This window comes from Peromyscus californicus, unplaced genomic scaffold (genome assembly GCF_007827085.1).
Source record: "Peromyscus californicus insignis strain IS unplaced genomic scaffold, ASM782708v3 Scaffold_16__1_contigs__length_79575227, whole genome shotgun sequence".
NCBI classification, from domain to species: domain Eukaryota; kingdom Metazoa; phylum Chordata; class Mammalia; order Rodentia; family Cricetidae; genus Peromyscus; species Peromyscus californicus.
The window spans coordinates 24364675-24436763 of NW_026294458.1; positions in this window are offsets into that span (position 1 = coordinate 24364675).

Here is a 72089-nt window from a genome sequence, read left to right on the forward strand (position 1 = left end):
GGCAAGGATTCCCATCATAAAAGAGGTCATAGGTCAGCAATGAAGAAACAAATGCATGGGTCAATAATGACATCACCTTAAAGCAAATGGTGATGAAAGTATGTGAAAGTCTCCAAGAGGCTTTAGACATAGTCTGTCTTCATTCCTGATTTAAGGTCCCAGTGTCCGCCTCTTCTTGACACAGCCTTTGATGTACTTTCCTTTGGGAGTAGAATTTCATCATTGGCATCTAGTTTACCACCAGGATGCCATTTATCCAAGTATTCATTAAATACAGTATTGTAGTAGGCATTGTTATTCACTGACTCACATGTAGAAAGCCTGTGTGTGTGTATGTATCTGTGTGTGTTTTGGATGGCCATGCTATATTAAGAACGAAGATTGAATATACTGAGCTGCTTAAGATAAGATGATTTCAAAATCAATACCAAAATTGTAGTCATTCCTTAAAAGACAGATAAATTGAGAAACTCATGTAGAGAGGAGATAACTGAACATATGAACTAAGGGAAAAATGTGCAGGTATTTTATAATAAAATACATTATTTAAAAAAATCAACATTAGGTAAAGGTCATGAATAAAAGATAATAGCTCTAATTTTGAATTATTCTAATTAAAAATATGTTTAGAGCTTATTCATTTTTATCAATTTTAATTTTCATTTACAAGTTGAATTTAGTGTTGATATTTACTTGGATTTGAGGCTTATGTAAAAGTCAGTGATCACCATAATTATTTCCTTGGGAGTATCAATCATGCAATTGAGAACATTTCTGAAATCATTGGCTATCAAAGGAATGGAATATAGTCAGTAAAACTTGAAAAATAAAATCAGTGAGTACCTAGCATCTGATACGTCAGATGGTATAAGCATCCTCTAATTACATGGTTATATATGACAACGTCAAAAGCAAAGAAGCTTGGATCCATGCCAGCTTTCACATTAACTCATTGAGATGATTGTCACACCAGAGACTTGGCAATGTCCTTCGAGTAGTCTTTAATTGAAATCCACAGACTTGACATGAAACAGAGGAAGGTAAAAAAAAATTACTAAGACACAGCACTTCAGTGACATGCCTCTTCTCTTTGCTGCTTTCTAAAGATCTTGAAGTAAGAGCATCCCCAGGGTGCTTTTAGAGCTCTCTATCCTCACTCGATCTTGGAGGCCACCATTCCTCTCCAAAGATGCCACATCTGCAGTAACATCTTCAGTGGCAAGATGTCTTCAGCCTGTATCTTACACAGATGTCTTAGCAAGAACAAGAAGATGCCTGCTTTTACTGCTAAGTTCAGAACACTAGAAAGACAGGAAGATATTTTGAACTTTTAGAAATTTGTCCCTGGGTATGTTTACTTATAAACCTGTTATAAATGACTATAGGTTTGTAGATTTCTTAAAATCTCATTCAGCCAATTACAAAAGTCCTTTGTGATAGGAACATCTTTGGGTATAATGTATTTCATTTCTTATATGAGAAAATTACTTCAATTATATCCTTACTCTTCTGACTACTTTACATCTTCCTTATTAATACTTTTAATGTTCTTCATATATTTTCTTTATTGTACAAATAACAATTATTTGAGAAAAGATCTCACTATGTAGGCCTAGTTGCCTGAATTCAATATTTAGATCATTCTGCTCTTGAATTTACAGGTATATACACCTGTCTCTGTTTTCTGAGTGAAGATTAACAGCATGCACCACCATGCCCAGCAACAATTTTATATTACAAATTTTATAACATTTGCTGTCTTCCTCCTCAGTATGTAAGCTCCACAAAGAGAGAGTATATATCCCATTTAATCATATTTTAAACATCTGTCCCAGAGCCTGGCACAGAGTAGTTCTACCACAAATTACAGAAAGAATTAAGTGAGGAAAGGAGGAGTCTGTGTTTACTATGAGTAGGAAGGGGCTGGGCTAGGTAGGTCATGGTGCTCTATCTTTTGATAAAGACTGCAGGTCAAGTCACCTGATTTCATAAAGCTGCAGTCTACCTTAAGCATGGTAGGACAGAAGGAGGTCATACCTAAACAGCTATATGACATATGATATGTGGTAAATCAGGAGTGAATAAAGTGATACAGAAAGAGACAAATTCTGCTGTTTATAACACACGTTTAGTGGGATAACACACATGAGCTAGCACAAATAATGAATTTTGTAATGTGATTTTATTATTTAGGTAGTATATTTCATAATATACTACCTAAGTAATATTCATATACTTTAAAACTAACATATGAAATGCACAATTTAGCAGAATTCTAGCCTCCCTATATAAAAGTCAAGACTGGATATTTCAATATATTCATACAATGAAACAATTGTAACTATCCTGATAATGAGGAACTATTCCAACTTTAAGTATCTTTTTGATTTTAGGAAGAAAATCAAATTCTACTTAGAATGGCACTAATGAGCATTTTTTACACGTGTGTAACTTGTATCAAGATGACAGATTTAGACTTGAACCCAACCCTACTTGTGTGGGATTGTCAAAGTCTGTAATCTCTTTTAGCTTAACTCATCTAAACAGGAAAAATGTATTTTATGGAATATATATATATATATATATATATATTTGTAGCATATGTAACTTAAATTATATTACACATATTCTATGTATTATATTGCTATGTACATTTCATGTATGTATGTATTACATATATACTATACCTTTATATATATGTATATAATAGTGTTTGGCACAACTAAGTGCATAATGAATATGATTTTAATGATAATAACAATTGTTTTAGAGAGCCCATTATCCTCAGAGAGAGGATTCTAAAGTGATTAAGCTACAGATAAAAAACACAACCATATATCCTTTTGTGTTTTGCTGATTCTATTTTATATAGTATCATCTAGTCCCCGGGCTTTTTTCAGTTTTCCTAAACACACTTTCTTAAATGTTTTGGCTGAGTTAAACATAGTCCATGAATAAAGAAAAATAAGTTCACTGTTCATCCTGATAAGAGTAACTTCCAAAGATAAACATGACTGCAGTAATGAAGTTGACGTGCCCATGGAAGCAGCTTAATATGTTACAAAATGTATGACTGGAGTGCATTGGTGATGATCGAGTGGTATTCTGTCCGGAAAGATACCTCAGCAGAACTATTCAGCTCAAGCTATTTCTTCATTTGGAAAATGCTATGAACCATGTCAGGAAAAGGATCCAAGTTTCAACAGAAGAAACTAAGCTTGTGAATTAAAAAGACAATAAGCCTTTGCAGCTGTGTGGAGAGTTAATCGTCTCTCACATATGTTGTACTGGGAAACCTAACCTCTATGTGTCTAATATGAATCTTACATAGCTTCCAACCATTACCCTCTTCAGTAATCACTATATTGTCTAAAACTGAAATTGTATTTATTCATGACTTGTAGCATTAGTTTTCTTTTACATTTCCTTATCTCTACCTATATCTTTTCAACTCATCTTATGTATTCAGCTCTTATCTTTGGACATGGTGTACATCCTATGTTTCCTATTTACAAAGTTACATACTCTAGAAGTCATCATATCCATCACTAAGACCATTGAAAAGCTTTGACTCCCTTGTCCCTCCCACCTGCATCCAGAAATGTTGCCTAATGTGGGCATTTGTTCATGCCAACTTACTGTTGAACCAAATTCTGGAGATTTCATACTGCACACAGGAAAGAGAAAACAACTACATTTGTGTTTGCTATCAGCATTCTCCAAAGGTCATCTCTAATTAATCGTTCTTTCTATTTCCCACTGTAAATGTCTCTCTTCTTTCCTATTTGCTCAAGGGTTTTGTTGAAATGAATTGGAAGACATTGACATGTTTCTTAATAGGATAAGTTCTAACATGCATTTTAAGGGGTTTCGTGACCCTCGAATTTCAGAAGGAACTGAGAGCTGAAAGTGTGTGCACTCTGTCAGTCAGAGATGGGATGCAGTTAGAGAATAATGCCACTTGAGTGAGCAAAGCAAACAGTGTAAAGCACTGTACCAAGGCTGAGAAAGATTGGGCATATCTGCACTAAGAAGCCAGATACATTCTGTAAAAAATGGCTAAATAACAACAGCTGCACCAGAAGAATTTCCCATTTCCCTATCCACAAGAGGAAACCTGGGATAAGTTCACATTTATACCAATCTCACAGGGCAGTAGCCAACAAACCACATCTCCAGTGATATTATCTGACTCAAAGTCACAGTGGAGAAAGTGTTAATACAGATATAAAACAAATCAAACTAAATTTTAAAGCAGTTCCTGGCTGCAGGCCTGTTAGTTGTTCATTCAGAATTTGTTTTTTGTTTTTCTGGATCTCTCTCTCTCTCTCTCTCTCTCTCTCTCTCTCTCTCTCTCTCTCTCTCTCTCTCCCTCCCTCCCTCCCTCTCCCTCCCTCCCTCCCTCCCTCCCTCTCTCCCTCTCTCCCTCCCTCCCTCTCTCCCTCTCTCCCTCCCTCCCTCACTCTCTCCCTCCCTCCCTCCCTGTCCCTCCCTTTCTTCCTCCCTTTCTCCCCTCCCCCTTCCTTCCTTCTTCTCTTTCTTTTAATTGTCATTGAAAATAGATTCTTCTCTTATACAACACAACCTGATCACTGTTTTCCCTTCCTCCACTCCTCCCAACCTGCCTTCTCCCCTAGATCCACACCCCTCTGTTTCCTGTTCAGAAATCAGCAGGCCTCCAAGAGACAATAGCCAAACAGGGCAAAACAAGATACAGTAAGACAAGGCAAAAGCTCTCATCTGGAGGTTGGGCAAGGAAACCCAATAGGAGGGAAAGATCTGAAGAGCAGGCAAAAGAGTCAGAGACACACCTGTCCTCACTGTTACAAGTCCCACGAAAGCACCAAGGAGACAAGCTGCTAATGAAGGGACTGTCGCCTGCCAGAGCATGGCAAGTATGGCTCTGGCAAGAATTACCTTTCTCACCCATTCCTTCTGCCTCCCTAAAAACTATCGAATGATTATATTCCTAAAGCTAGTCCCAAAGGTCCATTCCTTTATCGGCCACTTCCTCCTCCTGAGGCTGACTACCAAGGTTAATCTATCAAACTATTAAAGTCCAGCAATCAAAAGCCCCCTTTTTGGCTCACCTATTTAACATGCCCAATCGAAATGAAACACCTCCTCCTAGCACAGGGTTTCCCCTTTTTCCTTTATAAACCATCATTTGATTATGGGTCACACCTGTCTCCTCTCTATCCAGAGACAGTCCTTTGTTTCCCCCCCCCCAAAAAAAAAAATACCCCTTCCCTTTCTCCCTTGTTCCTTTCCACCTTCTCCCTCATCCTCTCTCTCCTGTCTTTGTCTCTTGTTCCCTGCCCTTTGTCCCTCGGGGCAAATATATGTTCTTTGTGCTGAGAATTTGGTCTTGGGGTGTCTTGAGCCAATCCTGGTCCCTCCACCTAAGTTTACTTTTCCTATCGTAGACAACTCTTAAAAATACATAATTTTTAACATATGTCATATTTAGAAACAAGTAACTCACCAACTAAGTTGTCACGTATAATATATTTAATCACTGGCTTTTCTTTCATCATTTTGTTTACTTCAGCTTTGTATTACAAAACGTTAACAACCTTTTAAAGGGAATTAACTATTAATCTGTGTGAACTAAGCAACGCAGGATGCCTCGGGCTCGATAAACCAGAGGAAAACATAGGAGTAAGTTTGAATGAAGAAAGAGTATCATAGCGTTCCTTGACATAATCCAGAGCGATCTGCACTTGACCAGCTGATGGTTATAAATAGCAAATATTGTTAAGCATCAAGGACAGAAGAGGTAAAAGAAAGTGTTCCAGAGAGGTGTGAGCATAAGCCTATCAAGTAACCATTTTGAGGTTACAGGCAAAGGTGTGAGTGTCCCTGTGAGGGACAGTATGTGAACTCAGCAGTTCTCCTGCTGTTGCTTCCAGGGGAAGAAAGAATAACAGCGTTCCTTTTTCTGTTACTGCTCTATTGGGGGATTGTCAGAGCCAACCACTTGCAGCTCTATTACCCTAAAGGGGGTTTTCAAAGTCGCAGCCAAACTGTTCCAATTCTACAGTGCCAGAAGGTACTTTCTCACCACTGACCATTTCACTAAACACAACTCTTTAGTTTATGGAATGAACAAAGATTTTTATATTCCCCCCCCCATGAAAATAATTTGTTTTATATAAGGGGGGGTCAATCCAGGGGGCTAATAAAGCCATCATTATAATTGTCTTACCATATCTTGTAATGATTTACAATTCAAAATCACTGTCATTTTATGAGGTTATGGGTCTTCACAAATACTCTGAGAAGTAGGCTTATCATGTATAACTCCATTTTACAGATAAAATTAAAACCTAATACTGAGTCAGACAATTATAGAAATTATTAGTTATAGATCACACAGAAGTTTAATATAAATAGAACTAGTATGTTGAATTTTAAATGTTTAATGAAGTTTTAGAGTGATGTATCCAGGGTTGAAAGAACAAATTGCTCTTCCAAAGGACATGCATTTGGTTCCAGCACCCATATTGGACAGCTCACAACCACCAGTAACTCTAGCTCCAAGGGATCCAACGTCCTCTTCTGGTCTGTGTAAACACCTAACTGTATGTGCACATACTGCTAACACACATAGTCATGAATAAATTATAAAATAAATCTTAAAATATAATAAATGCTAATGATAAATTGTTTCAATGCACACATTTCTTAATATTTGTTTGTGGATCTCAATATAAATCCTCCCCGTAGAAATCTGGTGCATTCCCTGACTGGTTCAGAATGAACTAAACAACACCAAGGTAAGCTATAGAAATGGTAGCTCCTTAATAATAAACAAACTCTTGCCAGACTGAAATATTCCCAGGAAAAGATACATATCTAGTGGATATTCATTCCACTGGGAGAGAATCAGCATCAAGAAGAAAAGATGTGTCAAGATTGCTTGGTGACATCACCTTAAGTTGCTATGCTCAATACAGTTATATGTGCTTGACTGTATGCTATGCTGGGGTTTATATGATCTTTGTACGTAACTAGTGTACTATAGTCTAAAGTTACGATAGATTGGTATGATCTTTGTATGTAGCTAGTGTACTATATTCTGAAGTTACGATAGATTGACATTCTGATATCTTACAGAACCTTCTAAACTCACCCTTCAGTTAAAGGCGCTGAGTTTAACAAAGAGCAACCCTGTTTTCAATATTGACATAAAAAGTGTCAATGTGAACAGAAACTTGCCATAGATACTGATCACTCATTATTTAACTTATTATGCCTTCATGAAAATGTCATTTAAACACAGTCTGGTCATGGATTATAGCTTAAAAATTGTGCCATGGAACCTGAGAAGTAGAAAAGAATATTGAATACAATCTATATGTATTCCACAAGAACAAAGGAAATTGTGGTTCTCTGTTGCCATAAAACCTGAGAATAAATAATTTGATTTTAATCAAGAAAATGAAACTATCATCTTTAAAATGTATTCCTTTGTGTGTTTTTGATGTTGTTGAAAATATTTTCTTGCCCTTTTTTCCAAATAGAAAAAAAGGGGGGTATGCATTCCATACTTGGACGGCTTGGAGTTTTTCTAGGGGTTATATATGTTAAATAATGGCTTGGGGTGAGTGAGGACATCTGTCAAGGGAACAGATCAACTAGTCATTTGAAATGTCATGTTTCCACTTGGTGTAGGATGTTTTCCTTGTCTCTCTGCTGTCTCCCCCACTCTCTTTCTGTTTTATTCTCCTATATTTTGATTTAGACATAAAAGCTCAGGCCTAATTTAAACTGACAGCAGAATCAAACAGTGTGACCTTGCCAGGATTGTCCCAGGCCTTCAGCACAGTCCACTGGGAGGAACGTGTGAGCAGGGGTGGGCTGAGAGCAAATGGGAAAGAAGTGAGCTCTCTCCAGATGGTCTTGTGGCTCAGGCTCAGTGTTCCTGGAGGACTGGCCATGGGTCCGAATGCTTCAAAGCCTATCTGTCAGGAGAGTATTGGCTATAATGAAAACAAGGAAGAAGAAAAATAGTATACTTGAAAATGACAAAGTTTGGAGGAGTGGAGTTGTGAAGATATTACAAGGGCCCCTCACACAGCAGCTTTGGAAGTTATATGACTGGGATTTGATATTTCAGAGCTTGGTCTTGCTCAGGTAGGAAGAAGTAGCCAGTGTCCTATTTGGTAGCAAGGTAACAGTAGTTATGCAGTACATTAAGGAAAGTTATGCATAAGGCACATAAAGCCTTGTCTATCAGTGGCCCTCGGGAGTGTTTTGAGCAATAACTGCACTGTGAATATACATTCATTTGGCAACAGTGGACATACTGGCAATGCCTGCAGATGTTGTATTAGTGCTCCTGGATTATTTTGTTACTCAGGATTGTGATATGTTTACTGGCTTTTCTAGTAAGCCTTTTATCATCACAATTACAATGACTGCCTTTACAATGCCGCTTTCCAGATATCATGGGGGATTGGGAGGCCAAATCAGCAGGTTCTTGATGTTAGATCACAGATCCTGTAGCTTCCAGTCTCTCTCACCAAAGTCAGCTGCCTTAAACAGAGTCGATAAGAAACAGCTGCTACGGTTTTGCATCCTTCCTCTCCTTTTCTGGCAAGCCCAGCCCTCTACCACTGTACTAAGGCACAAGTCAAGTTTGAATTCTAACTTTACTCTTACAGATTGCATTCCTCCATGATAGCAGGGAGGCTGAGTGACTTGATATGTATAAAAGCCAGAAATGTTCTTTCTGTTTTGGAACTGAAAGATTCCCCCTCTCTGCTTCCAGAACTCTCTTTACAGAACACCTTTCTGGGCTAGACTTTCTTTGCCATGGATAAAGATGAGACAGTGAACAGGTAGTCAGTTAAAGTTTTGGAATACAAGTCAGGGAGATGGTGGCAAAATGTGACTATGGCAAGATGTTGCTAGGAGGTAAAGCTGGGGTAGGTAGCAGGAATACAGAAGTGTCTAAAATGGGAAAGGTCTACAGTGCACTCATGGCCGGGGCAGGTGTGTTATTAGACATGAAATGGCAAAGGAAGTAACAACAGTGTCAGTCCAAATGGCTACCTCTTTGTGACCACTGCCTTTGTACCCACGGCTGCTTAACATTTATTTATTTGTGCATTTATTTATATGGAGACTGACATTTTCTTCCTGAGGCATACTGTCACTTCAAATTGTACCTCAAGCTAGTCTCCTACTCCTTATCTTCTTTCCTCAGTCTCTGCAGTGCTGGGATTTCCGGTGTGTACTTTGATACCTGGTACCATTTGAAGTGCGTATTATGGCACGTCTTGTAATCCTTCCAAGCACATGAGAATGTGGGGACTTAGAAAGTATAAAAGCCAGGTTTTCGTTTGTTTGTTTTCTTTTCTTTTCAGCTTGATTCAAGAACTTTCACACTGCCACAGGGAGGTACCATACGTCTCACTCATCAGCAATCTTTCTGAGCTGTGGCTTTCATTCCAGGGTTTTGAGCTACTAAAACACATAAACATACACAGTGTCCTCCAAGAAACTTACCATGTTGTCACTAAAGAGAGACTAAGATATGAAATTCCTTCATGTTTTTTGTCAGACCCGTGTGAGATATGGCTAAATAATCAAAACCTGTCTATAATAATTTAAAATAGCTTAGTTAACAAAGTGCTTGCTATATCAGCATGAGGACTTTGAATCGAATTCTGATAAATTATGTTAAAAAGAAAAGAAAAGAAAACAAACCAACAAAACCCTAGGCTTGGTGCTGTACACTTGTAATGGCAGTGAGAGGCAAATATCTGGGCTTGCTGCAAACCAGCTTAGCCTAACTTGACAAATCTAAAGATAATCAATGAGCAACCTTGTTTCAAAACCAAACAAACAAGATGGACGGTAACTGAAAAGGTAGCTGAAACAGTTTTCCTTCGGCCTCTACATGTACATAGATGTACATTCTTACATGTATATGAGTGCTCAACATACACAAATACTGTTGAATTATCTTTTCTCAGAGAGACATAACTACACATACCTCCACTCCAAATAGGACACCACTGGGAGACCGAGGTGAGAGTCTATCGAAGCCAAACTAGGCAAACCAATGTATTTATTGGATTTAATTATAGAATACTGGTGAGAAGTTACTTACAAGAGTATGAGTAACTGAAGAAAAGCTCCGTTACAGCAAAGTCACACCTTGTCATGGATAATAACTTCATATAAGCTACATCATGGAGTGCCTCTTTCAGTTATCCTTCCCACTCCTACATACCCTATCATCAACCAAGATCACGTGCAGAGAGGAGGTGGGGCAGGGAAAACTAATGGCTGAAATTCAAGGTGAGAATCTTGTGTCCTCCTTCCTCTATCACTGTATGGTTCGTGTGCAATGATGATGATGATGATGATGATGATGATGATGTCATGGCTACTTGGCTAAGTGGATCTCCACTCTAGGATAGCATCTGTTATGCCTGAGGGAGGGGACATGCTACAACACTCACCTATCTACAGGAACCTACCTACACACACACACACACACACACACACACACACACACACACACACACACACCACACTACACTAAATCAACATGGTGGTGTTATAACCCCAGGATTAGGGATGTAGAAACCAAGAGACCCATGGTACCATCCAGCCTAGATTACTTATCAAGTTTGAGGCAATGAGAGATTTGATCTCAAAGAAAGAAAGAAACACACGAAAACAAACAAAAGGACAAAGGGAAATTTGTTGCTGTTTTTGCTCTTTTCCCCTCTTTTAGGGGGCCAGCAACGCAGCTCCCAAATAAATCCCACATGGAGGCTTATTCTTAATTATAAATGCCTGACCTTAGGTTGGCTTGTTGCTAGCCAACTTTTCTTAACTTTAAATTATCCTGTCTACCTTTTGTGTCTGGGCTTTTCTCTCTCCCTATTCCTGTATAACTTTCTTTGTTTCTGACCCTGTGGCTTTGTAGCTGGGTTGCTTCCCCCAGAGTCCTCCTCCTTCTCTGGCTACTTCTTTTTCTTCCAGATTTCTCCTATTTATTCTCTCTGCCTGCCAGCCCCACCTATCCTCTCTCCTGCCTTGCTATTGGCTGTTCATCACTTTATTAGACCAATCAGTTGTTTTAGATAGGCATAGTAACACAGCTTCACAGAGTTAAACAAATGCAACATAAAAGAATGCAACACATCTTTGCATAATTAAACAAATGTTCCACAGCATAAACAAATACATCTTTAACTAATATTCTACAATAGTGACTGCACCCTAGGAGTAACACACTTGATCATCTGCTGGGCTGTAACCACCCTAACTCACAGAGACATGCATACACACGGATACCTCCATCCACACTTGTATACACACACACACACACACACACACACACACACACACACACACACACACGAAAATAATTCAATGACAAACTAACTGATGCTTGACAGAAATCATGGCATGAAATTGGACTCTATGAGAGTCAAAGCACTCAGAACCTGAAGAAGCATGCAGTATTTGGGCAGAGAGACTGGGAATAGAAATTGTTACAGGCAGACTATTGTGAATTCTGAAGTGAGAGTAAACATACTACGTTTTAAGGATACTGTGCTGACTGCAAGAAAATTAGAATGGAAGATCCGGTAGGTAGGAAGGAGCTGCAGCATTGGAGCAGTCTGAGGGCATAAGAAGGAAGTCGTTGGTGATTTTTTAGCCAATGGGTTACATATGGCTTCCTGGGAAATCAAGAGAGGCTGTTGCCATGGCCAAGCTGAGGGAATAGAGACATTGGCAAAATCTGTCTTTGTGGGGAAAAAAACATCTTTGAGCAGGCATTATAACTTCTGGGAGGTACAGCCTTAACACCTGTAAGCTCAGCTTTTGCAGTGAACCACAGATGCCTAGAGAGCTGTACTCCACAAAAGAGAAATAAATCAGCTCTGCCTTTTTTCCAGTCAGCTTGCAAGCCTGAGATATAATATATGGGCTTCTCCTACTCATAGCTCCAGAAGTAGGGGCGGGAGGAGGCCCAGGGTTGAAAGGTGCTGGTCTCAGGCTTGTAAATACACCTTCGAGTTAAAAAGAGCCATCGTGTGTACAGCTCACTCCACCTTCCCATTCTGCAAGCAGAGACTCATCCTTCAGCTAACAGGGAATTGCCACATCATTTCACTCCACCAAATTCCCTTGACTTGGCAGTTTTTCTGATTGCCTGGCAGTCACAGACCATACTCTGTCTTTTGCTGATACAGAGACCTGGGAAATGAGGGAATTGGAAATGCACACAGCTCTTCTGGGGACTTCAGCCCTGTGCCGTCCCTGAACTGAGACCTGTTCTTGCTAAAATAGTTAGTCTCTTTCTGTGGCTTAGCTGACCAGAGTCCCTTTTGTCACCAACCATTTCTCAGGTTAACTTCCTCATAACCTCCACCACTTCTCTCAGGCAGTCTGTTTGTGCATTTGTGAGCAGAAATTGTCCACTTCACAAGAAGCCTGGAGACTGTACTTGGTTTGTGGTGGGGCTCTATCATTCCTGATTGAGGAAAATATAATAATATCTTTAGAGTCAACTAGAGCAACTTTGTCCAAAGTACAGTCTACTTAGAGAAACATATTTCTCTAACTTCAGCTTCCTGGAAACCTTTCTTAACCTCAAAGTGTCACTGTAGTTTCCCTGGCTAAAGGTCAAAAAGATTTTTCTATTGACTGAGGTTCCCATTCACAATTCATTGCAGGGGAATCTGGGAAATAAAGAGGAAGTAGAAGTGAATCGTTTAAGTCCAGTTTAAATACAGAACTCCTCTGATTAAATCCAGAGCCTCTGCTGAACATCCCTGTTGTAAACACTTATCCATCACTGCATCATGACATCATAAAACATATCTGCCTTTAAAAAAAATACTTGTAAGCCTAAAAGCCCTGATTTTAAGACACTTTTAGAGGAACATAAATACTACAAAAGATCACCCTGAGCTTTAGCTCCATTCTCTGAATATTTTAGTTAAGTGTTACAAATATTGAAGCAGCATTAATATATTGTTATTAACTAAAGCTGTTAAAATTCACTTTTACTGAGCCCAATACACCTTTCTTTACCATTTAAAAATATTTGAATTTTCATACACTTCCATGATGAATTTCAGTCAGTTTTACTTCCTATTCCTATTCCCTCGCTGACCTCCCTCTACACTTGAGACTGCCTCAATGGGTTCCCTGCTACTTCCATCTCATTTTCAGGTGTGGCTAAAGGAGCTTAATTAGAATTACTTGCCCTTTTATGGGTGCGAAAGTTAATTTAGTAAAGTAAGGGTAACTGTTCTGTGGCTACATCTATGAAGAAAGTGACACACGCCTTACAACAAGCAGTAACTTTCTCAGTTCTAGAACCTCATCCGATGCCACATTACAGTTAACTCTGGCTCATCTAGACTACAATAATTTCTCAGGCTCTCCCTGTTTCTGAGTTTCTGATGACTTTGACAGTTTTTAGTACTGATCAGACATTTTGTAGAACGTTCTTTAGTTTAAGTGGGTTATTATTATTTTTTCTCATAGAGCAAGGTTATGAGTTTTTGGAAGATCACCATGGGGACAAAACATTGTTTGTGTAGCATCACCAAGGGTGCACTCCCCTATGACTTGCTTCCGTTGGTATAGACAGTGAGCACTGAGGAAGTATCTATCATGCTCTATCACTGTACAGTTACTGCTCTTCCATCCACAATATACATCTTTTTGAAAAGTCATGATTTGCAACCCAGACTTAAGGAGTGGTGAATTTAGCTCTATTTCCTTAAAGTGGGATCATTTACATAAGTGATTAGTAATTTTTCTAAACATTGAACATATTTCTTTCATGAACTTAATAATTTATGTATAAGATTGAATTCATGGATGTTTATCTTATGGTTCAGGTGGTCATTAAATGTTAATTTATTTAGAAGCTGAAGGTGTGCATCCATGGCCCTGGACACTATTTCACTTGTCTCCTGTGTTCCTCTTACATGTCCCATCAATGCATTCATTTGTGACCATTTCTGTCTTTCTGGCACTATAAGTTATCTCACGTGCATCTTGAATATAACCTGCCCTAGTCCTAGTGAATCATTTATTTAATGATTCATGGTTTATGTCATTGAAAATACTGTTAGGCATCAATAGATAGATATCTGGTTGCAAACAAAATATTTGAGAGCCCAACCTGGAAATTGTGTGCCGAGATCTATTAGATGATGAATGCCAATTGTACACACCACACAAGAAAAGCATCAGTATTATGTTTTATAACATAAAGATGAAGAGACAGAGGTCAAAGTACAATGTATAATCAACAGGATGAGATAACATGGTTACTCAATGTTGTGGAAACTGGTGATTGTGTAGTGTATTTAGGAGTTGTGCTACATGAGGGCATATAATAGTGCTTGCTGTGTGGAAATGAAGATAACGGACTTGTCCATTTCTTACACTGCAGTAAATCAAGTAGACATAATAAAATTTATTTAATAATAGCAGAGAAATTAAAGATTTTTTCATAATTACATAAACACTGAGAGTAAAGCTGAAAGTTAATCTCTGGTTATCTCATTCTAGAACTGTAACTCTTAGCCACTTATTTTATTTCGGGTGAGGCTTAATCTTCATTTTTCATTTGCCTATATTGAAATCACTTGGCAAACATTCCCCTAGGGTGTCTTGGCAGGTGTTTCCATAAAGGTTCAGATGAGGAGTGAAGACTCACCCTGAATGTGGGCAGCCCCATCCTGCGGGCTGAGATCTTGGGCTGACTAGAGAAGAGGATGTAAACTGAGTGCTGACAGCGCTTTCTCTCTCCGACTCCCTGTGCAAGGTGACCAGGTGCTTCCCTCTCCTGCTGTCAGCCCATTCCCCCACAGTGGACTGTATTCCATGTTAAACCACCAGGGGGAAAATCATTGTTCCCTTCAAGTAACTTGTCAGTTCTTTTGTCCCGACAACAGTAATAGTCAACGTAACAGACCAAAGTGGTGACATCAGTAATTGGGTGAAAACAGAAGAGTGGGTTTTGAGTATTTGCTTTGACTTGTTTTTGTGGATGCCTCGGTTCTGTGAGGCTGTTAGGTCAAGTAATGGCTAAGGCACATCTGACACCACAAAGCCTGGCATGTGGCAAATACTTGGTGAATTCTGCTATCTCCCTTGTTGTCACCATCTTTACTGCCTTCGTTATCTGTTGCCATACATTTATGTCCCTATTCCCTACACTTGTGCTGCTTCATTGGAATGTCCTACAGTGCCCCTTATCATGGTCTTATGCACATAGCTAAATTAAGAAGGTAAATAATGTATTCGTGGGCCCCAATGCCATCGAGCAGAACATTTGGCAAGTGCATTGATTGGGTTTTACTGTGTTGCTTTCTTCTCATTGTAGAACACTGGGAGGGGAAGCTGTATAAAAGCAGAAGGAAAAGAGTTAGATTTACTGTTAGCCAGTGTGACCAGATAGCTTGAAATCATGAGCTGACCTAAATTCCCTCTGTCTTTAGTGTCAATTCTTCTCCTAATTCTCTTCATCGGGACCCTCTGTCCTTACCTTTATGTGGGTATTAATTTGGAGAGATTATCTGTGTCTGCCCTCTCATCTCTGAAGCAAAAAATAAAAAGAGCAGGGTGAGGAAAACGTAGTAGGAACCATGGCAATCACAATGACTATCAACCTTCATACATTCTGATATGTTATCCTCATTTTCTAAATATTAAATCTCAGTTATCCACAGACATATTCACAAATAAAATAAAACAATTCTCATTCCTGCTTTAACTTTGTAGCGGCCTGTGAGACCTGTTCAGAGAGCATATGTTTTTCCTAACTACGTACAGATTCTGAGTAAAACGTGATTAGAAGGGGAGGGAGAAGGAATTGATAACGAACTGACATTGGGATTTTCTTCTTTCAAATACCCTGTTTATGGATTAAGCACCTTTGATCTAGAAAAGGAGATCAGAGGATCTTTGAGATATGTGATTATATGATGTCACTGATCTCAAATTGAATACTTCTAATGCAGAGCAAGTGACACAAACACATACAAGAATAGTAGGCCTGGCTGGCTGCTACATTATTTCCCTAGTAAGGCAAAGGCATTTGGCTTGCTGTTTACCTCTAGTCAAGATCCAGTCAGGTGATCTCAAAATACCGACGTAGGATCCTGAGGATATGAAAATGACTGAGTTCTTGTTAAAGAATGAGCCCCAATTCAGCCTTGTCATCTCTTATTGCTCCATACTCTAGCTACTTCCAGGTTCATGAGCATCTCTTAAATGTCTTTCTCTGTCATTCATTGACAAGGAGAAATATGCCTGATACTGCTTGTTCCGGTAGAATCTGCAATGGGCCTTTGGTAGCAGCCATGGCTGAATTACAAAAAGTAAAATAAGGAATGAATGACTGAGTAGAAACAGGAGTGGAAAAATTACATAATTTTATTATTGTTGCTTGTGGTGCTTGAGATCAAATCTAGGGACCCATCAAGGATAGAAAGACAAAAATGAGTACTTTTCCATTGAGTCACTTCACATCTTCCCTAAACAGCTGTTTGTTGATGGCTTTCTAAACACAGGATGAAAAGGAGTAAACCAGGAACAGACTATTCCCACATGTCTTTACTTACTTGTGGAAGCTGAAGTCATTGATACTATAGAAGTAAAAATGTAGACTAGTTATTAGCAAAAGCTAGGAAAGGTGAGAGTGAAGAGAGATGGGGAGAGGATGATTAATGGGAATCAAACTGAGAGGTAGATTGAAGGAATAAATCCTATATTGAATAGAAAAGTAGAGTGACCATTGTTGACAAAAAATACTGTTTATTTTGACATAACTATAAAAAAAGGATTTTGAATTCCCAGCATATATATAGAAGATTATGTGAATAAGCCTGATTTCTTCATCACATGTTGCCTACATTATCAAAATATTCAGCTGCGCCCCCATAAATATGTAAATGTCCTGTGTTAATTGAAAAGGGAGTGGAGACATGAAAGTGGATCAGTGCCAGCTCTGTCTATACCAGTCATGTCTATTCTTGTTTTCGATGCTGTTTTGTCTATAAGAGCTGAGAAAAATCCAGATGACCATCCAAAGTGGTCCTCTCTTTCTAACAGATGAGAAATTAATTCCTGAGAAATGATAAGCGTTTGTCAAATGACTGCAGAACCAATTACCAGCCATGTTTTCCGGTATCTGTAGTCATTTGACAAACGCTTCTTCTTCATTTTTTTTTAAATGTTTTTCCTTTCATCCTGTAATCACCCCTAAGCACATGCAAAGTTATATTTATTCCTGTTTTCTGCTATATTTGCAAGTTAATTTATGGACAGAAACATGGAGACCCACTGATTTCTGGCAGAGCTTTGTCTCAAATGCTGACTAGTATTCCCCTGCCCTGGGCACCTGTCCAAGAGCAGGTGCCTTTCTCTGCAAAAGGCTCTGTAGGTATGTCTCAAAGGAGGCAGGTGTAGATCCAACACTGCCCTTCTGCTGCTTCAGGGTTATGATCTATCACAGACACGTTCCTTATCAAGTGAAAGAAGGCAACAAGAGCTGCCAAGATTAGCAACACTAGGCATGGGAGGTGGGCATAGGGAGCATCTGTAACAGCTTAGGGATTCTTAGCTTGATGGATGGGGAAGAGGATAAGAGGAGACATTTGAATTTGTTTACATAAGGCTATTGTCCATGAACCTGAGACCTTTAGGTCATGATGAAATGCCTGCCTATTTTCTCAAGTTGAGCGTGAACTAAAAGGTGAGACACAGAGGGCCTGAATTTACATCATTATAAGACTCTTGGGGGACAAATTATTCCTGTTTAATAATCTGCATTTATGTTGTACATTTCATATTAATTTAGACATGCATAGAATATGTGTGGTGGTTATAGTTATAGATGAATAAATGGAAGGTAGTGAAAACACAGCTTAAAGTTTATAAGAAGCATAATTCCTTAATGTTAATAAAATATTTTAGGAGCATGAAAGGAAAGGCAGGACATACCATGGAGTGGGCAATACAGTAGCACACAAAGTGAAAACACTGAGAATGGATAAAATGTTCATTAGGGTGTAATACAAAAAGAATTATAAACAGTGATTTACAGGCCTAAATGCTTCTGGAGCATTTGTCTTCTTAGATTGGAAAGCCAAGAAGCATTTACTAGGGTACTAGTTGGATTTTAAAACGTCTTGGAGATAAATGCAGCATCCAACTGCTAAAGATCAGAAGTAGTATGTTCAATGAAAAAAGTCTATCAATTTTACAAATGTGGTAAGTGTGAGTTGTAGTACCTGAATTAGGATAGTATTAATTAGTGACAGAAGTGAGGATGGGTGTATGAAAGAGTTCTGGACAGGAAGATATGAGCAAGTAATCAGGTCTGGTGATGAATGTATTTGGAAGAAGCCATGACGTCACTGAGAAGTAACAAATAAGGAACACAGGCCAGCTGTGAAGGAACCTGACTGCCATGTACCTTCCAATTGTCTCAGATGGGATGTTTTTTTTCTATTTTTGTATACTTAGTCAGGACCCTAGGAAAATCATAACATAATTTCAAACATGAATAAAAGCCATGGAGCAAAAATAGTTTCAGGCAAGGGACAATTTTTATAAGACAAGCCTTAGGTACCAGCAGTAAATGGATTAGAAAGCTGTGAAAATAGACCACCCCAGGGCTCAGAAAAGGCAGTCAAGTTTGAGAATAAGGAATATATTGAGAGTTTAATGTTTCTAGGGAAAAAGCAGAAGACCAACAATTGAGCTTATGCTATACACTTCTTGAAAAACAGGAGCAGGGCATGAAGCAGCATTCAGAGTGGAAAGAACTGAGGGAATGAACAGGAAAGTAGGACTGTGCTCTGCTGCAAACAGAATCAGAATCATATCAATATTGTGGTATTATTATTTAATACTACAAACTGCTGTATAACGAGAGAATCTACTCACCATTTTGAAGGCTGGGAAAGTCAAAATCAAGAGATTAAGCTCTGATGAGCGCTTATGTGATAGCGTCTCTTCACTGTCAACTTGACCGGATTTGGAGTCACCTAGGAGACACACCACTGGATGCATCTTCAAATTCAAAGGATGGGGTGGAGAAACTAGGTGTGCATCCGCACTCATCTCCTTTTATCAACTGACTGCATACTCAATGTGTGACCAGACATCTCATCCTCCAGCTGTCATGACACCCTAAATCTCCCAATCTATGAGACAAAATAAACCTTTTAAAAATTGATTTTCAGATAATATGTGTCCATAATGAAAAGAAAAGCAAACAAACTAATAAACAAACCAAAAACACTAATACAGCCACCTTGCTGCACCATCCCAGAGTGGAAGTTGAAATGATAAGAGAACCTACTAATAAGATACAGCAAATGGGAGCTGAGTCCATTTAAAAAAAAAAGTTTATGTCTTTGTGTGTGTGTGTGTGTGTGTGTGTGTGTGTGTGTGTGTGTGTGTGTATGTGTGTGTGTGTGTGTGTGTGTGTGTGTGTGTGTGTGTGTGTGTGTGTTCACACTTGAATGCAAGTGGTGTTCACACAGGCCAGAAGAGATAGTTAGATTATCTGGAACTGGAGTTAAAGGATGTTGTGGTCTGCCTAATCTGGGTGCTGGAAACTAAATTCCAGTCCTCTGCAGGAGCAATATACACTTTTAACTGCTGAAAGATCTCTCCAGCCCTTGAGCACACATTAGTAACAATGTAACCTGACTCCCATGATAAAGTTGTCATCCACTCCACTCGGTGACCTGATGACCTTTTAAAGGTTTTCTTAACACCATTGCACTGTAAATTAGAGTTTTCAACCCACGATCCTTGAGGAAAGCACAGGTTTCAAACCATAGCACAAGGGGTTGGGGGAGATAATGTGTAAACATGGCGGTGATAGTTACAAATTTGGGTTCAAGGACAAAAAGGCAGTTGTGTTTGCAGCTATGCACATTGTAGCTTTCAATGTGAGAGGGAGACTGGCCTAGCCTCCTATTTCATATCCTGCCCCATGTTCACTTTGCTTCACTTGAGTGCCATGCTACTATTAAGATGCATATGGTACTTTTGTGTGTTTTAGGGAACTGTTATCCTGACTACTTTCAAGGAATTTTCTGTGCCTTTAGACTCACTTTTTCAGTATGATCCAGGGAGACCTGGGTCTGACAGATCTTTAAGTTCTCTTCTACCTGTGGACTTGAGCTTTGTCAGTTCCACTTGGCACATAGAGACCGTTAAGTATTTTTAATTTCCTCACAAAAGGCTCTTGTCTCCTTTTAATCTCCTTTGCACATCTACTCCAACCCTTCTTTCCATTCTTCACCGGTCTCTCTCTTTCTTTATCTTGTGGTTCTGGGGCTCAGACTAAGAACCTCGTAGATGCTGTCAAGTGTAGATGTTAGGCAACTGCTCTGGCTTGGAGTTAAACCTCAACCTTTACTATTTCTTCTGTCAGCAAAGCTCTGTTCTCACATTTATATCTCTATCGATCATTTCAGAAACTAGGATATTAATGTAGCTCTTTAAACTTTGACATAATTTGCATATATGCATATCTGTGTGTTTGTCAGCTATATATTGCTATGAAAGCATACCTGAGATAATCTACCTTAAAAGAGTGTATCAGTTACGTTTTGTGGCTGTAAGAAAATACCATGACCAAGGTAACTTATGAAAGAAATAACTTGTTTGGATTATAGATCCAGATGGCAAATCAAAGATGGCAAGAAAGGCATGACAATAAGGACCAGAGCAAGAAAGTCACTTACCATATCTTAACTACACACAGGAAGTAGAGATCATGAACTGGAAGTGGGTCAAGGACACAAGCCCTCAAAGATCACTCTTACTAACGTAGTAGTAGACAAGGCTCCACTCTCTGAAGGTTGCATTACCTCCCCAAATAGCATCACCAAACAGGAACCAAACAGTATTCATTTGGGGTCATGGTTTCATTTCACTGTCAGTTGTTCTGTTCATTTTAGGCCTATGGCAAGGGAGTGGTTAACAGTCAGAGCCTATGAATCTCATGATGGCTCCGAGGCAAAGAGATACAGTAAGTGATTAAGAGCTGAGCATCTTCTTCAAAGACACACCCAAATAATCCAACTTCCTCTCACTTCTTCCCGAAAGTTTTACCTCTTTCCAATACTGTAACAGACTGGGACATGAAATTAGAGGATATTCAATACCCAAACTAGAGCAAAGTAGTTCTCCTAAGGGCCAGTATATCTTTATTTCATTTGCCTTTACAGAAACCCAGGAGTTGGGTAGGCCAGGCAATTATACCCATTTCACAGGTAGGATGGATGAAGACTTCATGTGATTTATATAATATGCACGTCCTGGGACTCAAATTGACATTCATTTTTTTTCAACTCCTCTCTAGTTACTATCTCTTTTTTGTTTGTTTGTTTGTTTTTTGGGTTTTTTTTTTGTTTTTTGAGACAGGGTTTCTCAGTGTAGCTTTGTGCCTTCACCTGGAACTCACTCTGTAGCCCAGGCTGACCTCGAACTCACAGAGATCCGCCTGCCTCTGCCTCCTGAGTGCTGGGATTGAAGGCGTGCACTACCACTGCCCAGCTAGTCACTATCTCATGGTCATACATTGCAGAGATCCTCTGCGGCATAAAATGCCACAGGCCTTTCCTTCACCACTGAGGCATAGGAAGATGATGTGATTTATTTGGTTTTAAACATATTTACTAGTTGCCCAGTCAAGGCTAAAAGTGTCCGTCTTCATAGCTTATAGTTCATTGTTTCTTTTCCACTCCACCACTCCCTGTCCATGTTTGACATGAATATAAGGATTTTGTTCTAAATTCCTAGCAGGAGATTTTGTTTTTTCTTCTTCTTCTCTCATGGTAAATAATGCAGCAATGATGAGTAGACTTATATGGCCCACCCCTTCTGCTTCAGAATGCTGGCATCAGATTAGACAGAGTGACACTCAATGGTTCTGTTGAGTGTCATTGAAAAGGTTGAATCAACTCTTAGGCAATTTTTCAACATCTTAAGCGTATTAAAAATAATGTTGTTTGTTCATAGAATCTCTGTGATAATCAAATAAAGTTATATTATTTATAGTGAATAAATACTTCTGGAATTAAAGACAGAGGCTAATAGTGGTAAAAATTATTTACTTCAGATTGGTATTGATATTGGCTCATGAGTTGTTTCTCCCAAGTGTTTCTCTAAAGTTCATATTGAGTGATTTTGAATGTCCTTCTGTTTAAAAGATGGTTTGTGTTTGATGGAAAATAGTTGTGCTTATCATACACATACTTGTTTGAAGTGAAATACAGCTATATACATAAAGAATAGTATTGTTTATTAACTAATCATTAGTTAAAACCAATTTGCTTTGGCTTTGCGCCTTTCCTGGAACTCGCTTTGTAGACCATGCTGGCCTTGAACTCACAGACACCCGCCTGGCTCTGCCTCCCGAGTGCTGGGACTAAAGGCGTGTGCCACCACCGCCCGGCCCCTTTTCATTTCTTTTTAAGTCAAGACACTTGTGGTGTAGTTCTGGCTCTTCATACATAAGGAAAGACTGTGAGATCTCAAATCCAAATCAATGAGAAAGGGGGAATACACTCAAATACAATACTACCACAATTACTGAAATTAACAGCAAAAAGGAAAGTGGAAAACTACAGGCAAAGGAGTAGCTTCTAGTTTTGAATGATCTGATTATTTCCTCATGATCACAGTTTTCAGTCCCCTTTCTCCTGGTGTCAGGCTTGTTGGGATGGGAGAGTCAATGACAATTGGTGCATCCTGAAATACCAAGCTCACAGCATTCTCCTGGTTACAACACATAGCTAGAATCTTTACCTACAGTTCATCTGTGCCCTCTTCTCTGCATCCCAGATATACCCTAATAGAAGGACCAGTACCACTTAGGTGGTGTTCCACCTGACCTGTAGCCCCTGTGAAGTGCTATAATAGGTATTTTATGAAATACAGTGTTTCTTCTCATCTGGTGGGGGGAGAATATTAATAGCTGTCATCTGTGTGAGATGCTGGATATTGTGAGGATTAATTAGTCACACATACACACATGAAATTTTGAATTTTATTTTTGCCTTTCTAGAGAAAAAACAGATTTGGAAATATATGTGCAGTACTTATATCTGATAGAAACTTGTTCCAGCAGTCCTGACAGTCAGAGTCCATGCTACCACAGAGACCACTTTGACATCTTCCTCTTCTATTCATAGGGTACATGGCTTCTGAGAACTTGCCTTTCTAGGGCACTGGCTTTTCACTTACAAAGTTCAGTGGTCTCAAGACCACCTAGGAAGCCTTGACTTTATTTGAAACAAGGACAGAGGAGCAATGTGAAGGTGTTCTATACTTAGACACTGGCTCCTGTTTTAAAATAGGGAGAATGGTGATTTTTTTTTTTTTATTTAAGAAACTCTGCCTCGATCCTGGAGAGGATGGGGGATATGAAATATACAGAGATGGCAGCCTGAAGAAAGAATCCAACTCTTGCTCACACATTTGGCAACATTCTCACAAAGCAAGGAACCGTGGGCCCTGCTGGGTAATGGAAAGACCAATGTAAGAGCTACATAAAGGAATCCGCGCAGTTTTGTTTTAGAATCAAAGAATAAGAGAACCAAAGAAAACCAAGATGAAAAGTGCTCAAATTTCTCTCTTTTAAGATGAGATAACCAAGACCCAGGGACTTTGTGTCATTCAGACTATTTTAAACAAATTTGCTACCTGCCAAACAAAGGATAGACATCCTAAAAGCATCACTTCGTTCTTGTTTTCTCGCCTTACTGCTCGACATTTCTGAAATGTGTGTGTTTTATCGTTGTTGTCCTTTGTGTTGTAAGTTCTCTATAGAAACATATTTTCCCCTCACTTCTTGAGGAAGGGAAAACAGCAAAGATGAAGGAACAACTGCCACAGCTATGTCTCCTCTTCACTCAAGTCCTTCCATCACCTCAGTTCTCCACACGAATTATGACGATGATAGAAATTGGTATCTTCATGTAGCCCATTGTAAAGTTACTTTGTATAAAGAGAGTCTTCATTCTCTGTTGATTGGGAAGTGTCTCTAAGGATTCCCATACAGAGAATGGCTTGTATCAGAGAGCCATTGTTTTTATTCATATGAGGACATGAAATCAATGAACATGGCAAGAGCAAATACAATATTTGGAAAGCAAGACCTTCCTGGCACCTGTGAACAAACTTCGTGGAGAACAGCTTCAACTGTAACTCCCTTCTGCAATGAAAGTTCAAGCTCCTTGACCATAACTGGTAAAAACAAATAGAGACACAGTTTAAAGTGAGACATTAATATCAGATAAAATAATGGTCATTCATGTTTTTGAATTTCCAGTATTTTAGGTACCTACTAATATTTGAATCTTGTTTATTAAAAAAACATTTTACTAGTTGTTTTTATATCACTGCAGCAGAATGGGAATAAACCATGTGAGAAGTGATGTACATTGTCTCATGTTCCAGAAGTTTCTATCCTTCATAACAAGGAAGGCAAAGTGGAGCTTCTCAGGCTCTATGGAGCCATTTACAAGGCAGAGATCCAGGAAGTAAGCAAGGAGTGAGATTTAAACCCCAAGTGAGGCTATAACCTTCAAATGTTGACCCCTAGTACTCACTTTTACCAACCAGGCCCACCTTCTAAAAGTTCCATAACTTTCTGAAACAGGGCTTCCAGCTGGGCTGAGCACTCTGAAAGCTATTGAGCCTGTTGGGAATAGTACGGCCTCAAACTGTGTGAAACATCCTGTTTTTTGTCAACTGTCTGGGAAAAGTGTGTCATGACTATTCAGTGACTTGATAGTAGTTCTGAAATTCTCAAATCTGTAGTTTTGAATGTGCTCTGAAATCAGAGAACCACAGGCTTTTATTTCTCATGAGTGCACCATTAGGTTATTTGATTATGTTGTGTTTAGTAAAGTGCGAATAATCATGACACAAATACATTTATAATTCTGTTTATTAGTAACAAATTTATTAGGGATGTTGAAATCCAATTGGTTAAGTATGTAGAAATGTACCATTAATTGTCCCTAAATAACATATTCTATAGTATCAGGAAATGTGGTTGGTTTTAATGGCTGAAGCAGGTTGAGCATACCATCTGTGTTCATATTCATTGTACTTTACAATTTTTAAATAATAACACAGTGACATATCCTTTCATTTGGAGGCACTTAAAAAGCTGCAGTCTATCAAGAATATCAAATCCCATTTGGCAAATGCTAAGAAAACTTATGTGTCAGGTCCATACTTTCTGGTGGTTTCTTGATACCCATGCCAACCATTAGTACATTCTGCAATGTGGGTATGCTGTTATTCTCCATGACAAACACATTTGCAACTGAGCGGCTTAACCACAATTCAGCTAAAAGAGAAAATCAATCAAAGTGGACATAGTCTTAGCTGAAGCTTATAGAGAAAGATAATATACCAAATTCTAGAAAAGTAAGCAGAAAAGGAGAACATGATTTCAAACATTAGTCTGAAAAAAAAAAAAAAAAAAAAACAAAGGACCTAATGGGCACTGCTGCTTGTTATGGTGTTGACTGAAACATCTCAATAGCGTCACATGTTGGTCAAAGCCCTTATGCAATTTAAGTAAAGCTATGTTACTACCTACAATTTGTGCAGTGTGAGAGTTAGAAAATAATCAATGGTCCTTGTTCCCTTCATTTTCCCCACATCTTGTTTCCTTGGCAACAGGTACTACCTGATTTTATGAATTTCCAGAATTATGCTTACAGTTAATTTCATAGTTATGTTTTTAGGTGGGTCAATATTTGAAAAGAAGAAAAGGAAACCTAGAAGTAACCTCAAAGCACACGGACGAAAACACTAGAGGCTGGCATTTATCACACAGAGGACCTATACAGGGAACAACAGAGCTCCCACTGGTGTCCTGGCTGGGGCTCTCTTCCCACTAGACACCCTCTTCTCATGTCAGGATAGGAACTTTTAGAATGGGGTTTATATGGGTGACCAAGGAGGTAGAAAAGTCAGAGGAGTGACAGCAAAAATGAACAGGGTGAAAGAATGGAAAGAAATATTCTGTAGGAACTGATGGAGGCCTCACAAATACAGAAAATATCAGAGAAAGTGAGGAAGGAGAGAGACAAGGTGGCCAAACAGGAGAAGTAAGTTCTGATAAAGAGAGCTTACTATATCCATAATCATATGCATAATCATATAAATTTTATACATCAATGACATAAATAAATGCAGACAAAGAATTATAAAAATCTAAACTACCCATGCACTACTAGATTTCTAAGCATATGCTAATATCTTACATGAAGGAGGTATCTTGGGCTTGGAATATGGCTCTATTTTTCAGTGAAAGGATAGGTACTGTAAATTAATTCAAAGAATATGCATCCAAATCCCTGGAGCATTATTTATGACAATTTGGTAACAAATAATCCAAACATGTTTATGATCTAATATGTTGTCCTTATTCTATGTGCTCCAGTTATCAATTTTTGAGGAGTAAATATAATTATCTAAAAAAGAGTGTTCAAGATATCTCACATGGAAAGAACTTTCAGATTATAACAATATAAAGGTGAAGGATTGTTAATATAGTTTGTAAATGTTTTATAAATGGTCAATCTTGTTTATATTGTTGGTGTTGGGAAATAAAAGTAAATTATATTTTAGATATATATTATATTCTGTCTGGTACTTCTTAATTTAAGAGTTGTTAATTTTATAGGCACATGCTTTAATCTTAAATAAGGCTAATTCTGGAAATAGATTTCCATGTAATCTATAGAATAATTCTGTAATAGCGAGTCAGGTTAAAACAGGTTTCTCATTCTATATTAATATAAAGAGCTTCAATTTGAAAGCAGATTGTATTCCATATGCATGCACTTGTTGCCAGGTAGGACTTTATTTGCAGGACTTGTATAACTCTCCTGGGTCAATGCTGAGCAAACCTCTAGATCTTCTAGGTCTAGCTCCTTTTTGTCAGGGCAGACTCTAAAATGTTGGACAATAAGAGGCAGTTTGGAAAATAAAACATTTAGACAAATCAGAAATCTTCACTCTAGTCACAGTTGGCCCAACAAAATAAACTTGATAATGTCATTATTGATTTCCAAGCTTTGGTTTCCTGTTTATTATATGACATGTTTATATAAGGATCCATCTTTTAATCAAATAGAAGATGAATTCAGCAATTAATGTCACTGTAGCAAAAGTCCTTGACAGTAAACAGAGGACAATCTACCATTTGTAAGAGGTGGACTGTAACAGCTACATTTCTTTACTGCATTGGTAGATGACTGCCAGATTTTTCTACCCCAATCTATTAATTCCCTCATTATTGCTCTTAGTCTATCCAAGCTATTACAACTTAGCCAATTCTCTGAGCTTTCAAAAATTATATCTTGATTGTTATCTGCTAAGTCATAGACAATGTTTTCAAATCATTTTATGTATTAATAGCCATTTTTTCCAGCTTTTATTTTACCTCCAATGCCTTACAATGTTTGCATTGCTTTTCAGTCATGAGTATTTCTTTTCTTTTTTTTTTTTTTTTTTTTTTTTTTTGCAACCTAACAACACTTAGCACTTAGAAGCTCTGCTGTGATAAGCCAGCTGGATCCCACTCTGTTTGCTATTTTAGTACAATGTCAATGAGTGGGTCATGCCAATAGTTAAAAAAAGTCAGACTGCAATGTGCAATGAAGAGTATTTCCTTTTATCCTTTAAAAATAAAATCTAACTTTCTCTTACCTTGAATGTATAGAGGACATTGGAACTCATGTAAAGAGCAGAGTATGGAAAAAACAGCAAGTTGATAATGGAGAAATCCAGTAAACTGCCTTTTCTATGTTATCAAGATGAATATGAACAATGTTAATTTATGTTGATCTTATATATTCTTGGTAAAATGTGATAGGGAAGGCATCCTACCTGCCTGCTATTCCTCCTCCTAACTTGTATGCAGAGATTCATTATGGTAAATTTATAACAGGCAAACACAATTTGAGGATATCCCATGAAATACCTAACTAGTAGTCTTTGCAACAGTGAAGATCATGTAAAATTAAAAGAAATCTGAGAAATTATCACAAACAGAGACTAATGGAGTGGAAGACAAAGTGCAATGTAGAATCCTCAGCCAGTTCCTTGAACAGGCAAAGAAAATACATAGTAGTAAAGCTAGTGAAATCTGACTGAATACTTTATTCAGTATGCTAGTCAGTGGTGATGGGTAGAGAAGAACTCTGATTATGACCTATCAGGTTTGTCCATTGTGAAACAACTTATTTAGGCTACACACATCTATATTAGTGTCAATGAGTTTCCGTAACCATGTGGCTTACAGAGAATAGATTGAACACACATCTATTGTCCCAAAGCTCTGGTGGTAAGATGCTTGAATTAAGGTGGTAGCAAGTTTTTCCTTCTGTAGAAAATGAAGACAGGGTCTGACCTAGCTTCTCTGTCCGGGTCCTGCTGCCTCTGTGCCAGTTGTATCCACAGAGTCTTCCTATGTTGGGACTCAGGTTAAGGATCTCAGTAAAATTCCATTCCTCTTCAAGGACACAAAGTCATCTTCTGAAATACTAGAGTTAGAATTTCAACATACTTTTTTTAATGAAAAATCATTACATTTATTGTGTGTGTGTGTGTGTGTGTGTGTGTGTGTGTGTGTGTTTGTGTGTGTGTGTGTGTGTCCATGGGCATGGAGACAATTGACTGGAGTCAATATGTGGTTATTGGGCATCAAACTTAGATTATTAGGCAAACAACTTTAGTCACTGAGTTAACTCATACATCTGCAACATATCTTCTCCAGCTCCTTTTGCTATTCCATCCATCTAATCCAGGGCTAAACTCATCAAGTTTTACTTAATGAAGGTTGCTCAGATCATGCACTTCTTTTCCTTTGTACCATCACCATCACCACTCATCCAGATTGTGATCCTTGCTCATCTAGACTATGATAAGTCCTCCCTATTTCCAGTGATGACTTTGCTCTGCTCAAAAGTCAACTCCATGGTGTGATGATGAATAGTGTCAAACAATGAAAATCACCTACGCTTCAGAACATCCCAGAACCTTCCATGTTTCTGGAAAATAAGTGCCTAAATCTCTTTTTTGGTCTCAAGCCCTATGTACACTGTCAGCACATTAGCAAACCAGAAACAATTTTTTAAATCATTTTGTTAAACTCACAACCTCCTAGGCTTGATGGAAAGCAGAGCTGCTTCCTCCCATGGCTTTTGCCTGGGCTATGCTCTTCCTACCTAACCATCTGTTTCTCCTTGATAGCGTGTTTCCACTCCACCTTCAATCACAGCTCAGACATAAGGAATGCTTCCTCTGCTTCCCAATAAGTTACTTATTATGTGTTATGTGAATACTTCAAATTATTCAGATCATCTACCCCATTTTGAAATTGTATTTATATATAATAATTGCTTGATTGGCTTCTATCTATCACTAGACACAAGATACAAGGCCAAGAAACTTGATTTCTTTTACTTCCTATCTTAAGCTCAGCCCTACCACAATGTATGACCCACACTTTTTTATTAATATACTTATGAATTAAATTCCTATTTAGAATTTTGATGATCTTTCCTCATTTATTATAATGCTACTCAGTAAATTTACTGTTAACACTTAGTTCACTTTAGAGTTAAAGAGTTTATCCCTGTATGTCAGTTCAGTCACATACAACTTGAGAACAAAATTAACATTTGTGTGTGTGTGTGTGTGTGTGTGTGTGTGTGTGTGTGTGTGAGAGAGAGAGAGAGAGAGAGAGAGAGAGAGAGAGATTTCCCAGCCTGGTGACTAGAAAAAGGCAAATTGATTATGTTAGTTTGAGCAACAAATTAAAACAAAATTATTTCAATATTGAATAACCATATCTATTAAACTTATTATACTATCATTTTCAAGTATCTATAGATGTGGACCATATATATCTATGTATGTTGGAAATGTTTTAAGTATTTTGCAACTGAGTGTAGACTTCTTTTCCATTAAATGCATCAGAATTGTATACATGGATGAAAATTTTCTTTGAGCTTTTCATTCACATCATGGAGAGGGCTCTCCACATGTTGAGAACATGCCTTAATATCATATCATATCATATGTGTCCTAGGTAAACTTTTACATTCTGGGTGACTTGTAGCCAAGTATGGACATTCTCTGCTCAGCAGTTTATCACCTATATTTCTCCAAAGCTATCAAAGCCCACTTCCAGACAATTTAGAAGACAAAGGTGCCTGGAAATTTTATTTTACATAGCATGCTAGGGTTTGATTATTGTAATTATATGCAGTGATATTATTTTTATATGTGTAAGACAAAGGAAAGGAGAAACAGAGTTTCTCATAGAAAAAAATTACTCAGATTAAAATTTAATGTGCCAGAATGGGATTTTCAGCATAAATAAATGCCCTTAACACTTAATGTATAAATTTTAAAACTATTTAATGAACACTTATAGTGTGCATGCTTATTCTGGGATATTCAACCATGGTGCGGTTGGACACAGACTTTGATTTCATAAGCTGATATTCTTATTATTCTTCTTAATGCAGCAGCAAGCTCACTAGGAGACTTTTTTATGAAATTCTAGTTTCATAGCCACTAATGTGGTGACCTAAAGTTCTATGTCTCTAGATAGGTGACAGACATTTACACCTCTACCCAGAAACCTACTTCCCCAGATAAACATGGGTCCTATAGACAGAAGCATGAAAGTTCAAGCGTGGTTAAATCGGATGTCTTGGCTTTGCTAGCTTGTGATAGGTTAGAACAGGAGTTATTTTGACTATTTCCCTCTACGGCTTTCACCAAGTCTAAATGGCACTGCATCTACTTTGAACATGGGGAGATTGGAGTCTTCATATCCTCAAGAAGACACTGAATCACGGGGCTGCCATCTTCCTAAAATCTCAGAAATAATTTGCCTTAATGCTTATATTAGCAACCCATGAAAGGACTGGATGGGAAATTAGAGCAAAAGAAAACAGAGCCAATGATCATCCTCAGGCCTCTGTCTTTGTGTGTGGTAAAATCGATTTTCAAACCCTCTCACCTATTTCTCTCCAATAGGCATCCACTTGCAGTTTCCTATACAATTCTACCTTCCAGGATGAAATAGGATGGAAGAGTGCCCCAGACAAGGAAGAACCACTTTGTAGCAAAGGTAGAACTAAATCAGGGTCTAGCCTTCCTCTCTGTGAAGGCTTATACTGCTCCCCAGTTCAGCTTCACATGTATCACATGTCTGACAGTCGGCCAGAATGGTATAACCTTGCCTGCTCAGTGCTCAGCGTTTACCACTTTGGTACCTGTGTTTTCCTCTCTTCTACCTTACCCCAAAGTTCTGCCACATCAGATTCTGCCCTCTTCCTTCTTCCTCATTAAGGACATCTCCCAGGTTAAGACCAATCAAAGGAATTCTTATTTACAAATGTCAATGATGCAAATATTTGGTAATCTTTCCTATCTTGTCAAAATATTTTCTTGTATGTTGCACTTGATTTTTTAAGAGTCTATTTTTGTAGCAGTTGTATGTTCCCAACAAATTGCAATCGACCTCCCGCTTGCACACATGCATCACCTCCCCTATCTGTCAGCATAATTCACTGAAATGGTATCTATATTATGATTGGTTATCCTAAATTGACACATCATTGCCAACCAAAGCTCATCCATTTCATAAGAGTTTTTTTTTCTTGCTGCTGGATAGACTATGACTTTAAACAAATAAATAACAAATGTCAAATAGCCAAAACTAAAGTAGAATGTTATGTAGTGTGTTTTCACTCTTCTAAATATATTTGTATTCTGTCTATCCATCTTTCATGCTCCCCACTAGGCCCTGGAATCAAGTGGTAATTTTACCAATTGTGTTTTTGTCTTTTCCTGGATATAATATGGTTGGAATATGCCTTTGTGTATCCTTTGCTGATTCCAGAACACCTTTCCCCCCATGAGTTAATATACATTTAAGTTGCCTCTATGCCTTTTCCTGACTTTATTTCTTTACAGTCCTGAAAAATACCCCAGTCTCTAAATAAATCCACTTACTTATTCCTTTCTCTCCAGGGAATTGGGGGGAGTGTCTTCATTGCTTACAAGCTTTGGCAATTGAAAAACAAATCTTCTATGAGTGTCTATACCCAGGTTTTTGATGAGACCTAACCTTTCAACTTATTTGGGTCAACATTGAGGAAGGATTATCTGTGGGTGAAATGGGAAGATCACATTTGGTTCAGTAGAAAACTGCCAAACTGCCCTCTAATGAACCCTTGCCATTTTTGCCTTCCTATCAACGGTGAGAGAGAATTCACCTTGCTCCTCAATCCTCAAAATTTGGTGTTGGTAGTGTCCTAGGTTTTGACTGTCATAATATATCGTGATGTGTCAATATTTTAACTTCATTTATTTGAGGAAATATGACATAACTTATTGGCTATCCATGGTGGAGTGACAGTCTTTGGCTCATTTTCTTTTTTTTTCAACTAAGTTGTGTGCTTTCTTACATAGCTTTGTGTGTATTTGTGAACTTGGCAGGGACAGGAGGGAAGAAATATTTTTATTGTGTTGTCTTTTGCAAATGTTTTCTCCTAGTCTCTGATTGCTCTTTTCCTTCTCTTGATTGTGATTTTGTGATTGCCTTTTTTTTTTTTAACTTGAAAGTGACAGGTGTCATCCCCTCGCTTTTTGGCTCTTATCATATAGCATGATCATAAACATGACATTGCTTAGCCTTTTTGGAAATCTTGCAGTAAATCTGTTACTGTTTTGGATGGTTGAAACCTAATCATACCACATATCATATAATGAGCTAGAGAGAAAACACTATAGAAGATATAAGAACTCATGTGAGTATGTGTGCCTGCCCACTTGAGTGTGTGCACACACATACAATAACCCACTCTGTCAAATACTGCAGTTTGCATTTGCCAGAGGAACTTGAAGAATTCTTCCATCCACAATGACAAGGTATACAACTGTTCATTTGGCATGAAATGACAACATGACTTCTTGAGGTGATATTAAGTAGCAAGGCATGCATTTATTCAAAAATGAGATAGAGAAAGAAGTTACCGAGATTTATGAGAGACTCTGATGTTTGCACAAGTTTTTCTTTCTCATGAATAATTTGTTAAACTCTAACTCTACACTTATGTGTGGTATGATCATGAATAACAGCTGCAGAATATAGGCCATCTTCTTTTATTCTAATGACACTTAACAGATTTCTGACATGCACTTCCTTGCTTCTTTCCTATTGACAGAAGTGAATGGCAGCTGAAAGCTAAAAACCAAAATAGCAAAATAAAAATATTTTTAAGTGGAAGAATTTTAAACCTGGGCACATGGATGGAAAAGGAAAAATGAAAGCCATTTGAATATGCTCTGACCTAATCCTTTTAAACACCTTACAGCTCTTTCAGTAAGAGGAAGGACTTGCATTTTCTTTAACTGGGTTTAGAATTGACAGTGAAAAGTAACCTCTTGACCCTGAAGGTCTTTACAAATTAGTCCTGGCCTGAGCAGAGTTGCTGCTGTTACAGCATCAAGAGAAGGAGACTGAGCAGGAAGTGGAAAGGGCACAGGCACTCCTGGCAGGGCCACCAAAGAGCTGCCAAAATGTTGCTGAACTGAAACAGAGGAGCCAGTCTCCACATATGACACATTCAAGGCCTGGGAGTTGAGAGAGACTTGAGAAAGGGAACTAGGGAAGATTCCTCTGCTATTTAATCTCCAAGGTATAGGTTGTTTGCCTAAGGATTAGAGCAGCTGATCACTAATCTCCTAATGGCCTCTGAGGAGCTCCTGTGCCACTAACCTTCCCAGAACTCAATTCTCCCATGAACTGAGAGTATATAAACTGATGATTGACAGGCATACTCCTGTTTTGTTCCATCCATTCTCATTTTATTTCTTACTGTGAGTGTTAAGTTGAAAACAAAGGAACTTGTATTTAACATTGCATGACACACTTAGTTACTGGTTCCATCCTTTCTGTATGATTACAGAGAACTGACTCTAGTAACAGCTATCCCATTGTGAGTACTCAGTCTGCTTCCACTTTGACAAAGTTAGCCTGATCAGCTGTCTTTCCATCCAGGCCAGTCTCAGAATGAAGTTATTTGTCTTACCTGGTAAGAACATAGGCTTTAATGTCTCATTGATCAGCAATATCACTGCTAGCAATATTATCTACTCTCACTTTTAGATATTCTTTTTCCAATCTTAACTATTGATAATTCTATTAATGATGATCCTTTGAAACAAGAATGCTCTGTGTGTTTACTTTCTCCATTTTTTTCTCACATCATCTTTATCAGCTTCTAGCCAATAATTGTCATCACTGAATTTCCCCCTGCTCCCAAATCTCCTGGGATCTGAAGCTTTGTGTGGTGAAACATTCTCACACATCAAATAATGTAAACTTCTCCTGATTATATGTATGTGGCAGAACTTACTATAGCTTTAATGGACTGATTGAGTTCCCTTAGTTCTACAACCTGATGCATTTTAATCTATAGACATATCCACATAGGCTTATTTGCATGGCCAATACACAGGTGCATATCTATGCATATTTATTTTAAGTAATTTAGGATGTTAATTTTGTAGATATGATAATGCAATTTTAAGTTTAGAAAAATCATGGCACTGAAGTCAGGCAGTGTTAAGAGTCTGCAGAATTCAGCAGTGCACCATCATATATCTTTAGCTCAAAGTAATTTCTCAATTATGCAAAATACACAATTCATTTTAGCCTTGTTATTTAAAACATACACCTTCTATACAGGCTTCTTTGTGGGTTTTTTAATTATATTTCACATCTTCACAGAATGTAGCATTTTCTCTAAAGGAAAAAAGAGTAAACCTAGTGAACATGTACCTTTTTTCCTTTTCCTTTTTTTCGAGACAGGGTCTCTTTGTGTAGCTTTGTGCCTCTCCTGGAACTCACTCTGTAGTCCAGGCTGGCCTCAAACTCACAAAGATCTGCCTGCCTCTGCCTCCCGAGTGCTGGGATTAAAGGCGTGCACCACCACTGCCTGGCTCTAACTTTCTTTTTAATATCAGATTTACTATGGGACAATAGACAAAACTGAAGCTTCTTCTTCAAGGCTTGAAATACTGCTTAGTCATTTAAAGCAATTGTAGCTCTTCCAGAAGACCCAAGTACTGGTCCCAGCAACAACACAGCAGTTCACAACTGCCTATAACTCCAGTTCTCGAGGATCAGACACCCTCTTCCAGCAATGGAGGCATAACACTCATATAAATCATAATAGTAATTATTATTTTTAAAGTGTAGTTTAAGTAGGTGAAGCAAAATAATGTGTTTAAAGTCCTTTTTATTTAATGTCTGCTCTCTTCTCTTCCGTTTGTGTCCCAATAGCGTCCAAGGGACTTCAGTGGAATTTCAGGACTCTTCCAAACTCTGTGTAAACCTACAAAATTAGGTAGCATTTGTTGTTTTAAGAATATTTGGCAAGTCCAAATGCTACTTGTTTGCACATTAGATTTAATTTGTAGAGTTATTTAGTGTCCGTAAGTATTATTATTTTCTTTTTTAATATTTTATTCATTTTACATACCAACCACAGATTCCCTCTCTCATCCCTCCTCCCGATACCCCCCATATCTCTCCATCCTCCAACCCACCCACCCCTCATCCCCTCCTCCCAAAGTGTAAGTTCTCCCATGGGAGGACAGCTAAGCCTGGGACATTCAGTTGAGGCAAGACCAAGCCCCTTCCAGCTGCACCAATTAACTTTATACTATTTGCATTTTTATCAAATACGTAGTAAGTGACCATGGCACATAGTTAAAGTAAACCTTAATGTTATGTTTCAGTTTGCAGTGAAACACAAGAATGATACACTAACCTGCATTATGTGCACATTGTACAGCTTAAAGATGAGGCTTGGTGAGGACCAGCTTTCCAAATTTCATCTGAAGGATATTATGTCTCACTTATGAGTCCCACTGTTGCTTTTATACCATCATAAAGGCTTAATGATGTCCCATCAAGACACATTAGTATTTCCCTTGAGCTGAGGTGATACTAAAGCTACCTGAATCCTTTAGCATCTCATATCATCTTAATAACTAGTCATATTTTAGAGCAAGTAGAGATCCTGTGTTAGGGGTGCAAATGAGCAAGTCGAAGCAATATCTTGACTATACGATGCAGTATGGAGAGATGAAGAAGAATAGCTCTGACTAGGCTTCCTACCTCAAGAAAATTTGAACTAAGAATAAGACTATCCCATGTTATCTTCAGAACTACTGAGAATCCAAGGCATCACTGTTTTGTTGGAAGCATTAGTGCCCATGTCAGGGTGCTACTCAGTAAAGATAGCAGAGAAATCATTGGAGTATGTTGTGTATGAACAAGAGCATCAATGATATGAAAAACATTCCTGCCCAGACTTGTTTTCCTCTTTAAAACTGGCCATATTAATAATTTATTTTCACCAAGCTGTGTGGAAAGCATGCATTATTGATAAGATCATGCTTTATAGAGTTTCAAAATTTCTAGCGCTTCCAGGTCTATCATCTCCCCTGCCTCATAGTAAAAATAACACTCAATAGAGCATCTTCCAGGGGTTCTGTGTTCAATAATGTGAGAAAAGCCAATAGTTTTATTTCTATATTGTCATTGTCTTTCTCTTTTGACCATCTTCCCTAGCCAAGAAGTCATGGTAAGGAAAGGATGATGGCTTTGAAAAGGTATCTCCGGAACTTTTTAATGAAAGGAAGGCTTGTGGGAAAGAATCAGAGAACAGACACAAGCTCTTCAATGTCTTCCAGTTGCCTGAGCGGTGGAGAGATGATGAAGGGGACAGTGGTCCTCTGACTGAGGGCCACAGAACACCTATTGCAAACTTTGCGTCTTGTCACCCCTGCTCTGCTTTCAGACCATAGTAGAAAGATTGCACAGCCAGTTCTATATAATTTTGGAGATCACTTAAAGTGAACTAAAAAGTCGTGATACTGGACCTTAAGCCAGCTACTCCATGTCATTATCAAGCCACCTGAATATCTTCTATCAATCATACAGAACAAGAAACACTGACATTTCTCTTTCTCTGTGGTTGGGTAGCCCAAGTCAGCAATATTGTTTTGCACATAACTGTTGCACACAGTCATCTTTTCAAGGTCATATTTTCCACCAGTCATTTCTGTTCCCCTGCTTTCTTCTCTAGTGGTCAAGAGCTGGGATACTGGGGAAGAGTGTGGACATTCCTTTGCAGTTCTCCAGGTGGGATGCCTGGGAGATTAGGTGTAGGTACTGGTATGGGGGAAAATCTATAATTTTTATGGTATTATTATCTGCATATGCACTCCATTTCCATGTCCATCTACATGTGAAGAATTTCCCCAGTTGCCACCTGAGCCTCTGGAGACTATGAAAGATACTTCTGGCTATATCATTTGGGATCCAAATTCCTTTGGACTCTTCTGAGAACCAGAGATACTGAAAAAATATGTAAAATACCCTCTATGGAAAATATGTTAGTGGTGTTGGGTCTTGTATCTAAATTACTTTTATATTGCTATGATAAGATAGCATGAGCAAGAAAAACTATACAAGAAACAATTTATTGGTAGATTACAGTTTCCAAGTACTAGAGATGATGACCACCATGGCAAGGAGCATGGCTAAAAGTAGGCAGACATGCTGTGGGAGCAGAAGCTGAAAGCTCACATCTTAAGAAATAATCACAAGACTCACTAGTGTGGACTTTTGAAACGACTAACACTATCCTCCAGTGACACATGTCCTCCAACAATGCCACATATCTTCATTCTTCCTGATTACATACACCCCCTGAGGACCAAGTATTCCAACACATGAATCTTTGGGGACATTCTCAATCATGTTTTCCTTTGGTTCATCCTCTCATTAGATTTCATAGCATGATGCTGTCCAAATACAAAGATTGTAGCTATAGTCCAACACTGGACTTCTGTTTCCTTAGTGTTTAAGGGAAATGTCAGCTTACACCTTAATTATATATCATTTTGCTAAATGTAAGCAGCCACAATGCTCAAGGATAGAAAGGACAAGATTAATTATACAGCTAGCAGTTTTCTGTTTTTAATATTGTTTTTCTTAGACAAAATATCTCAACCTTAGCTGAATAATGAACAATTTTCTGAAAAAAAATCATATGTAGCTGATGAATGGGAAGGCAAGGTGGGTTGGATGTTAGACCCCAATTGTCCTGAATTATCTCTTCTTATCAAGTTTACTGGGATGCATTACTGTCCTTTCTATGACTCTTTCCTTGTAGATAATTTAATTTACAAGGAATCCAAGATCAGCACTTGGCTGAATAAACAAATTAATTACTTAATATAATTTTTCAATCATAAATCTTATGCCCACCACATTTTGAGTAAAATCAATATTATTTTCTTTGAATAATAACCTCATTTTTAAAACTTTAGAATGCTACAGCTTACAGAAAGAGTTCCTTAGGAACTCAGCAACATTGAACAACAGGATCTGCTTCCTCCTAGCTAAGAAAGACCATGTATTCAAGCCAACTGTCTTTTAGCCTCTCTCTCTCTCTCTCTCTCTCTCTCTCTCTCTCTCTCTCTCTCTCTCTCTCTCTCTCGGGGTGTGTGTGTGTGTGTGTGTGTGTGTGTGTGTGTGTGTGTGTGTGTGTGTGTGTGGTGTGCGTCTGTCTCTCACTCTCTCACTCACTCTCTCTTATTTTTTTCTTCTTTCTTCTGATCAGCTCAGCTACTGTAATGGTAACAACTGCCACTAACACTAAATGTTTCTCCACAGCAAGGACTTTAAATACTTTTGAGACCTAAATGAACTTCCATGTTGTTAAAAAGATGGGGGAAAAGTCCCTGGGTGTGGAACAGGTACCTAGCTCTACTTTCTCCATTTGGAATGCATTTCCAGAGACAGAGTAGCTACTACATTTCTCAAGTAAATTGCAAATCTGAAGATACATGAATATTTATGTTCCTTTTCTAAGACATATTTCTAAAGGAATGAATTAACTTTGTGCTATCCTAATATCTACAAAATGATCACTTGAATAATAATTTTAAAAGTTATTTGTCCAATTAAAGTAGTTTAGCACTTTTACCCCCAAAATGCGAAAATGACCATGATATAAAGGGTTAGAACTCTGACTTTAAAGCCAACTTATGACTTAAAAACTGGGTGTTGTTTGAAATTGGGCAATGCAAATATCATTGTAGGCAAGAATTAAATAAGGCCAACCATAATTCAGATTGAGATTCAGTCTGACTCATGGGCTGACTCAAAGGTCAAGGGCTCTAGGCTTTTGGTGTCAGTCACAGGAAGATACAATGAATGAAATTAAGAGCAAAAATGTAAGCTGGTTAGTCAGTTTTTAGCAAAAACAAGATGAGCATGTCTGTGGACCTGCTCGATGTAGTGGGTAGCCATTTCAGCTTTGATCTGGAAGTTCTAACCCCCATTGAGGCTTCAGTCTCTGTCTACTCTTGCAAGATTCCCAAAAGTTGCTTACATCCATCTTCCATTTCTCAGGTACCATTATATTCCTTCTCAGGTCTTTGATGGGATTGAAGATTAGCAGTTATAGTTACAACTTAGCATATATATATATAATATCTTAGACAAAACATATTAAGTATTAGATTCAGGTTCCTTAGGATAGGACACCTTTTGAAATGATCTTTGTAACATGTCATTTACCTATGCTCTAGATTTCTCTGGATTTTAGTATGTGTTTCTTGCTTGATATTGTTCGCATTGGTTGTAGTTCCATCTTATCTAGGTCATTATCCCTCATTACTCCTGGACAGTATTTGATAACCATTCCTTTGTATATAGTCTTGTATTAGGTTAGAACTTTCCTATTTAGACAAAAGGGAGGAGATGTAGTGGGTAGGCATTCCAGCTTTGATCTGAAAGTTCCAACCCCCATTGAGGCTTCGGTAACTGTCTCGCCTACAAGGCGGGGCCAAGAGAGGACCCTGAAGATCCAAGATCCAGATGCGCCAGCGCTCTTGGTTCCTGGACCCTGGACTCTGGAGGTAGACCTAGCAGAGGTCTCCAGAGAACACTGCTGGACTGTGTTACACCTTTCTCAGACCCTGTTACCTATCCCTTCACTTGTGAGTTACCCCACAAAATAAACCTCCCTTTTAACTATGTGGAGTTGCCTTAATAATTTCACCAATAGTTCAGTTTAAGAGGATCCCTGATGAGAATTCTGTTGCCTGCTGTATGTCATAGCACTTTCACAGCCTGATAGAGCCAATGTACCTATTTATAGACTAATTGTTATTGAATAAACTGAGTATGGTAAGATGGAGTAAATGAATTTTTCCTTCATTTTCCCACTAAGTACAATAAAGTGGCCACGTATATTATAATATAATATAAAACTAGAGGCTTGACTGATTATGTTCCTGAAACTAAAAGAATGATATGATAGTAAATTTTGTCGATCAATATTGGAGATGAAGAAATTAATAACGTGAAAATGCCAATATGTACAGACAAAAATGAGCAACAAAAACAATTTGCTGCTACATACAACAAACTACAAATAACAATGTATTGGGAAAAGGCAGCCTCAATGGCAGAAAACCTTTAGACAATAAGTGTTCTGTGATGGCCATTGCAATAGGAAAAGATATGTGATCCCACTGCAGCTGGGCCAGTAATAACTGGAGTGGGGAACCTAAACATCTCTGCTCACCACCATCAATGACCCTACTGGGGAAGGACCAGGGAGGACCAAGCACACTGGACTCAGGCACCCACCTGACGGTACCAGATATCACCTCTTCCCCTTTTCCCTAAAGTTATACTATACATGTTCTCTGCCTCCACCTAATAGTAAAAGGACATTTTTTTTTGTTTTATCTATTTTGGCATTAATTTTATATAAATTATACACAATTATAATTGAAAGCACTTATTTTTAAAAAAGTTGTCAATATAAAAAATCTAAAACCACTTATAAAACGACTACATGGAAAATAACATTTAGTAGATATTTAAGCATGTATTTATAATACAATGTTCAGGGACATTGCAGTATAAGATTTCCGTAGAGACAAAGCAAAATGTAAGGAGGTGTTCCTAACCTCCCAGGGGGAGAGGGTTATTGTCTAAGTATATGGAATCCATTCTGTTTTCTGTGTCACTGGAGAAAAAAGTGCAGTTCAGAATATCTACCCTTGTACCAGTAATAAGGTTCCCTATCTTGATTGTAAGCTGAAGTAGGGTCAGGGGAAACCAAATAAGAGAGGGTTGTATAGATTCACAATTACAAAACAAAATACTCAAAATGTATGTTTCAATCACTTTTCATTTTAGTTTGGATTAAAAGGGATTCAATGGATACCAACATTGAGGTGATGGAGATCTTAAATTATCTCACAGATTTTAATGCACTCATTATTAAAATGTCTCAATGAACAATTACAAAATACTAAAAACAGTCTCAGCCAGGAAAACCTGGCTCTTAAGAAAGAAGAAGTCATGAAGATGTCAATAAGTTATATGTCAAGGAAAGCCAAATGGAAATCACAAACAGAAAGTATCAGCAATAAAAACCATAAACCTCAATGGATAGGCTCATTACCAGTAGGATCAACCAAATAATTTCTAATAGAGTGCAATAAAAAGTACCCAATTTGAACAACAGAAGTTTTATCTTAAAAGTTAAGTATAGCTTTGGAAACTCATGAGACTAGATAAGACCTGAAAGCAGGGCTGAAAAACAAAACAAAAACAGACAAAAAAAAAAAAAAAAAAAAAAAACCTCACCAAAGAGGCATTATAGCCAAATTCAGAAAACAAGTCAACCTAAAAAATTGAAAAGCTAATTTGAGCACTAAATAGGTATATAAAAATAATTTCAGTTCTAGGGACACTGTAGTCAAAATTCAGAAAACCAAACACAAAGCAAGACAAATAGAAATGATACCTTTTCTGTTGGTGAAAACCCTTTTCCATAGTAGTAGACTAATCAGTAGAGCCCATGAAGACCAATAAGAAGTGTCATGTAAAAAGCAAAGACAAAAGAGAACTCAAACAGGCCAGAACTCAATAGCCATTGAAAATATTATTCAATGATGACAAGAAAAGGTTAAGGCAAAGCATGATGACTTTAATAACAGTAGTCAGTAGACAGAGGCAGGAGGACCTATGTGAGTTAGATGCTAGCCTGGTATACATAGTGAGATCCTGTTTTAAAAAAAATAGGATAAAATAAAACTCAAGATTTTCCAATTCTTAACTAAGAGAACTTATAGCAGGAAGACCAATCCTAAACTAATGCAAAATTATTACAATACATTTGAAAGCAATTTTCTTCTACACTTTATTTTACAAAATTATACTTGATAGTTGAAGAAAATATAACACATTTTAAAATGGTTCTAAATATTGTAGAATATTCAAAATACCAATGTTATAAATGAGAAGTGTAAAGAAACATACAGAAAGGTAGAGATTCTGTACTTTAACTGATAATGTCAGTAATATTAGATGTGTTATGTTCAGTATGTGCTATAAATTTCTTGAATTACAAAATAAACAAAAAGACAATGTGGTGATGCTCTAGACAATTGAAATTCTAAAATTCACTGGAGTAACTCACAGGGAATTAATAAAAAATAAAATAAGCAAATAAACAGAGAAAGCCAATAGTTAATCCCTTATGTATGAATAATTACTTTAAAGGTTAATGGCCCAAATACGTCAATTAAAATTAATCAACAAAAAAGTCATGAACTATCTATATCTTATTTGAAATAAATATATTTCAATAATAATAATATAAGTGAATTGGAAGTAAAATGATGGAAAGTGATGTAATATGCAAGCATAAAGCAAAAAAGTAAAGTGCATATTTTAACACTAAATTTTGGAGTCAATAAATTCACCAAAGACAGAGACAAAAGGTTTAATCTACAATAAAAAAAATAGTAATCCTTTGTAGGTTATGTATGTACCATGCAACATGCCTGCACACTATCGACCTAAATCTGATCGAAGTGAAAGGAGGAAGAGACGAACCCACAAATGTGGCTGTATGTTGAAGTGCCTCCTCCCTTACCAGATGATAAAACACACAGAAATAAAACAGCAGCAACATCCAACTACTAACAAGTGCTACCAGCCCAAAGTCCCTAGGCCTCGTGAATAGGACAGACCACCCCATACCATCAAAATGCACATTTTCAGTTGTTCATAGAATGCACACTAAGACAGACCATTTTCTGGGTCATAACACAAATTTAAATGACTAAAATCATACAAAATATATTCTTTGCCCAAGTGGAATACAATTTGAACTAAATAACTGAAAGACAAAACAAAAATTCAGAACACTTAGAAACTAAACAACACACTTGTAAGTGACCCATAAATCAAACAGGAAGCCCCAACAGAAAATTAAAAAAAAAAAATATGCTGAGCTGAGTGGAAATGAAAATGCAACATATGACAAATGTGAACATTGACTAACACAGTGCTCTGTGGGAAGTGTGGTGTCCTGAAGGTCTTTGCTGTACGAGGGGTGAAAGGATCTCAAATTAACAATCTAAACTCTTATCTAAAAAAATCTAGAAAAAACAGAATAGTATATGGTACATGTGTGTGCGTGTGCGTGTGCGTGTGTGTGTGTGTTTAAAGATTTCTAAAATGAAAAGCATAAAAAAAGAATTCTGAGACAAAAAGATGGAATTCTGAATCTTTGACAAGTATCTAATAAAACTAACAACTTCTTTTAAAATGATGAATAGGCTGATAGATGAGTGAGAGAGAGAGAGAGAGACAGAGAGACAGAGAGAGACAGAGACAGAGAGAGAGAGAGAGAGAGAGAGAGAGAGAGAAACTAGAGGAAAGAGAAGACTTACCTACCCTGGAAAAGAAGCAAAGGGTATCACTGAAGATGTTCTAGATAGGCAAAGAATGATAACCAGGCCGGGCGGTGGTGGCGCACGCCTTTAATCCCAGCACTCGGGAGGCAGAGCCAGGCGGATCTCTGTGAGTTCGAGGCCAGCCTGGTCTCCAAAGCGAGTTCCAGGAAAGGCGCAAAGCTACACAGAGAAACCCTGTCTCGAAAAACCAAAAAAAAAAAAAAAAAAAAAAAAAAAAAAAAAAAAAAAAAAAAAAAAAAAAGAATGATAACCAGATATTATAAACAACTACCCCAGCAAATTTATCACTTTAAAGGAAAGAGGATATTACTCAAAATCACAAACTACAACTTGCACCTTAAGAAACTAAAATGGTCCTCCTAGACCTAGTAAATGGTTGTATAATTTTAAAAATCCTCCAAATTTATCACTAAAGCATGATGTTTATCACAACAATTCTTCAAAATATTTTAAGACTTAACCTAAACTTGGCAAAATGTCTTCCAGAAAACAAAGAAAGCAGAAAACAAATTCATTTGTATCATTTATTTTTCAAAATATTACCATTTCCTAGAAAGTAACCAGGCAAACACAACAATTGGAGCTGAAAGATGACTCTCATTTATGAATATATTTATGAATATAAAGTGAAAAACATCTCCTTACAAAGTATTAGCAATAGTTTATGTATATATATATATGTATATATGTTTAAATTCACTTTAAAATATATTTGAACACACACACACACACACACACACACACACACACACATATATATATATATATATATATATATACACATACATACATATTTATTAAAACACCATGACCAAATGGGGTTTATTCTAGGGATATAAGGCTGGGTTTTTATTTGATAATAAATCAGTGTAATCAGCCTTTAATAACAAACTATGACAGAAAGTTTTACCTAATCTTGTTTATCAATATAGGAAAAAAAGACATTTGGCAAGGATCAAAGCCTGTTTGTGATGACAACTCTTTTCTTCTTTTAAGAAATTTTTTTATTCATTTTACCTACGAACCACAGATCCCCCTCTTATCCATCCCTCTGCTCCCCCTCCCAGCCTTTACCTCCCAACCCAGCCCCCCCCATCTCCTCCTCTGGAAAGGTAAAGCCTCCCATTGGCAGTTAGCAATAATAACCCTTAAATTGTCAGAAGTGGTAGGTAACTTTCTCTTCTTCATGAAGAACATCTACACATGTGACAAACCACATTCTTTTTTTTTTTTTTGGTTTTTTCGAGACAGGGTTTCTCTGTGTAGCTTTGCGCCTTTCCTGGGACTCACTTGGTAGCCCAGGCTGGCCTCGAACTCACAGAGATCCGCCTGGCTCTGCCTCCCGAGTGCTGGGATTAAAGGCGTGCGCCACCACCGCTCGGCGACAAACCACATTCTTAATGTTGGAAGACAACATTTTCCCCTAATTTTGCAATTAAGGCAATGATCTCCTACCAATCATGTTCAACATAACACTAAAAGTTATAGTAAGTGCATATAGAAAGAAAGGGAAACAGAATTGCATTGGTCAAATAAATAAATAAATAAAAATAAAAATAAAAATCAGTGCCCTGTGTAAGAGGAGATAATGGTGCATGTAGTGAATTGCAAGAAACTGATGGTTACTCTTCTTACCTTGATTTGACTGAGAAATGATGAGGAGATTTATTTGTAAAGCATACATGGGTGTATATCTGATGGCATTTTCATAGATAACTAGATCTTAAGGAGTCTGAGTAGAATTCCTGAAAGTTGGACATGTTGACAGATAACACAATCTCAATAAGAGGCAGTAGAGGCAGAAGATGTCAACTCTGAGGCCAAGTTGGGCTACATAGTGAGTCCTTGAAAGTACTTACAAGATGTGCTCATTCACAACACACATAAACATACAATAGGTCTAAGTTTGGAATTTTTGTAATGTGACATAAAATATAATAATATAAACTTATTAATAAAAGGATGAATCAAAATTATGCTTTTAGAAAAGTATAAGAACTGGAAATTATTTGTTCTATATATTTATTCTATATTTAAATCTTAAAACTTTCCTTTCCCATTTTAATTTAAAAACATTCATAAAAAATGATAGCACAACTTGCTGGTGTGCTCTACCAATACCTTCTTGTCACATTTTATAAAATTTTAAGATTTAGTTACTTTTTAAGTTAAAAATTTATATATATGTATATCATATATAAATATCATATATAAATATATTATATATATATCATATATATGTCCATCTTGCCTGTCCATGTCCAGTAATCATCACATGAGATCCTTCATCTTCCAATAATAGAGTCTCTCCTGTACAGCAGTGTCTCCATTGTGTGTATGTGTGTGTGTGTGTGTGTGAGTGTGTGTGTGTGTGTGTGCATGTGTATGGTATATTCATGTAGGTGTGCTTGTAAAAGCCAGACTTCCCCAAAAGGTGTCTTACTTAGTTGGACTTTACCTAATTTATTTTGAAACTGTGTGATGTTGTTTGAAGAAAAAATTACATCTTAATGGTTTGAATAGAATTCCCAAAAGAAAGCTGGGGTGTGGTGCCAGATGAACTGAGCCTAGATCTCACCAATTGTCTAGATTGGCTGGTCAGAAACCTCTCAGTATCTACTTGTCGTCTCCCTTTAGAGTACTGGTGTTACAGGCATGGACCATCACCTTGCTTTTTACATGAGTTGTCGGATCAGTAGACAGGTTCTCAAGCTTTTACAGTGAATAGTTTACCCACTGAGACTTCTCCCCAGTGCTCCCCGACCACACACATTCCCATAGTGCCTTTTAACAGTCTGATGCTTGCCTGACACTTAGAATTTTGTTGTTGCTGTTATTCTTATTATTCTTATTCTTATTATTTACTCTTGAATGATTTTGAGAAATACGTAGGGTGAGAAAATGACCGTCACAGAAACCACAGGTGGACACAGTGCAGAGATCAATAGACAAATTATAGTAAGCCTGACTCTAAGGGATAAATCTACATTATAGTTTCTGCAACTATAGCTCAAGGAACATAGTTGGGTTGTGGGTAGGGGTTTAAGAGCCAGCAAACCAGAAAGTCTGCTGCAAAACAGTCTTGCCTAGAAATGGTTGCATAGACAAGACTGGAACAATATCAATATCAATGGACATGTTAATACCGAAGGAGAAAAGTCATTAGGAGTCTCACTTTTAGACAAAGAATTACAAGACAGTCACTCTTGCAAAACGTAGAGTTATCTTCTCCCAAGGTGGAGCCACTTATTGTCCAGTGCAGAGGGGTTCAACCTTGAAATCATATACACACAAACAACAAAAGCAAACTCCACAGATTGTGTTATTCATATATATTTTGTGTGTGTAACAATAATACTAAAAGAAAAAAGAGGCTATTGACATGAGAGCAAGGGAATATGGGAGTGGATCAAGGGAGTGTAGCTGGAAGTGACTGGAGGGAGAAAGAGGAAGGGGAAATTTGATATCATTCTTTTTCAATTAAAATGTATTAGAAATAATTAATTTTTTAAAAATATTTGCAAGTCAAATTCCTTATCAGGGCATATAACTGAATCAAAGTATCTAAAAATGAAAAATCAACAGAGCAAATTCAGCTATGTGACTCAAACAAAATATTAAAATTGATACAAACCCAAAGGACAGTACACTGGTGATACTGAAGTGCTTACAGAGCATAAATTCTCTGAAAACTGAAGTTATCACCAAGACAGTATCCTTTTCCCAGGAAAAAAAGAGAAGAAAATGCTTTCCAGGAAAGGCAAACATCTTATTTCCAGAGTCCTTTGCTTAAGGTGGTCTTTTCCAAATCAGATCCAGCACAAAGCCAGTAATGAACTTCTGACCAAAAGAAGCGAGTTCCACTCAAGAGACTATTTCCCAGGTCAGGAGAGGGCAAACTAAAGAAACAGGAGTTTACAAAGGCCTCAATGCAGGCACTCCCTCATCTCCATTATGTTCTGAGCACAAATGCCTCTCTAAGACATCAGTTCCTTTGACTCCACTTCTGAAACCAAACATGTCCACCTGGAGAACAGAGAAGACCTTTCCAAAATAATGTCATCACTTAGGAAAAGGAGAGCACGGCCTAAGAATGGACATAGTCAGAGACTGAGCAAGAGGACATGTTAATAGGCAAAAGTGGGAAGGATTGCAATCAATCCTTAGAAAGTATAACCCCTGATGACAAGAGAGGTACCAAGGGTGGCACCAGTTGACGCTGAACAACTCGTGTTGGGCAAACATCCTTGCAGGAGTACTTTTATGAAGTTTCAGTGACCTGTGGGCAAAGCTGTGCTTTTCCCAATGCTTAGTGGTTGTTTCAGTGAGACAATCAAGCTGGAGAGCCCTTTCTTCATATTCTACTGCCTCTATTTATTTTTCTGAGGGCTGCCACAACTGTGTCATAACTCCATTAGATTCTGCCAGCATTTCAAAGCGTAATTGGAAATAAACCAATTATTTCCCAGTGTAATTACCAAAATATAAAAATTATGATACGCATCTGACATTTACTGACACAGTAAGCAATAGAAGCTGGAAGTGAGTTTCAGTTGTGCCCTAACTTCCCAATAGGTAGGAGTATAAATTACATTTTATATTAAAAACCTGTAGGATGTGAAGCACTGTAATATGAAACTATGAAAGTGTCTGTGATTCTATAAATGACTTCAAATATAATTTTAATATCACTACAGTTTTTTTAACGAATTTGTAATTGGAGTAAATGATAAATTCAGTTAGAAATGAGTGACAACATTGTTTTTATCTTTCCATCAAACTCACAGATCTGTTCAAAATCCCTTGTGCAGAAGTGTTCAGTCAGTTATGAAATGGCCTGGAGGAACGCTTGTTCCGTCTAAAGGGTTACCATGAGAGACAAATTCAGCCGTTATCATCCCTCTTTACATAATTGGCTGATAAAGGATTTATTTTATTTGCCAAGTTTTACTGCCATCCAGCTAGCAACATATCCATACTATAATGCTCTTCTGTCCCAAGATCACTGCTTCAGCTTTTCATGTTACATTTAAAATTAGGGCACATTTTCTAGATTGATACTCAGTGCTCCACATATAATGTTATTACTCCCAAGGATTGATGGAGACCTATTAGGCAATGACTGGCTATCTTGTTCTATTAAGACGTTAAGGTCAATGATGAAAAGTTGATTGCATTGTTACCATGGGGAGAACTTTGGGGTTTATTATAGATTGGTGTCTTGTTGGTGTTGTTCACACTGCTACTATTATTGATAAGCCATATTTAATATATTTAAAGCTGGTAGGAAAACCTAGATGCCTAGAGAATTTGAATATATATTCATAATACAGCAGAATGGTCTGGAGAACAGGGGTTCAAATCCCATCTCTCCCCACATTAACATATGATGGAACTTTTGTTTCTTAGTACATAAGATAGTTGGAGAGGGAATTCTCTGACTTCACTAACTTTCTGTAAATTTCCTAAGTTTCTTCTTATGTAGAATTGCAGAATTCTGTGAAATTCTATAGTTTATATCTTAGTGCTAGAAATGACAAGTAACCACTTTAATGTTCCATATTACAGATACTCTTTCACCCTCTGAGCACACGAACATTTTATATTATTTAAATTTTTCAGGATTTGGAGCTAACTAATTTCTCTTTTAATATTTCAAACTTTTGGTTGACTTTCTTTCCAAAGGACCTAACTCCATTTGTCACAGATTGCATGAGTTTTCTGAAAAGTGATACATACTATTAAGGTTTGGGTTTAGATTTATTTATTTTTATTTTGTTCATATGAGTGTTTTGCCTGAGTATATGTATGCACTACCTGTGTGCCCGATGCCCACAGAGTTTAAAAGAGAGTACTGAATACCAGGAATTGGAGTTATACATGGCTGTGAAACAGAGCATAGTGCTGGGAACTGAGCGTTGGTCTCCCGAAAGAGGAACAAGTACTCTTAAACACTGAGTTGTCTCTCTAGCTCCTTTCAGCTTTTAAAATATTCTGTATTTACTTGCCTGATTGTTTTGTTTCTAGTCTTCACATTTAAGTGCCTTCCCCGATTAACATTTGGTGTTTGATCTTTGGCTGAGACTTGCAGTGAAGAGCAGGCGTATAAAGATCACATTGTGAAGTTGTAGGTGTTTGACTTTTAAGTTTTCCTGTTGATCCACATGGTAAGATGTAGGGATGCTTGTGTCTGCAGATTCTTCTGTATGGGTAAGGAGGGAAGTGCTTTGCATAGTATTCCAGGTGTGTTTCTTAGGACACTGTTTCCAGAGAGTTTCGCAACGATGTTAAGTGTTCAAACAGGGACTGTCTCACTTAGAAAGAATAACAGATGAGAAAACTCAACCCCGGAAACTTGGAACTTCCAGGTGTCACAAGATGTCACTGCCCCCACTCACAGCTGCGGCTGGATTAGCTCTTTTGTCTTATTGTCAGCCTGTGTGTTTCACACTGTTTAAGGGGCTTGCTGCTTTGTGGAAACTCAAAGGCCTGGGCAAGCTTCTCCCAGTCTGAGCTGTGGCTGACCTGGGCTCCTTGTTTGCTCTCCTCCTATCTCATTAATGCAGCTGTGAGTACATTTCCAGAACTCTTCACCTGACACTGTGATGAGGGATCAGGTGCCAGGTAGGGTAATCAATCTGGAGGGCTTTTAGCCTCGCATCCTGCCACTGTTTGACAGCATGTCTCCGTCAAGGAGACTGTCTTCCTTAGATCGATAAATCAATCAGTTCTTTTTACATCTTATGAAGCACTCCTCACGCCCCATGTCACTCACGCTGCACCACACACAAGTGGAGAAATCAGAGCTGAGTTTGGCCCAAACCATCCCCATTCACATTCTATCCTATAATCGCAGATCTTTCCCCCAAATCAATTCCTAGCACAGTGGTAATGGATCACAGTCCAGTTCTTCATTCCTATAAACTGAAGAGTAAATCTGTCTAAAGTGGTGGATATTCTAGTGTGTTTAAACCAAAATAAACCACATCTGTAATTCAGAGGAGGCTAATTGCAAGGTTTATGATTAGAACTGATCAAAGAAGACAGTCCAGGCTTTATTTAAAGATAATATATTTACTGATACTGTTGAAAGGAACTTCAGAACTCTTCAAAGCTTGTAAAGGAGCTGGCCAAGAGTTTGCGCCTACGTACCAAGCAGTCTCTGGCTCTGTTGTCAGCATGAATGTAGGGTAAGAGGAACGTCACAATGTTTGTTTTATGTGGTGCATTTGCTCCTAAGATACTTAAATGCTGGACTGGACTACTTTGAGCATAGATTACAAACTAAGAGTTTAAATAATATCTAGTGTTTTCCAGCTGTAGAATTTAAGACACATCTATCCTAGCTGACTTATACAGAGAAATGCAGCTAACAACTGGCATTTCCAAAACCTCTCCCAATAGCCACCATGCTAACTTGTATCTGACTGTTTACCATTTCTCAGGAAGACATGACTTTCTCCCCAGAACAGGTGCAGGAACCACTCTGGAAATAGTGCAGCTCAGCAGTTCACTGAGTAGGGAAAGGGAGGTGCAAAGAGACCTCTGGCTGCATCTATTGCTCTTCTATGTCTGATCAAGCCACTTCCTCCTTAGTGGAAGGAAACTTATCCTAATGAGTAAGATAAGGACTGATGAGTTTAGAAATCAGGTGGACAGACATGGAGCTTGCTCTTTCCTGAAAGTCCACGGAGGGTTACAGGATGGGAATTTCAGCAGTTAACAGAATCCAATATTCAGGGAGAAAGCAAACTTGGACCCAAGTGTGATCTTGAATAAGTGATTAAAACAATCTGAATGAGCTTCTTCATCTGCTGCTGTGAGAACAATACTGCCTGGTGCACAGGAAGTTAGCATAGAGCCATCCCAGCAGTGGCCCCAAGTATTGTTGACTACCTAAACCTACACTCTTGTGACTTGAGAGTAGTAATGTATTCTCAATTGCCCCAGTTTGCTATTTGATGCAGTTTTACAAAAAGGCTTCCATAGCAGCCTTTTCTTTTTAAGCATCCAAGCCAAAATCAAGATATAAAATAAACCATCTTCTTTTCCATAATCTACAAATCATGCCATCCTTTTTAAGGAAAAAAAAAAGGAAGAAGCTGTTTCAGGGGTTTGCTGAGAACAGAGAGTGTCAAGGCTGGTGAGGACAAGCATGGTATACTCAATAGGTTATAAGTGTACAAACCTGGCCTGGTAGCTATTCTTTATTGAGTCATTCACCTTTGTAAAACTGTGGGTATTTCATCGTTGCAGGGACTCAGAAATCAGAAATCCACCACCTTCCTTAGAATAAATGAACGATGTCACACTTTAAAATATGGTATATTGGCTTAGAAATACACGCAAAATTAAATTTCTTCAGGTAGTTTCTTGGAACACATTGCCATAGGTGGTGACATACAAGGAAAGTTAAGAAAAAAAAGATGAGAAGAGAACACAGGAGAGAAGAGGGGGAGGGGAGGGAAAAGAGAGGAGGGAAGGGCAGTGGAAGGGAGAGGAGAGGGGAGGGAAGAGGAAAGGGGAAGAAAGGAAGAGATCTTAGAAGGAACCAGAGTCTACATACCCAGGCTTAAGAATCTGTCCTAGATTGAAGATAATCTGTAAACTGTTCCTCTAAACCAGGAAGTGAAAAGTTGACGTCCTATTTCCTAATTCCTGGGAATGAACCTGGACTAAAATCAGAAAGCAAAGCCTGTGGTTATTTGTCTGGGAAGTTGGGGTGTGTGGGGGCAGAGATAAAGAAAAAAGCTCCTACTTAGAATGGCCAGAATGTACTTTCCTTTATAAAGTACAACCTAATATTAGAGCTGGAAGGTATTTGGGAGATCCTTTAAGCCCTTGTCCTCTTCATCCTAACCATACCCCTACTGAAAAAGGTTGCAGCCATGTTACCTGTTTTGAGAGACACAACATGAAATAGACCTCGAATCCTCTGCTCTGTAGCCAAGGGTTCTCCTCCGTAAAGGCTATTATCTCTCCAAGCTGACCGTTGTCCCCATGAATGTTGGGTTATCCAAAACCACATTGTGGTGACAGCCTGCTGAAATGAACATCTAAACGGATAATGATAGTTCATTCTGTATGGGCCATAAAGCAGCAATAACTGTCTTTGGCCTCTTGGTTGAAGTCAGCCCTATAATCTCACGATAAATAGCCTTGTGTGCTGTTACCAGTCTCCTGAGCAACCCCGTATCTCTTGTTCCTTCACTCAGTAGCAGCATATGCTTATTTTCAGACTAACAAAATGATTTCAAGTAGGTAAATACATAGGATGTCATCAGTTGATTGTTATTAAGTGGATCCTTGCAATTGTGATATGGTTACATATCTGCCAGCTTATGTTCTCATTTTCTAATTATATATCTTCTTTGAACCACACATGGCCAACATATTTGTATTGGATCCCATTTTATCCCCTTGAATAAAACTGACAAATTAGTCTATGCATCACCCAACATCCTTTCTTAAGAGTAAAGGACTATTGTCAGACAGTGGTGATGCACTGTGGTGGCACACACTTCTAATCCCTGAATTCTAGGGGTAGAGGCAGGTGAATCTCTGAGTTTGAGGTCAGTCTGGTCTACAGAGTAAGTTCTAGAATAACCAGAGTGACACAGAGAAACCCTTTGTCCAAAAACCAGCGAAGTAATAATGACATATCCATACACCCCAATTTTATACCATTTCAAAGAGGGCATTGCAGTAAATAAACAGCAAATTCTGGCAAATTTAAAACTCAATCTAGTGAAAGATTCATGTGAACTCAGGGCTGGAGCCAGAGACTTGTAATTTTAGTTCATCGGGAGTCTGAGGCAGGAGGATTACTATTTTAAAGTCAAGCTGTGCAAACTAAGTAAGACCCTGTCGCAAAGAAAAACAGTAAAACTGGAAAATGAGGATTAGTTACATAGCTCAGTGGCAGAGCACCCACCTAGCAAGGGGCAAAAGATGAAAAGTATAAGTCATCAAGCATGATGAATGCTCAGAACAACCTCTCTGTTGTCGTGGTAAATGTAGGCTGAGGATATTTAATGACATGCCTTTGGCCAAATCTCACTCCAGTTTATTATTTGTAATACTTTGTATTTTTTCTATCTTAATGTAAAGTTGTTTCATAAAAGAAAGAAAACTTCCTATCCAATCCATTAAATAAATGTTGTTTATTTTTTGGGAATATGACCTCTAACTTGATTTTCATGCCACCTATAAGCATAAGTTGTGATGTAAGAACTGGACTTTGTTAACACTTGATGAGTACAGGGTTCTGTTTACCCTTGTTTTGATCAAGAACCAAATGAGAGCCTAGGATTGGTTACTGTGTAAATGAATCAACAAAGTTTCTTCCTTTTTTTCCCCGAGACAGGGTTTCTCTGTGTAGCATTGCGCCATTCTTGGAACTCAGTCTGTAGCCCAGGCTGACCTCCAACTCACAGAGATACACCTGCCTCTGCCTTCCAAGTGCTGGGATTAAAGGTGTGCGCCTCCACCGCCCAGCTGTTTCTTCCTTTCAGAATTTTACCTGACAAGACAAGTGCCGTGAAAATAAAAGCCATTTTAAAAGGTCAGAGCACACTATCTGTTGCTAGAGTTTTCCTGCCTGGCCCACAGTCAGGACAAATCTCTCTCACCTGCCAGTCCCACAACCACTCAGACCCGACGAAGTAAACACAGAGACTTATATTGGTTACAAACTGTATGGCCGTGGCAGGCTTCTTGCTAACTGTTCTTACAGCTTAAATTAATCCATTTCTATTAATCTATACCTTGCCACGTGGCTCGTGGCTTACCGGCATCTTCACATGCTGTTTGTCATCGTGGCGGCTGGCAGTATCTCTCTGACTCAGCCTTCCACTTCCCAGCTTTATTCTCCTCCTTGTCCCGCCTACACTTCCTGCCTAGCCAATGGCCAATCAGTGTTTTATTTATTGACTAATCAGCAACACATTTGCCATACAGAACATCCCACAGCACTATCTTCTGTATAAATGCTTCCATGGAGAGGATGGGAGAATTCTGCAGAAGACTGTTAAAGGGGTTAGTAAGGATCAAGAGGAGGAAATGTAATAGAAGGTTCTAGGTTGAGAACGGACAGTTGAAGAAGACTGACATAGAGGAGCAGACGGTGCTATCATTCCCAGGTCTTCATTTACATTCCCTAGGGGGTGATTGCAATTCAGCAGGCAATTCGCAGGAGAGAGGGCTGTATCTTTTTTCCTCTGGCCAATTAAATATGTGTCCTGTCCAGGATTAAACCTTTAGAATGAGTGTGTGCTTTGTTATGATCTGTTTCTTTCTGTCACTCAACTGGCAATGGTCCCGATGAAGGATTGGTTGCAGAACAGAATCACAGCCAACCCACTGTGAGCCTGTGGCAAAGAAGAAATAAACCTTTGTTGTTTTAGGGCATTCAAATTTGGGGATCATATGTAAGTGGAATACAACTTATTCTGCTCTCTCAGAAAACAGGTATAAGCAGGTGTTCAAGGCAATAGAAACGAAGCTATCAGCATAATGCTTTCTCACTGGGCCTGGCAGTGAGTGCCTATTCAAAAAACAGAGGAAGTGAAATTTAATAGTGTGAGACTGTATTCAGGAAGACTAAGACTAATTTGGGTCTGGGAACAAGTTATAATTCGAATTGGATAAAGTTCAATAGTGTGTGTGTTTGTGTTTGTGTTTATGCGTGTGTGTTTCTTCTTCTTCTTCTTCTTCCTCTTCCTCTTCCTCTTCCTCTTCTTCTGCTTCTTCTTCTTCTTCTTCTTCTTCTTCTTCTTCTTCTTCTTCTTCTTCTTCTTCTTCTTCTTCTTCATATTCCCATATCCTGGAAAATGGTAACTCTTCACTAATCTGTTGAAGTCATAGAACACATTACCTTGATACTGCAGCCTATATTGAAATTTTTGGCTGTAATGACCACAGTGACAAAAGTAAAGTGATATACTTATGCTTTCCAATTGTTATCTAAGTATAAGAAAAGAGCAGTGTCTACTTAGAAAAGTAGTTTAAGGTGAATATGCTCAAATAATGGGGAAATGTACAAATACGATGCTGCCTTCACCACAAACTGTCAAGTGTCTATAGGCAATAAATTCTTCACATTACCTATGCTGACTGGCTTATGATTTCTAGGGGCAATGGCAAATGGCAGTTCACTGTGCACTGCAAAGATTTATCTCTTTATAGAACGTAAAGAGTTATAAGGGGTTTAAGGGATAATCCTATTCAAAATATAATATTCACTTGAATGACGTTTGCCATCTGGACAGTCTGTCAGTTTGCAATGCCAAGTTTATTGGCTCCTGGCAGCCAGCTCCACTCCGTGTTGTTTGCTGTTACAGCTCCTAGTACTAAGCTTGTCGGAATCACTCAAGTCTTCTTCGTATAGTTTCTCCGACCTACAGCACATTGAGAATGCAGGTGCAAAAAGTTGGGGTAATACTGACTAGGTTTTTCCTCAGTTCGCCTTTTAACTTAATAGACACCGGGCTGCATTCTGAGCACAGGCACAAACAATTTCCTTTATGTCCAAAGCAAAACAACATTCTTTATTAAGGAGATAGTACGTCTGGGGACTCATAATACTACACTTACCTCGGCATCTGCTTCATATCCAGCTGTGTCATGCTGGCCATGTCAAAAAATAAATTCATTCAATTCAAAATTCAATTCAGTACCCAACAGCTGAGTTACACTGAAGTCCATAAGGAGCGAGAAGTCATGCCACTCCAAGCTCCCACACCGTTTCCCCACAGAGCACTGGCATCAAACAACCGAGAAGGTTGGGGTCAGATGTGCTACGTGCTATTTCTGCTATCGATTCTGTCTTCCCTGCATTCCCCCTCATTGTGAAAACAAGGAAGAACAAGTGCACTGAGCTCCTATGAGAAGGACATCCTTTTATTACTATTGCTCGCTTTCCTGGTACAAGCTTCTGTGTCTACATAAGGAGTGGGAGGTGTGGGATCTGGACTTGTACATACTCTACAAGCTAGCCTTAAGGACCAAGCTACCAGCTACCGCTATCAGTCTGCACCTGGAGCATCTGCAGGATGACTCCTGAGTGACTAAGTAAGAAGGTCACATGTCTGAAAGAGGAAACCTTGAGGCTGATTGGCTGCATAGTTGGAGGAGATACAGAATCTTGGCTTGGAACTCTCCCTTTAGACTTGAGATATTGTGTCAGTGTGTGCTCTCTCGGATTTCTGGCAGCCTGCCATTTAATAGCAGCAATTTAGACTTTTTTTTTTTTTTTTTTGCTTTCTTTTGTGCTGACCCATTCAGAGAATAAAATGGGCACTCATGATATTCATGGAATTGCATCTGGGACTCCAAACAGTTCTCCAGAGTCTGCAGCAGCACCCATATTCTACTTTTGGAGCATATGCACAGCTTTGAGAGGTGACACTTCCTTTTGACCTGAAACCTCATCTGTCTCATGCCTCTGTCCCAGTGGGTACAATGCTGTCACAGTTAAGGAATAAAAGACTGTAATGAGAAAGAAGAGAGAGAAATCCTGTTCAGATCTACATTTTCCAAACCTGTCGTTCATTCTCTCTGTGCTGTACAGCAATGTGTTTATTTTTATATGTAAAATACAAAGTGTGAGCTCTGATATAAAAGGATAACAAATTAGTGTCCTCTATAGGACTCCTTGCAGACTTACTAGCCAAATCCACAATGTAGTTCAGCTTTTTTACTCAACAGCAATACTACCTCGGGCAAATTGCATATTTCCGGGTCATTTAGTTATTCCGATTTTTCTCTACCACATAAATGAGGGTCATGATAGAGGTCACTGGCCTGTCATCACAGTTAAACAAGTATGGGCTGTGTATACAGGAGAGGGTGGAGTGTACAGTGTAAACCATTTCCTATGCTAAGAAAACTGCATTTGTACAGTGTGCATTGCTGACTGATTGGCTATTCATGGGAAACCTGTGCAGGTCTCTTTGATGCCAAATATGGAAGGTCCTGGAACACAGTGATTTTCCTGCTCCCCCATCTCTTTCTCTCTCTATCTCTCTGTCTGTCTCTTTCTCTGTCTGTCCCTGTCTCCATCTCTGTCTCTCCCTGTGTCTCTGTCTCTCTCCTCTTCTCCTCTTTAATATCCCATCACAGCCTTTTATTTCCCTAAAGCCATATTGTTTAATCAACATTTCTCTTTCATTCACCCCAATGAAAGCATAAGAGAGCTTATAATTTGCTATTTTCAAGTGAAGTATATTGCTTTTTACTATTAAAAAGCTTATCCCTTTAAAGAGAGTGAGATGAGTTTTAGTTTATTTTCATATTATCATTCAACATGATCCCAATAACCCAAAATGGAGCTAACAACATGTTAGTAAGTATGTAAAAGATAGGATTTTACTGAGATTGGGACAAGTGAGTGGGATGGGGAGAGGAGAGATATGGATAGTAGAACTTTGTAGATAATCCAGGCTTTAAAGATTTTTATCATTTAAGAATAAGAACTGTAGTATATAATTTGAATATTTAAAAAAATTACCTAGTGAGACTTTTTTAAGTTTTCTGCCTGGTTAAGAAGCATGGTGATAAAAAAAAAAAAAAGACAATGGTTTGAAATTGTGATCCCCATGCTCTTGTCATGTGGAAACTCATGCATGCTTGCCCCCATCCCAGACCCACTGAATCAGAACTGCCCAGAGACCTAAGTTATCACAAACCCTTCATGTGTTTCTGATGTAAACTAAAGTCCTCCAGGCTGGAACGTTTCTTTCACTTGGTCGTTCAGCAGCTCACAAATCTCCAGAGTTTGAAAACATGTAAGAAAAATCTATGACATTGATTGCACACTGAAGCAAACAGATGTAGACCCTTCCTCGCCATTCGACTCCAGCCCCACCAGACTCCTTTCCGTTACTTCACAGCCACCCTTGAATTCCATTCAGTTCAGCCATCCAGTGTTGAATGAACTAGGAACAGTTTGATTATAGTTGAGGACATGAATGCATTTTTTAGCTAGTAGAAGGGCTAAGAAAAGGAATTCAGACAGAGACATGCTCCACAGACAACTATCACTTTTGGTGAAAAACCTAGAAACCTCTTTGTGTGTGTGTGTGTGTGTGTGTGTGTGTGTGTGTGTGTGTGTGTGTGTGTGTGTGTCTTTGTGTCTGTGTGTGTGTGTTGTTTGTTTACCAGGTAAGTTCTCAGTGACATCTAGAGAATTGGTAGCAACTTAAAAGTTGTAAATTTCCAAACTTTATGAATTTGGGTAATGTTTAAGTCTTTGTTGGTGCTCTGATTGATTGTGTCCCTCTCTTTTTCAAGAGAAGAAATACTTTCATGGGCCGATTGAGTTAATGTTACAGAAGGAAGGAAGAATGATATTCTTGGGCCTGAATCAATATCACAGTTAGGACTGAGGGCAAGCAGTAGGACAGGAAGGCAGGAGGATCCATTAGATAACAGGATGGGTGAGATAAACTGGGATTCACAGCCTAAGACTAACTTGGAGCTAAGAAGAGTATGCTTAGAGGATTTAAGGTAGTAGCTCCTACCATTCTAGCTCAGCCCATCACTGGCCACTCGGTGTACTTTTGCTTTTGTAGAGCCAAACCATGCAGCTGCAATGCAACATGGGCTGTTTCCCCTGTATTTATTTGAAAGACACTTGGCTTAACCCTAGAATCACCCTCTGGAAATCCTGTCTTGTGTGAGACTAGAGCCATTTCTTAAACTTTAAAGCAGAATATGTATGCCTCATGTTTACTGCAACTCAACCAGTTGGTTAAAATGGTGTGTATGATTACAGCAGGGTTATTACTATGTAGTTAACAACAGCACCTGTTTGGGGATATCCGATATATGTCATGTTTGAGCCAACAGCTCTGTTAAGTGAGTAAGCCTTCCTTCAATTTATACATAAAGAAACAGAGGAGCCATGAAATTAAGTCACTGGTGAGTGCCCTGCAGCCCCAGTGCTTAGACAGTAACATGCTACAGCCACATTCCAAACACTACCTTAGTTCCACAGACCCTAACATTTTGCAGGTACAACATGCTGCCTCATTTGAAGAAAAGGTAGTTTCTAAATTAAAATTCAGCGGTTTATACTCACTTTGATTGTTACTGTTCTACAATAGAACAGGAGAATAAAAGCCAGCATAACAAGCACATGGGTTTCAGCTGAATGAACTGAGTAAAAGTGCAGTGGTGCCATTAAGTAACGTTTTTAGAAACTTTATTTCAATGAAAGAGCGCCTTAATTGAGGAGAATTCAAATCAGCATAATCATTGCATTGCAGTGGATTGACTATATTAGTCTCTTACATGTAAACAGTGCTTTTTAGGACCTTTGCTTGTCTTCTGCTCAAAAGACATTTTTCAGGACATCTGATCCCACACCATATTCATAGACTCGATAAGCTTGTCTTTTGACCTATAGTTCACTGTATCTACCATGAACTGCTTTAATCAATCGGCATGCTGTGTAGCCAACTCATTTTTGCATATTTGCATATGCTAAATGTTTATACAATTTCATGACTTCACGGGTTGTGCAGAGGAGTTGTATTTTTTCTGGTACAACACATAAACCCACAGCATCTCCCTATGGAGAAACCCACACTCCCTTCTCCCCTTCCCCTGACCTCCCTTCTCACTCTTTCCTCCCCCAGACATAAACATGCCTTAAACAATAATACATTTGTTAAATTATTTTATGTATTAATTGATGTATGTGTGTGTTTTGTTTACATATATAGATAGATAGATAGATAGATCGATAGATAGATAGATAGATCTGTGTACCACATTCATGCTCATAGAGGCAAGAATAGGTCATTGGATCCCCTGGGACTAGAGTTATAGACACTTGTGAGCTGTCACATAAATGTTGGGAATTGACCTTGGGTCATCTGGAAGAGCAGTCAGTGATTGTAACAACTGAGCCACCTCTCCAGCCCTAAAAAATGTTCTTAATAAACCCCAACCTGGCTTCCAAATAAGTAAATTGTTGACTACTCAAACTGACCCATATTTTCCAGTGACTTTGATATTCTACATGTCCCCAACTGTGCCCTTACTTTCAGCTAATAAGGCATTCTGTATGCATGTTTAAGTCACAACTAGTCCTATCCTCCTATCCCTGAAGATTGTCAACACAGCATATTGAGGTAGATCTACCATTTCATTCTGGGTAGTTTCCTAGACACCATTCTGGTTGCATTTTCTTCCATGATTCTTGGAGTCATCACCTTATTCAAGTCCATGTTATGTCATTTACAGCAACAGTTGTCACATTTGTTTCATCTTTTTAGCCTCAGTATTCTTTCCCAACTAGGTAGTGGTCTATTTATCTTATAAAATCATTTACAATACTTTAATGAATCAATTACAAATTCTGAAGCTCTTTAATTGATGATATATATAACCAAATAAATTATGTATAATTTGTTAAATATATAATAAGTTATATATATATATATATATATATGTAACAACAAAGAATAAGTGGTCACAAATTTGAAAGACCACCAGGGACGAGTACATATGAGGGATTTGAGGGACTGAAAGAAGGGGAAATGATGGAATTATATTATAGTCTCGAAAAGTACAAACAAATGTTTCAAAAACTCCTGAAGTTCCTAACTTACTAGGTCTGGGTTAGGGCATAACCATATAATGCCATACCACACCCAAACATAAAGTGTGCAGATATCACATTAAATGCTTTTAAAGCATTCTGTGTGTGTTCATGCACGTGCCTTGGAGCATGTGTGTAAATCTGAGAACAACTCAAAAGAGTTGATTCTCTCACTCCACTGTATAAGCCTCAGGGATCAAACTTAGGTTGCCAGGCTCAGTGGCAAGTACCTTTTCCTGCTGAGTCCCTTGCCAAATGGAATACCATATTTTATTCTTCATACAATAAATATAACCCCCTGCTGGAGTCATGTTTAATTAAGCACTGGCAAAGGGCTTTATCTACCACAAATTATTGGAAAATATAAACTAGTACTTTGAGGTCATAGTCAAATTAGAGTAGTTAACGATAGGCAATCCTCAAAAACTTGCTTAACTTGCTTAGTAATACTTAACTATTTTTGGTCTCCTTTGACAAGACATCAGAGTATAACTCTGATTTGGGGGGTACAGGAAAAAGCCTTGTGTTCCCTGCCTTCTTCTAAAGGTAGTAATGAGATATTGAACTCACTTTTTGGAAAAACTTGTGACAAGTTCTAAGCAAATTCCCCTAGCAATACAAGTAGAACAGATGTGGTATCCTTGCATTTTCTGTGGCCCATCTACTTATGTACTTACTGGGATATTTTTCCTCATAAAAAGTTCTATAAAAAAATTAAACATCTTCTCCCTCACTGTTTCTCTTGTAGTAATTCAGTGAATATTGTTCCTTAGGATGGGAATCACACATAGTCTTTGATGTCAATACTAACCTGGGAAGTACACAGGAATTTGGTTAACCCTAAGGAGTTGCATATCTGTTCTCCTTTTTATCCCTCCAACAAACACAGTGCTTCCAATTGGTGCTATTATGATTTGTACTGTATTCATTTACCTTACTATAATGCAAATATTTTCTTTAAAGACTTTATTTGCTTAAAGGTATTTTATAAGAAACATTTCATTATACTCATGAATAGACAATAAACCGCTACTGTGTGCCACAAATGAAAGAAAATATTATAAATAATAAATTCAATAGGAATAAAGTGTTTTTGAGTTTTAGCTAGATACTACCCCTCTCAGAAGATGCTAAGCTTAGGGGTGACTTTGTTACATGAGAGATTGGTGAGCAGAAATCATATTAAATGCATAAGATAACACAAGATACCCTGGTGTTGATCAGGGGATAATAAATGAATTAAAAAGAGAACATGGTACACACTCTATGACCATGAGGTCATGTGGTCTGTGGTATTTATCTGTCATATGTGTTACACTCTAGGAAACCTACTTCTCCCTCATGGGGACAGAGTAATCTGTGGGAAATGGTGATTTCATAGGAAAGGCAAGGAAAATTTTCTTTTTCAAGCTTGAAATCCACCACTTAAATTTCAAATTTTCTTTCATAATATCACTGTGTCTTTATAGGTAAACACATGAATTCTCCCTCCTTTGCTACCCCTCCCCCAAAAATACATACACTCAGATGTGCCAAAATCAATTTTAGTGCAGAGTAGAACAGTGGATGTATCACTGGGAACATCAGGCATGGAAAGGCACTCTCTGTACAACCTCACGTTCTGTCAGGCTCCTAGCTCACATGGTCCAGGAGGTGAAAGACTCAAATATAAGCAGCATTAGTGCTACAGTGAATCAGAAGGCTGACACACCTTGATTCGTGTGAGAACTGCACTTCTGTCATTATGGGTGAAGAGGAAAGAACACAAGCCTTCAGCAGTAAGTTTTTTTCTTTGACGTCATATTCATAAACAGATATCTTCATAAAAAAAAAAAACAGAATGGGAGTGAAGGGAATGAGTGGGGCCCAAAATTTCCTTTTCTCACATGCTCCAGGAAGATGCCTTTGTTCAGTAGGCAAATTCCAGGTCCTGATTCTCTGGTCCTAGCTCTCATTTGTGTCCATGACTTCGTTAGTGAGTGAAATACTTATACATATTTCAGGTCTTGCTCCTATTTCAGGTCTTGCCCAACTACTGATGGATGACTGATTTAATGAGTCAAGTTCTTTCCTTTTCCTTTTCTTCTCAATATTCTCCCCTTTGAAGTCACAGCCAGACAGGTTCTGAAGTCCTAATGATGATTAGTTCATTTAAGCCACTGAAGACCAACAATGGGTTTGAAATGTTAATCAGATGTAGAGCTTATTGCTAAACAGCCCACAGAATAGCAAATGAACCAGGAAAGGAGAGTAAGGGGGGAAAGGCGGCTGTGTGGTGATGGGACACAAGCATTTTCAGCTGCAGGGCCTCTCGGGCGAGCGAGTAGGACAGATGCCTGCTCTTCTCCTGAGAGAACCATCTCCGTACACAATAGTGTGCTGATTAATATCACTCGAGTCTTCCCTTGAGAGGAACATGACTGGCTCTTAGTCGTTTTCTCTTTGGGCATCATTGGACCCTCTTCTCCTTCCTGCTGAGAGGGAGCTGACATGCAGTTTCTTTCCTCTTTCTCTAAAAGCTCACAGAAAGCCCATCTTCCTCCTGTCACCATGACTCCAGGAGTGTACTTCATGGGTAAGGCCATTTATATCATCCTCATGCGTAAAGGATGCAGTAGGTTAAGACATTAATGACAAGATGAGTAGGGACAGGCACTTTAGCACCCACAGATGTGAGAAACCAATTGAACGAATACATCTTTGAAAAATTATTTCTAGGATATCCTTGCTGTGCTCAAATAGAGCCTTCCAAAAAATTTTCTTTCTTGATGGAAATAGGCTATGGCTATGCTGCCCAATATGGCTCCAGGAGCCAGATGTGCTGGTAACATTGAAATAGGATGAGTGCCATAGAAGCAAGCAACTTGAGTGCTGTTTAGTTTTAATTAATACAACTATAAATAGGCATGCTCAGCTGTGGAATATCACATCATAAATCTAATATGTCTTCTAGAACTTTGCCACTCAAAATGTGGCCTAAAGAGAGACAATATAGAACCTTATTTTTTTTTCATTATATTTTAAAACTTTTTTACATTTATTTATTTGAGGGGTGCATATGTGCCACAGTTCACATGCAAATGTCAGAGGGTAGCCTGTGGGAGTCAGTTCTCTATTTCCACTCTGGGGGTTTGGAAAACTAAGGTTTTGGGGCTTGGTGGCAAGCATCTTTACCCACTGAGCTATCTGGCTTGGCTTGGTACCTTTTTGTTAATGCAGAATCTCAGACACACAAGCCACCTGTATGATACATAGTTCGGCTTTCATTCAGGAATATCACCTCAGGGTCTTGTGAGCACAGTGAATATTCCGAAGCACTGTTCTGAGACAGCTGTTGATAACTACCGGTACAAAATTTGACAATTTCGTACCAAGCAGTGCAGTACTGATTGTAAATGATCTGGTTTTATGCCTACTTAAATACAGCATTGCTTCTAAGTATAATGGAGCCATCATCCTTCTGGGCTTGTAAGACCCTGATGGTAACTGGAATCTGTAAGGAAAGGATATTTGCATACCACCTCCCCAGAAAATTGAATATTGTTAGGGAATTATTTTGTATTGGTAAAACAGAATTCAAAAACACAATAAATACATTGTATTGTCTTTTAATGTGTTTCAGAAGCCTCTTCAGTGTTGTTTGATGCATGTTATTTTCAACCATCAGTTGATATGGGAATAAATGGTCTCAATAGTTTAGGAAAATACAGTAGCTGAACGTCATTACACCGTAACCAATTGCAAATAGCCAATATGCCAGAAAACATTTACATGCTTTCTGTCTTATGACCATAAAAATGATACATTATAATTCTTTTAAACAATTGTTAAAATGCTTTTAAACATTGAAAAGCATTTCATAAACCAGTCACTCTACAGGTATTTCAATTATTTTTCAACTGGGCAAAATGTTGAAGGTTGTGACTATAATTTTTCAAGTTATGAAAGATTAGAATGGATGGATTAAATTTCAATAAAATGAGAGCTCAGAAAACTTAAGTCTCAAAGAAGGCATTTAAAAGCCTATACATGAAGGAACTGCCCACTCCAAGAATAATGAGCCTCCAGTACGTATTTCCTAACGAGACTGTATACACCATGCCAGCATGATAATAACAATTAAATGTGTCTATATAAAATAATAGATGAAATATTGATATGGGAACAAAATAAGCCTGGAATGTGTAGGTGCATCCCTTACATTCAAATTCAGATGTGCAGGGGAAGAATTCTTTCTACAAATCATCTTGAATTGCTTCTGTCAAGTTTCAATTCTTGAATAAAAATGCTGTGACTGTAACTCTGTAGTATTACTTACCATCTCCGTAAATGTTGTAATACAAACTAAATATTTTATTATTTCCATATATGACAAAGAATTATACCTATTAAGCTTGCAAAGTAGTTTGTGATTTTGATTCCTGCCATTAAAATTCAGAGCAGCGAACAGAGGCTCCTGAGTGTATTTCCATAGCTTTTAACTGGCACAGCAGATCAGCATGTGGAAATTGATCAAAATTATTTCGTGATTATATCTGGTTCCTCCTCAATCTCTTACTAACCTTACTTACCTCCACATAACCCTTTGATTAACTTATCACTGTGCCTTTTGCTGGGGTTCCCTCACCCCAGTAGAAAGAGGGTATTACCTTCCAACACAGCAGGATTTCAACAAAGCAGAATGGGGTCTTAATTACAGATTTAATGAAGAGAAAGCCTGATCTACATTCCTTGCTGATTTCCCAGCTGTAGGATGATGTCTGATCATCTCCAGTATGCCGAAGCTTCCCTTTCCATCTGCTGCTGTCACCACTGCCACTTTGGTTGGGCAGTTCTCTGCTGGGGTCCTCTGCTTTGGCATACTAACTGAGAAAATGAAAATGTCAAACTCAGGTATCTGCCCTGCTTTTCTTGAAAAAAATATCCTGAGAGAGAGAAGGCACTAGTTTTACTAAATAATTGGGGTTAAAAATGCTATCTTACTTTGATTTCCTAATGGAATACAGTGTATATATTACTCAGATCTCTCAGGTGGTGAAAGGGATTACATTTCAATTTTCATTATATTCCTCTGTTTTCATTTGGTTGTAAATTTTGGAAAGAATATACAGGGGATGGACATTAGCATTCCCTTTCTTTTTCTAGAATATAGAAATCTCAGTAAAGCATTTTTTTTTTGCTTTGATGCTTTGATGCTAAGCAAAGAGACAAAATATGACTGCTTAGGCTGATCATTTACTTAACCTCACTGTCCTCATCTGTGAGGTGGCAAATGCCATATCTCTCCTAAGACTGGTGGCAGAAATAAATGAGATTAATGAACAGTGCTTAGCACAGTTCTTCTCAGGAAGCAAGTCTCTATTAAATTTTATTCATCGTTTTAAAGAGTTTTCATACTCTAATCATAGAGAATTTATTCAATTTTAGACAACATAAATTTCAGGGATAAGTATTCTCTGGCCACTTGCTTAAAAATATCCTTAAGGGACTAGGAAGAAAATCGAAGTTCAGCAAACTTATTTTGAATACAATAAGACCTTGAAGAACGCGACATCCCACTTTTCAACCTAAAGATGCATTCAGGATCAGAGGCAGAAGCTGAAGTCTCAGCCATGCGCACAAATGCATCCACCCTCAGGCTCACCAGTAGCACTTCTCTGAGACACTCATTGATCTCTCTCTGTCCAATTTCACTAAATATCCAAAGAGAATAGAGTGACATAAAAATCTAATATTAATTAGGGTTATAATATCGAGGCATAAAAATTTCAATGAATGCGTTGGCAAGCCAATATATAGTGTTGTTCTTGGACTTAATAAGGTGATAAAGATCGAATTGCTTTGAGTTATTTTATATTTAATATACTTGATTTTAAAATGCTACACATCTAAAGATTTTCTCTGATTAGCCTACTTGAGGTCCAAGACAAAGTCTTACTATTTTTGTATTCCAGCACCATTGAGCACAAGCAAAAAGCACACATGCACACACACACACACACACACACACACACACACACACACACACACACACACACACATATATACACACATACACACACATGACAGCATTGCACACTGTATTTGGTAGGGCTCAATATACATTTACTGAATGTTAGAAGACTATTTTGTATTTTGTATTGATATTAAAATTGTTCACTAATTTTACTCAGTCTCCCTTTCCTTTCCTTATCTCTGTCCTTCAATAAACATCAGCCCTCCCACATGCAGTGCAAATGAATAAGGCCTTATCATTTAGGCCTTGTTCTCATTGTTAAACTAATGGTAACTTCCACATCTCATCTTGACACTTCCTGAAGTTTGTACTTTCCACTTCACTGGCTGTAGCTCCTGTGTTTGGCCTTGCAGCTTATATAGGAGTGAGGAGATGAATCACAAGCTTTTTGACTTTTGTTTCTGCACTCCCAGAAGTCCCCTCTGTCCAACCAGGAGCTCTAGAATGGCCTCCCACTGGCCATTCCATCTTCCTGCGCTAGGCTCACATTTTCAGGGAGGTCTTTCTGAGATCAATAATGTGTCTCCTGTGGGCCAATGCACTTTGCACTTCAGCTCTTTTCCAGGTCCAAGTGTATTGTCGGCATCTAACTATTATTAACAGCAACAGGAATGAAAGAAGCCGTCAAGGAAACAAAAGTGGGTCTCTTCTATTTTTGTGTAGTTCATCTTTTCTACTCAGTTTTATCAAGTAATCTCGATCCAAATAAAGTGAAACTATTCAATGTTACCTTCTTTTCAGAGAAAAGTTCCTTTTTTGGTGTTTTAGGTTCTGGTATAACGAGGCATTGTCTGGATTCACAAAGGGGGTAAAATACCATTACCAACATAAAGAAGAAATTTCATTCTTCTTACTCATGCTTATTTTAAATTGGTAGTTGTGTACTTCTTGTTTCCATTCTTGTTGCTGAGATGTAATGCTTGACAAAAGTGTCTGAGGGGAGAAAGTGTTTATTTGGCCTCCAATTCCAGGTTATAGTCCCTCATTGAGGGGGAGGGAAGGTGACAAGAACTTAAAACAGGTAGTCCAGCCATAGTCAGAAGTATAGAAAGAATGAATGCATGCATGGATGCTTAATGCTCAACTAACTTGCTCCTTTTTAGTTCAGGACCCCAAGGCCAGGAAATGGTGTCTACCAAAGTGGTTGGTTATAGTAGATAATAAAAATAATGCCCTTCACAGATATGCCTACAGGAAAACTTGATCTAGACCACACCTCACTGAAGCTCTCTTCCAGGTGACAAAGTGACAGTTGAAACTAGCCACCTCAACCTGTTTTGTATTTTATATCCTGGATTTTCACACATCTGAGATAGTTTCAAAATAATTTTTGCCTTACCCCCTTACAAAATTCGACACATTAATGCAGTGTATGATTTCACTTAATCCTAGCAGCAATTCCATCAAATAGATATACTTAGACCTGCTTTTTTAAAGGATGAAACCAAAGTTCAGGGAAGAGAGTCAATGTCAAGCTAATGTTTTTATCAAGTTCTCCTGACTTCAAAGCTAACACTAGTGCTCCATATAGATGAAATCTCTCTCTCTCTCTCTCTCTCTCTCTCTCTCTCTCTCTCTCTCTCTCTCTCTCTCTCTCCCTCCCTCCTGCTCTCTCTCTCCCCCTGTCAGGTGTGTGTGTGTGTGTGTGTGTGTGTGTGTGTGTGTGTGTGTGTGTGGAGAGAGAGAGAGAGAGAGAGAGAGAGAGAGAGAGAGAGAGAGAGTGTGTGTATGTGTGTGTGCAGGTGCACCTAGAGGCCAGAAGATGGCATTGGATCGCCTGTACCTGAGATTACACTCTTTTGTGAGCCATCCTATGTGGGAATGGAGTTCAGATCCTCTGGTAGAGCAGGAGGTACTCTTGTTATGAAGTCATTTTTCTAACTTCACCCTCCTTGACATTTTTAAACTATCTAAATGCTTAGGACCCCCTTACAGGAGAGCCTTACTCTATAACCCTAGAATAATTTGCATGTTTTTGTTGTGAGAACTCTGTATCTTTCTTTGATTTTGACATAAAAACAAGAGACTTAGATCAGGAAAGACCTGGAGGGCCTTAGCCTTTCAACCAAAGATTTTGTTAATGTATTGGGCTTAATTTTAGCTTCAAAGCATCAATGAAGTTTGTTATTGACATTTGCACAGGATTTCAGTGAGTATAATTCTACATTAGTCCAGTTTTAAAACTCATTGGAGAAATATGCACTTCTTATCTCTGTTACTGACTTGCTGTAATATACACTAATAACTCAGAGCATAGAAATGAGCCAGTGGTATCACTTGGAAATACCAACTGATGACTTGGCAGAAGTGGCCAATGTAATAACAGTTATTGCAGAAGAGAGGAAGAGAACAGCAACAGAGTGGGAGGTTGTGAGACTAGCCCATAAGCGGCATTTTGCCTGAAGAGGAGGGATTCGCAAAAGTAATTATATGGGAGTCTAATGATGAATGAATGGACAAGAGGACAAGGAAGGCAGAAAAGAAATTACTGTATTAATCTGTGCCTCCAATCTCCAAGCTTGGCACTGGACTCATAGTAAATGCTTGGTATTTGCTACTTGAATTAGCAAATGAATCTGAGGAAAAAAGAAGTAGAGAAGACAGCAAGACTTGACAACTAAAAAGCAAATTGGAATTCAAGGATCGGGGGAAAGTAGAATAAGTGGTCATGGAAAAAGGAATGTATGTTTTTGGTTTAAAGGAAAGATGAAAATTCAAGCAAAGTTATGGTAGGAATGCGTTCTTTTGGCTTGCTGTGGACAGGAGGCGTCTCCATTATATAGTGACATCTCATAACAGTGTTTTGCATATGAAAATCTAGTTAAGCTAACGAGGTCCTTAATTAGGGCTTTTATTATCCTTTAATTCCTTGCTTAAAGGAAAGTGATTACAAAGCTCATCTTTATGATTTAGGAAACTAATCTTTCATTTCTGAAGTGTTTCTTTCCTTCCCTCAACATAGATATTAAAGCAACAAAATGCAGCCCACAGAATGATATGAAAATTTGGCACTATTAATAAAGAGAAGCAGATGAACATGTATACTATAGCTGTGATGAACTACAGAAACATTTCTTCTATAGCATGGTCTATTTCTCTGTGTGTTAATTTAATAAAGACCTATTGTGACTCTGTAGGAAGCATAACTAAAATTTACTCCACAAATCTAAAGTCCTATGTGTTCATTCTTTAAACTTTCATCACAGAAATATCCATGGGACTCCTTCCTATCCTCAAGGGAGATGCCCTTATTTTTCTGTGTCCACACAAGAATAACAATTGTATCCTGGGGTGGGTCAGTGTCTATCCATACTCTGCAGCTATAAGACAGAGCTCTCTTGTGGAGCACATTTTACCTATAATATTTTATAGGTAAAATAAAATTGAAATAAAGATTTAAAGTGTTACATAAAAAGGTAAATGATCCCAAAATATAGTGTCTACTTAATTAATTTTAAAAAGTCAGAAACTATTTGAGAATTAATTAGCTGTTAGTAGGGTAATAAGTGGATAGAACCTTTGCCTTTGGGTCAATAAGCCATGGCAATCATCTACTAGTGTTAGTTACTTGGCAATGGCTATACAATGTTACATAATTTTTAGGAGAAGACATATTAATGACAACAGCATGATTGTAAACAATGTTGATTGTACAATGGACATCAGAATATATGACAGAAAGTAGGCATTGGAGGTCAGTATGGCTGTTTAAATAAGAGTTCTTAGAGAAAATAATAAAGTAGCAGAACCAATACACGACAGAGTTTAGAGGAACAAAGCTTAAGAGCCAGATACCAGAAAAGAGACTGTAGACAGGAGACAAATGTTTTTAGAAACAAACTGACAAGAAAATTTGGCAAAAATAATATAATTCTGAAGATCCACCAATATGAGTTGGCATTAGTAATCTGTAAACATGTGGGAGTGGGACCAAGCTCAGCTACTCAGTCTTTCACTTTAGGATACAAGAACTTTAGATAGATACAGACTTCTTAAAATTTATTCATCTTAGTGTTGGCCACACGGACCTGTCACCCTCTGAAAATTCAAGTTAAGTGCTTATGATTATCTGAGCCATTTCTTCTTAGAATCAGCCTAGATGTCCACCAAGAAATAAATGGATAATGAAAATGTGGTACATTCTATCCTTAGTCACATTTACCTTTATACAAATTCTTGGATTGTTTTTCCTGTGTCTCTGAAGAAGAGGATTGGAATTTTGATTGTAATTGAAGGGAATCCATATAGTGCTTTGGTTAAGTTGATCATTTTCACAGCATTATTTCTCCCAATACATGGGCATATCTTTCCATCTTTCAGTGTTACCTAGTGTTAAACCCTGAATGATGCAATACCAACCTGCTAAGCAAGATGTGCCTTCTGTTGAAATAGTAGCCTAACTGTTATACAATAACTAAGCGCTTTCTGATTGGATGTGAGATCTACACAGCATGAGCAAATTTCATTCTTAGTTTTACTATTTTGTTCAAAAACCTGTGGCTGAGGGAG